We start from the raw sequence: 71850 nt of genomic DNA on the forward strand, positions 1-71850 counted from the left end.
GGCGGAAGAAGAGGAGGAAGAGGAGGAGGAGGAAGGGAAAGAAGAGGGAGTCTAGAGATAAAATGTCCCCTTTAGGGGCATTCCCCCTGCGATCTGTGTGTCATCAGCTGGGAACTATAAGGACAGATTCCCTGTCATTTCAGATCCAATCATACCAAGTGGGTCAACAGCCCAGGGGCTCATTGGGTGGGGAGCTGTCCAGCCTGCGCTGTGTGGCTGGCATTTGGCTCACTGGTCCCTTAGGCACCCTCTGCTCTGGCACAGGCTGGCTTTCCCTCTGGTCTGCTCCACTTTCATTTTCTCAGTTGCTCTGAGTCTTCTCCAAATCCCCTGTGATGCTCCTGTCTCACCTCAGGCCCACCACAGCTGGTATCACAATTGGCACAGAGCACTGGGGAAGGAAAGGGAAACCTGGCTGAGAGACCAAGCTGCTCCTCTCTGCCCTGGAGTTTGTGAGGAGTGACTGCAGGCAAACCTCAGCTGTGACTCCAGGAAGCCGCGCAGACAGGGGATTAGCCTCAACAAAACCCAGAGCCTTGGCAGCTAAATTCAAATCAAATATAGTTTTTGATGTTAATTCAAGGAGTCTAGGCAAAAGAGCTGGGGGATTTTCTTCTGGAAATTGTATCAGGAGATGAAGGAATTGTAACAGCTGAGAGTCACAAGAAGAGAGAGATTTGAGGATCAGGAAGAATCTACTCGGAGCAGCCTCCCTTCCCCGCAGTGTAGGTAGCACCAATCTTTGCTGCCATGGTGACAGGCTGGGACCAAATGCCAGTGTGGAGAGGAGCCAGGCCCCCTCCCCACAGAGTGCCACAGTCACCGGCCCTCCAGAAACAAGAGCCAGCCACAGTGGATAGACAATGAAACAGGAGCCCATGCCCCGCACATCACAACATCCAGAGGTGCTCTCCTGAACATCTGGAACCTTCAGGAACTCAGGCACGGCTCTCTAAGCTCACAGCCTCCTACTCCAACTTCTGTTAGCTCTAGTTTTTAAAATGGTGGCTTCAAATAACAAACATTAATTTACAGACATTGGGTTAGGGGCCAAGCACTCAGGAAGGGTGGACCAATGGTCTGGTCTAGAGCCCCGTCTGCTGGTATAGCTTGTGGCTGAGATCTGCATTAGTCAGCTGTCTATCACTGTGACAAAATACCCGAGGCAATCAACCCAAAAGGGGAAAAAGTTTGTTTTGGCATGTGGCTTTGTAGGTTTCAGTGTTAGCATATAGGCAGTCCCGATAGCCTGCCTCTAGGTTGCTTAGCAACCTCTGATGTTATCACCTGCCACCACCAGCTGTGCACCAGATACGAAGGACTGATTTGTCACTGCACTCTCTCTTTCTGCCTAGGTTTCTCTTCTCCTCCCTGTGTCTGAAGTGCCCCTCCCCCCATCTCTCTCTCCCCCTGCTCTCTCCCGGGTCTCTTCCAATTGCTCTCCCACTGTCTCTCTGTCTCTGTCTCTTTCTCCCCTCCTGGCCCACCCAGGCCCTAACTCCTCTCCCCTTCCCTTCCCCAACATAAATTCTCCTCATATCAGATCTGTTGCTCGGCATCTCTCTGTGGTTTTATACATTACAACATTCAGTCCACAGTCTGTCGGCTCCATTGCTTGTGTGCCCATGATAAGGCCGCATGTCACAGCAGCAGGAGTTGGTGGCAGAGAGGTCGTTCACCTCATGGCTGCAGCAAAGCAAAGAGAAAGGGCAGGGTGCCGTTGTCCCCCTTTAGAACAGGCACAGTAACTTTCTTTCTTCCAGGGGGTGTCTAGGTCCCACCACAGCCCATCATTACCTCAGGTTGGGGCCCATCCTTTAGCACTCTTGCCTTTTTGGGGGGCACTCATGATGCAAACCCACACAGCACCAGCATCTCTCCTTGCGTGGGCTCAGGGTTTCTCTGGGTGGACCACCTTGGGTTTCCTCACAAAATGTGGCCCAGAGGAGTCCAAGCGCTGAGCCAGCAACTCGGGAATGTGACCTGCCTCAAGCAGGAACCATGTGGCTCTCTAGGTCATGATGGAGTCACAACAGAAGGGAGGATGGCTCCCGTCCCTACACAGGATGGTGTCAGTGTTCTGAGGGAACCCAAGGGGACCAAGGAACAGAAAATATCTTTGAGGACACACCACACTCACTGTAGGATAGAAGAGAAAGAATTCCTGCACTTTTCGAGCTCAGCTACCGGATAGGGCCTGCTCTAGAGAGAACCAGCCACAGAACAGGCTGTGTTCTAAGAACTGAGAATTCCCCTCCCCCAAGCCAAGAAAATATGCAAAACCCAGCAGCAAGCCTAGGAGGAGGCAGGAGTGTGTGGTTTCAAGGTGACAACAACTGCCTAGAGCAATGCTTTCCAGAACATTCCACCACACAGGCATATCCAATGTATCTCCCATACCTCACAAAAGTTGCTACCAACTAAGCCTTTGGAGTACAGCGAGGAATGGCTTGGCAACCCCGTCTCGTTTTCATAAGCTGGAGCATAACCTTAGGCAGCTATGGTTGACTAACAGCTTCCATCAGGCTGGGCCTAGGGCTGAGCAGCATGCAAAACAGCGACTGGAAGGGGAATTGGTAAAGGGCTTGCTGGGAAGTGTGAAGACCTGAGTTTGATTCCCAAGACCCACAAGAAAACTAGATGTGGGGCTGGAGAGACAGCTCAGTGGTGAAGAGCATTGACTGTTCTTTCGGAGGACCCAGGCGTGGCTTCAATGCCCCACATGGTGGCTCACAATCACCTGCAACTCCAGTTCCAGGGGACCCAATGCCCTCTTCTGGCCTCTATGGGCACTGCATGCATATATTGCACATACATACAAGCAGGCAAACATTCATACACATAGAATAAAATAAATCTTTAAAAAAGATGAACTATCGAAATCAGTGTTTTACATGAAATATAAACAGCTATAAAGACACCCGAGAAGGGAGGGCCTCATTCTCACCAGCAGCTGAGAATGAAAACTGCCCAGAAAAGGAAAAAAGCCAAGACAGCCAAACACCTAATTTGAGCAGAGCTTAGGAGCTCAGTGACGAGGAACAAGGAGGGAGAAGATGGTCAGGACCCAAACCCCGAGCCACAGGAAGACACAGAGATGTCAATCTCCTAATCAAAATCCAAAATTTTGATAAAATGGAAAAAAATTGAATTTGATAAAAGTATTCAAAATATGAACAGATTCATCAACGTAAGAGAGTGGAGGGCCAGAAATAAGCCCATGAACATCAGTGTTTTAATAGCTGGTAAAGATGGCAGGAAATGTGAGGGAAATGATGGATTGTTTAACAAATGGTGTCGAGAGAGATTCGGGGAAAAATAAAGCTATATCTCCCTTATGCTTTAAAAAAAATCCCAAAGCATTAAAATTCAAATGTCAGAAATGAATCTAAAAATGTAATAGAAGAAAACGTGGGTGATTTTTTTTTTAATCTTGGTGTGAAAAAAGTCTTTCTAAGCATGACATAAAACCCAGAAGCCAGAATGGAAAAGACTGACAGATTTGACTCTATGGAAAAGTACAAGGCTTCAGGTCAGCAGAACACCCATCTCAGAAGATGGACGACACACCGAGTATACAGCTTGCCTCAAGGGTCAACGTTCCCTAGTAGGAAAACAACAATAACAACTTAGGAGCCATAGAGGAAAAAAAATCACAACACAATGGAAAAATAGACAAGGTAGAAGGGTGGGGGCACTTACCAGAGAAGACCAGAGGCAGCGTCTGCCGCTCAAAATCAGACACAGGAAACAAACCAAAATCATTATGAATGGGAACCAATGCAAGAAGTCAAGACTAAATATTCACCTCCCCACTGGTGAAAAAAAAAACAACCAAATGGAGTTTTCCCTGCCTCAGAGGTGGAGGCAGTGGTGGCATGGAAACCGAGAAGGCGCTCCTGTGAGCTGTTTGGTGACAACTACCGTCATGTCACTTTCAAAGCTTTTCCTGGCTGTTTTGCATCTAGAATGTTATCACCTTCCATTCACAGTTCTCAAGGCTGTAAGCAAAGATCAGGGTGCCGTGACACCCTCCTTTATGACACATTTGACCACACGCAGCCATAGGTAGGTTGGGCAGCAGCCACCGGATATCCCAATGAGGTGTGTGCACCTACGGAAGGCGAGGGCATGATGGTAGTTGGGCTCTTTGGGGCGCTGTGCAACTGGCTGTTCAGAGAAGCAGCCTGTGCACTTCTGCATCACTGTCATCGCTCCAGCGACCTTCGCAAACATCACTCTCCCCCATGCTACCCTGCTCTGGGGAGCCACTCCAGCCAAGGAGCTTTGGCTGAGAAACATCCCTCACTCTCTTACATATTTGAACACTTGGTCCCTGGTTGGTTCTTTTGGGGGAAATTATGGAACCTTTGGGAGAAGGAGCATTGTTGAGGAAGAGTGTCCCTGCTGCCAGGCCTTGAGAGTTTAGAACAGTGGTTCTCAACATTCGGGTCTTCATCCCTTTGAGGGTAAAACAAAACTTTCACAGTGGTCACTTAAGACCACTGAAAGCACAGATATTTACATTACAATTCTTTTCTTTGTTTTGTTTTGTGTTTTGTTTTTCCGAGACAGGGTTTCTCTGTGTCATAGATAACCCTGGCCATCCTGGAACTCTCTTTGTAGACCAGGATGGCCTTGAACTCACAGTGATCCACCTGCCTCTGCCTCCTGAGACTTGTGATTAAAGGCATGCGCCACCGTGTCCTGCTTACATTACAATTCTTAACAGTATCAAAATTTTAGCTATGAAGTAGCAACAAAAATAACTTTATAGTGGGAGTCCCTACAACACGGGGGGGGGGGGGTTGTATTAAAGGGTCCCAGCATTGGGAAGGTTGAGAACCACTGACTTTGAGCCTCCTCCCATTTCCGGTTCAACCTCTCTGCTCTCTGTGTGGTTGAATATGTGACCTCTCAGCTTCCTGCTCCAATGGTCTGCTGCTAGAACTCTCCTGCCATTTTGTACTTCCTATGGAACTGTAAGCCAAAATAAGCTTTTTCATCCGTTGCCTAGGCCATGGTGTTTCATCACAGTGCCAAAAAGTAACCAGCTGCCCACTCCTGTTCCATATTGTATAATTCTAGTCACCTTTTCTCAATCTTAGGGCTCCCCAGCTCTGAGTAACCCAGGTTTAAGTTGTTTCCTGTCCTTGCCATTCTCTGCATGTTTTTTTCCTGCAGCTGGCTGTTTTGTTAGTGTTAGCTAAGAAGGAGTTTGTCCCCTTCTTCCCCCAAACTCTAGTGTTGTCTTGATAGTACTCCTCATAACTTAGTTGGGTTTTGTTTTTGTTTTTGTTTTTGTTTTTTGAGACAGTGTCCTATGTAGCCCAGGCTGGCTTTGAGCTTGCTATGTAGCTGAAGATAACCTTGAACTTCTGATCCTCCTCTCTCTACTCCTGGGTACTGGGATTACAGGCATGCACCACCAACTCACTTTATTTCTTTGTTTGGTCGCTCACTTTTTCCCTAGTATAACCTCCATGAGGGCTAGAGCTATGTCAGAGGTGTCACCCCCAGGGACGACCAACACTCACAAAAGAGCCTCTTTTTCTATCCTCTCCTTTACTAGGGCATGCCTCATCTGTTCCCATCAGCCTCTGCTCCTGGAGGCTGGGACACTGGGGAATTAGACAGGTGTATGCCTGGCACACATTGGCTAGCCAGCCTAGTCAAATTGTAGCATTCCAGGTTTCATGAAAGATGCTGTCTCAAAAAAAAAAAAAGTGAAAAGTCACTACAGCAGGTACCTGACATCAATCATTGATCTCTGGACCCCACATTGATATCCAGAGAGAGAAAGTGGGGGGAGGGCAGGGGGCAGGCATGGGAAGACGGTCTGGAGCATATGGCAAGAAAACTAACAGCCCTCTCCACACCAGCCCCATGCTACATTAGGGCACAAGTGGGATCTGGTTTGCGGTAGCAAATTCCAGCTGGAAAACACCTCCCAGTCCTTGAGCCAGGTGATAAAATCCCATGAGAACCGAGAAGGTGGCCTCACCACATGTGAGCTGGGTGGCCATAGCCTCCCCGAACATACATGCCGCTATGAACAAACGCCATACCTGATGATAGTTGACTGTGGTAGTTTCCATACTGCTCACAAGACCATGAAGGAGTGTCAACATCTGGCTGGTGCCCTGCTATAGTGTGCTAGCCGAGGCCCTCAGTGAGCCTCCTACGGGATCTCACCAAAGCACGTGCTAGGGCCTTGAATGTGCAGCCCTTGTCCTGTGACTGACCTACACTGACCTGACATGTCAGGTCCCGCCCCATTCCCTGCTGGGGCCAGTTCTGCGCTGCAGCCGTCACAGAGGCTGCCATTGCTCCAGCACAACACAGCCACCTTTCTTCAACGTCTGCGTCCTCCCTCTGGCCGCAAGCCTGCCCCTGGGCTCTGCCCCAGCATCCCTGCCTACACCACAGCAGAAATGCAGGAAGTTCTTGGCTCCTCGACTCGGCGGAACCCGTGGAAGTGCTGCTGGAAGACCCCACATCTTGGCCACTCCACTGCAGATGAATCGGTTGTATCTTTTCCTCTCCAGTTCGAGGGGTGGGGTGGAGTGGGGCGGGGCGAGGAAGCCTAGGCTAGGCACATGGGGTTTGCCTCCCTGGCAGCCATGCCTGAGCCACTCCCCACCCCGACCCAGAAGGTGTGAGCAGATTTCTCACCGTCTGCCACTGCTCTTTGTTGGAGGGAAGCACCAACCCCCGGCATTTGTTTGAAGGAAATTAGATCCTCACCTCCCCACTAATGAAGCCAGGCTGTGCAAACAGGGAGGCGAGGCGGCAGGCTGCCTGTCTCTCTGGCGGGTGGTGGCCCAGAAGTTGGCGCCCCAGGTGTCTCCCTGTGTGCATGCGTGTGCATGCCTGACAGAAGCAACCCACGCTAAGCTGGCTCACAGCTTCCCCAGGTGACACATCTTAGTGGGTGTGGATTCCAGATCAGATCTGTGAGCAGCAACCTTCCTGGCAAAGTTCAGGGCAGAGAGCACCCCAGTTCAAGAGAGGCCTAGGTCTCTCCCAACTACAGGCACCCAGGCACCATCCTCAGGGCACCTGCCCCATCCTCCACACCTAGTACAGAGCCACTGTGGGCACATGGGTCTTTAAAACAGCGATTTCATTAAGATATAACTCCGTAACCATAACGCTTGCCATTTTTAAATGGATGTGTCAGCAGTTTCTAGAACATTTGCTTCTTTTAATCACTCCCAAAGAAACTTTATATCTTTAAGTTGTTCCCCATGCCGCTCCTCCAACTCCCGGAAGTCCTTACCCACTGTGGATTGGCTGCCCTACCAACAGAGTCACATGACGCCTGATCGCTCCTGATCAGCTTCCCGCTCAGCACAGTGTTTTTAAGATCAGTCCCTATGAAGACACATTCTTCGGTCCTTTGCATGACTGAATAATATTCCACTGGGTGTGTGGGCCAATTTGGCTTGTCCCGTTTCTGCGCTATTATAAATAACGCCTCCATGAATATTCACTGACTGATCTGTGGGGACAAGTCATATCTGGAGCTGTAATGGGGTGCTCCTAAGGTTTTCATTTTGAAGAAGCATGGGGCCACTTTCCAAAGTGGCCCACCTGTCTGGGCAGCAATGTGCCTGGCTTTGGCTTCTCCAAATTTGGCCTGACCTTGTTACTTCCTGAATCCTATCCTGGGGTTTAGGTTTGCCTTTCTCTGATAGCCAATGAGGTTAAATGGTTTTCCTTTCTCTTGCACTTACTAGCCATGTCATCTTTGAAGAAATGCAGATACTTGTTTTGGATTGAGGAGCTCATCTTTTTTATTTTCTTTATATTACAGGAGTTTGTTGTATATTGTGGATAGCAGGGTGTAAAATGTGCTCCTGGCCTCTGAAAGCACCTCCGCACTTCTCTGTGCAAAATGAGTTTCTACATTTGATAAAACTAGTTTATTTATTCTTTTTATTTTTTACTTTTTAATTGATTCTTTGTGAATTTCACATCATGCATCCCTATTCCACTCATCTCTCCATATCCACAATCTGCCTTTGCAACCCCCCCAAGAAAACAATAGATGATAGATAGATAGATAGATAGATAGATAGATAGATTAAAAATAAGCTCACTGTGGAAGCTGCAGTGTGTCGCATGCTGTACTCTTTTGCTCAAACAGCTTTACTTGCAAATGTTCATTGCTATGGGTCATTGGTCTGGTTCGGGCCTCTGGCTTCTGCTACGCTATCAATACTGGATCCTCACCAGGACTCCTCGTAGAGTTCCTGTTGTTGCCCTGTATCATGGAGATCCTGCAGCCTTGGTTCTGCAAGGCCAGCCCTTCCATGTGCTCCTGCAGTTCATAGATGTAGATGTTGGGGTGGGACAGCTCAAAGACCTGGATCTGGACCTGGGTGAGAGCTGAGTTACTCAGCCTGAGCGAAGGGTGATAGGCAGGGGCATGGGTGACCCTCAGGGACAGCTCTCCTGCTTTGGTCAGGTGAGGGGCAGGGACAGCTCTCCTGCTTGTGGCAGCTGGTAAGGGACGGTACTGGCTCTCCTGGGCTCAAGCCACCTGGTTGTTCTTCTGCACTCACACTACCAGGCCAGCTCTTCCAAACTGCCCAGGCTTGGGCTGGAGTGGGGAAGGCATGACAACATGACATAGCTCTCCTGCCTGCCACAGGCAGTGAGGAGTAGAGGTTGGGATACATTTCTCCCAAGCTCACCCTCTCAGGGAACGGATAGTTCTCCCTTGATGTCCAGGTGAAAGGGTGGGATCAACTCTGCTAGGCTGGCCAGGCAATGGGTTAGGTGACTCTCCCAAATGCCGTGGCTGGTGAAGGGTGTCGCCAACTCTGTACAACTCTCAGACATCAAGATGACCCCAGGAGGCAGCCCAAACCAGGGATGTCCAAATGACTTTTAGTGATAACATGGGCCACAGACATCAACACAGACCCCAGCTGTTTCAGGGCCATGAACCTAGACATGATCTCAGTGGAAGCATGGGCTGGGGCCTTACCATGGCCTCAGGTGGCATAGCACAATACTCAGTCTATTTCTCTATCATCATCACATTTCCAGTCCCTCCTCTCTTCATAGTGCACAAACTACTCTGCATCTCTTTCTCCCCCAAACGATCCACCACATACTTGCTCCTCATAGTAGCACCCACCCACCCACCTACATGTGGCAGAGGGTGTGCCTCTGAGTGTCTTCCACACATACGCCCACCACAGCCAGTTTATTCATTCTTAATTGAGAGGTGGGTGCAAATCTTTAATCCCAGCACTCAGGAGATAGAGGAAATAGATTTCTGTGAGTTCGAGGCCAGCCTATTCCACAAAGTGAGTTCCAAGACAGCTAGGGCTACATAGGGAGGACTGGATCTCAAAGAAATTCATTCTTTCTATACTAATGTGATTTGATGTCCTTTCTAAGAACCCATGGGAACATGGACTCACCAGAACTTGCCAAGGATGTGACAGACTTTATCTCTCAGAACCTTTGACCTTCAACCCATTTGGACTCACTCTTTGCCCATGATGCAAGACAGGGGTCCAAGTTGATTCTTTCATGTGAAGATACACAAATCTTTGGCACCATTTGTTCAAAAAAATCATTTCTACATTGACTGGTGTTACAATAATTCCTTTCATGGGGGAAGATATAAACAGCATCTGCACTTTCCTCCTAAAGCCAAACCAAAATATGACGCCATGAATTTCCTCCGGAGAAGGAGTCATACCAGGCTTAACTTACAGAGCATGGGCAAAGGGTGATAGGTGGGGGCATGGGTGAGCCTACAGCTACATTGCGAAGGCTTCACTCCCAGCACAGAGATGGCTTCTCAGACCCACACAGTGGAGCCTCCTCCCCTAGTCTTCTCCAGCATATAGACTCGGGCACCTCCCTAGACTCCAAGGCCTCATGCAATTAGGGCAGAATCATGTAAAACTGGTTGAGAGACGAATCTGGATGCTCAGGCAAGTGTTTCATGACAATCCTTCTGTAAGGGGATGTCAGCAGCCACCAAGCCCAGGTAGGATTCTTCTGCAAATAGCACAGCTGGTCTCATAATGATCATGGCAGTGTGGCTCTGAGAATAGGGCTCTACGAGTGCATCTTTATCAAAAATCAATTGACCTTAAATTATTGCTAGACTCTCTGTTTATTTTACTTTTGTTTATGAGAGCACAGGAACACAGGACCTCCCATGTATTTGGCAAGTTCTCAGTCACAGAACTACATCCTCATCCTCTTCTGTATTCTGAGACAGTTTTTCACAAAATTGCCTAGACTAGTCTTGAAGTTGCAATGCTCCTGCTTCAGCCTCCTAAACGCTGGGCCTGGTGTCACCGGTCTGTAATTCCATCCACTGAATTTCTGGAATATTCTGTGTCCTTTATCACCAGCTCAGAGTGGCCTTCTAAGTTCTGTTGTTTGGAAGCATCCTGTGTGCATCCTAAACACTAGACAGTTCTTTGCTTTCATTTTCCCCATCTTCTCTGGCTGGTTCCAGATGCCTTTGTGTTTAGAAATGGCTTCGAGAATGGCTTGGGCTCCAACCAGGGGCATGGTGGACATCAAAGAGGCGCTTCAGGGACAGGGTGCAGGTGACAAGAGAAAAGAGGTTCAAGGAAATTGCTTTGCTATTTTAAAAATGAATTGAGGACCTCCTCAAAGCTAGATGCTACAAGGACAGGAAAACTGTATCGACCAGACATCCATGTGAGTAAAGACTGTATCTAGAATATTGAGTCTTGTGACTCAAAAAGATTAGACATCCTAATAAAAATAGGCAAAGGAAAGCTGGGCTTGACAGTTCAGGCCAAATGCTGAGGTGTGAACTCAAGGCCTGCCTGTACTACAGAGCCAGTTTGAGGTGAGTGTGGACAACTTAGTCAGACCCTGCCATGAAATCAAACATGGATGGGGTATAAAACAGTGATCAAGTGTTCACCTGGTGTTCGCCTGGCATGCATAGGTCCTGGATTCACATCCAGTAGTGGAGGGTGGGGAGGGGAGCCTGTGAATAATGCTTGGTCATTTGTGTCACCAGTCACAAGAAGAGCATACGTCCAGATGGATCACCTAGAAGATTCTCCGCAGTGTAAAAGCTCACAGAGTGCTGCCGAAACCTCTTGGGCTGTGATGGAGGTGTCATAGTGTGGGCAGGCACGGAAAACAACTGGATGGTCTCTGCTAAGGGTGTGGACTGGAAGCATCTGCATGGCCTCTGCTAAAGGTGCACACTGGTACCAGATGGATGGCTTCTGCTAAAGGTGCACACTGGTAACATCTGGATGGCTTCTGCTAAAGGTGTGCACTGGTAACATCTGGATGGCTTCTGCCAAAGGTGTGCACTGGTAACATCTGGATGGCTTCTGCTAAAGGTGTGCACTGGAAACATCTGGATGGCCTCTGCTAAAGGTGAGCACTGGTAACAGATGGATGGCCTCTGCTAAAGGCATGAGCACATTCACCACACCAAAGTGTCCTGCTCCTCCATGAGGACCCCAAACCCGTGTAGCCATGTGCAGTTACTCAGAGAGCCCACTACTGACAGGCTCAAGTGGATACAGTACACTAGGAATCAGTGGTTTGACCACACAGGAAAGGAGTGCATCTGAGTAGATAGACTTGTCAGGGCAGCGTCCGTGCTTGGGGGAGGATGCCAGACTCTAAGGGGAGTTTGGGCTCTGTCGCAATGAAACCCTGAGCTAACTAGACAGAAGTTTCCAAAGTGTCCATGGAAGGCTTGAGGTGATGAGTGACAGCAGTGTATCTATCAGCTGGTGGCCGGCCACCTGGCTGTGCCCATTTGTCAAAAAGCAGGAAGCCATACAAGCAGAGGGAAGGAGAACTCAGCTGTAACAGATTGGCCTCGCCAGCCTGACCCTGAAACGCAGCGGTAAGGCTGGGGCTGTTGCCTAGCTGGGTCACTGCAGGCAAACGCAGCATAAACAGGCGTGATCACTAGGAAGTAAGAGAAATACATCGTGGCCTGGGGTTTAAACTTGACTTTTTTAACAGGCTGCATTATGCTTAATAGAGGATGCCAAGCACAGAAGCCACATGCCGCCTGACTCCCAAGACAACCTGTAACGAGCCAATGAGAAGGACAGCTTCTGGCGTGCTGGACTGGAGGTGGCACACAAACTGCAAAGGGGCAAAAAGCCAGTTTTGCAGTGGAGAGGGAGAGGTCCTTGATTGCCGTGGCAGCTACCTAGATGCAGTTATTTGTCCAAACCTGCTGAACTGTGTGCTTAGAGGGGTAAGTTTTACTGTATGTAAATTCTCTCTCCAATTATGTAAATTATACATCCCCTGACTTTTGCAAAAGTCAGCTGTGTGAAAGGGAACTGTTAGCTAAACAATCACACAGGTGATGTGCTGAGTTGGAGGAGGGAACAGGACAGGGGATGGGGTTACTGACTGAGCTTTTCTAAGAGAAGAAAGTCATTGAAGGTGCGTAGGTAACTGTTCTCCCTGCCCCATCCTCGAGCTGGTATCTGTCCTAGATGCAATGAGAGCATCCTCCCACAGGGTGGGGCAGGCTTCTGGGAGCAGGCGGCCAGTTGTACTGCCAGGTGTTGTGAGATCAGCAGGTTGGGGGCGCCACTTGCAGCAGGATGGGGTAGCAAGGATCCTTCCTGTGTCCGAGGGATGGGGCGGCAGTGAGGACCACTAGTAGAATAACTTTGGGGATCTGGAGTTGTAATTTCCCAGGGTATTTGTCCTGGCCCTGAGGTGACCAGGGAGCAACCAGTGTCCCAGAGGGTGAAAGCACACAGAGGAAGGGCTTGGTTTGCCCTTAAGGACATGCTGGCATGAGTGTTTCCTGTCTCTGGGGCCTGGGAGGGGTCAGCAAGTCCCCATCACACAAAAACACCCAAAATAGTCAGCTAAACACAGGCTTCCTTTGGTCTGGGATGAACTCATGTGAGATGGGGAATTAAGCAGAGACAGAGACTTAAAGGAAGTTGTCACAGGGGCCGGGGAAGGACTCTAGTAGAATCCTTGCCTTGCATGGATGAGGCCCAGGGTTCCATCCATCCTTAGCATGGGAAAAGGTAAACATTCTGTCCCTTTGGAATGCATCCGGTGTTGAGCTGGAGTGGGTGTCTATCCAGCCTGCTGCGAGGCTATTGCCAAAGGAAGTCACTCACCCCTGACATTCACCACACAGGCAGGGTCCAGCTTCCTCATCTCCGCAAGGCCCTGCTGTGGTCTTTGCCATGTCTCCCTCCGCAGTACCTCTCTGCAGAGGGCTCCTGTGTCTGTGGCTCTCCCCACCTCCGTTGCCTCCCCATCCCCCACAGTGAGCAAAGCCAATGCTGCGTCACCTTTAGACCTCCAAGCTATGACAGACAGCTTCACGTGCCAGATCTCACTAGGGGCTAGGAGAGGGTAGGAGAGAAGATAAGAACACACAGCGACAGGCCGGACGTACAGGACATGGCTGCTGTCCTCCACTGGGCACCAGATCACTGGGCACTTGGTGGCTAAATATAAGATGATTATGGGGGCAGACGGGGTAAAACCAGACAGAAGTCAGGCTTCTAGCTGCCTGGGACAGTGACAGATATGTATGGGATGGCGCAAGCAAAATGCATGTGGAAGCATTGGCTTCTGCACTGGGCTCTGCCAGTGCCTTTACAGATTTTGGTCCTGCCGAGCTGATGCTAGGGACAAGACTAAGGCTTTTAAGTGACATGCCCTAGAATGGAGCAGCCTCTCCCTGGTGCCTGGGGAAGGGGGAGTCAGTCCTCAAGGCCTCTGCTTAAACTTCAACGTGAAGTCCTTTTCCAAGGACCTTCCTCTTCTACCCAATGCTCTCCCACCTCCCTCTCTCTCCAAACCTGCTTGTTACATACCGGCTCGTGCCTCAGCTGGGATCCTGTGTGTGAGGAGTGGGGCTTATTCCCCGAGACCCTATGTGTGCCTCAGTGGAAGCTGGTGACAGTCTACAACCACAGCTCTCCCTTTTATGCAACCCCCACAATCCTGGTGATTCCCCGAAGTGGATAGCCTGGTTCATTCTATTCATAGGATTTGCTGACTCGCACAGCAGAGGCTGGGGTGCAGGTGGTGAGGCCAGCGTGGGCACTGCGCCAGCATCAATTCTGTCTGTGCCCATGATGGTGAGATCAGGTCGAGTAGAGGAGACTAAGAACAGTTCTTTAAAACGGCTAGAGAATGTCCAGGGCTTGTGATAGCCCAGCCAGGCCTCTCTGCCTAGCTCCTCCCACTTGAAAGCAGCAGAGGGGTGTGTGTGTGTGTGTGTGTGTGTGTGTGTGTGTGTGTGTGTGTGTGTTCATCTAGCTGCTGCTTGATAGGGGTTGTGGAGACTTCTGGGCTTTGAATCGTAAGCTCTCAGCAAGGATTAAGGAGGGTGGCCTTGGGCAATGCCAGTCATGGACCTGGCACAGCAGCTCCTGGCCCTCGAGTGGCTCCACTCCCTGAGTCTGGCCATTAGCTCTCTCCGGGCACCGGGAAGCTGCCACTCTCCCTGCCTGGCTTTTAGTCCAGCACAATTAGGACCCATTATTTCTGCCGTGTTGATTCTTGAAAAATCATTTTAAATTGTCGTCCTTTCTCTATGCTTTGGAAAAGGAACGCACCAAAGAAGATGAAAACAGAAAAGCGTGCCCACACCCCCCGCCTGGCTCCCTATGCCCCCCTCGGTTCCCCCATCTCTCCTGACCCGTTCCCTTGGCAACCAGCAACTGGCTGCTGCAGTATTCAAAGGGAATCTCACAACCACACATCAATGAACGCAGGGGATGCTTCCAGCTGCCCGAGATGAGAGGATGGACAGACAGCCACCCAGCTACCCCAAGAAGACATGCAGACAGACAGCCATGAGCAGAGACAGCAAAAGACAGAGAAGGAGAAACAAGCAGCAGGAAGAGACACAGATATACAGGGAGAGAGGGAGAGAGACCCTGGGATGCCAGGATGTCTAGGCAGAGCGAAGTGGAGACATATAGCCAAGACTGGAAGAGAGACCCAGAGAGATAGCAGAGACAGACAGACAGATGGACGGACGGACAGGGCATGGAAAGAAAGGAGAAAGAGAGAGCTTGGGACAGGGCATAGCTGGAGTGGAGGCTGATGTTCCCAGCTGAGGTCCTAGCCACCTGCTCCCTCCTCCCTCCCCTCCTCCCTCCCCTTCTCCCTCCCTTCCTCCCTCCCCTCCTCCCTCCTGCTCCCAGGCAGACTTCTCCTGTCAGGTTGCACCTTCCTCTCTTCTTTCTGCCTCTCTGACCATGGTTAGCTTCCTTCCAAAATGGACAGGGTCCAAGTCCGGCACATCATCCTAACCCCATCCTGTCCCTTCCTAAAAGTGAGAGCAATTCTGCTCCAGCTTCTGGGATGCTGTTCTGAAGTTTCCAGCGGGGCTCATAAAGTACACAGTGGGACCCATCCACACAGAGCAGCCCTGAGGAGGCCAGGGGTCTCTTTAGGATGAGCCCAAGTTCAAGGCACCTATATGACCCCCACATGGGAAGAAAAGGTCCACAGCCAAGATCTCAGCCCTAGCCACACAGTCTGGCTCTTTTCCTGACCCCTGCCTTCCCCTGTCTCACCCCACCTGTCCCTAGAGCCCTAGGTTCCTCACATCTGCCTAAAGAATGCCCGAGAAGGAATCTAAGGGGGAAAATGCTGAGGTCAGAGGTCGGAGTCAGGGCAAAGGTCACACATCACCCTCAGAGACAGTATGACAGGCCAACCTGGAACCCCTCCCCCCAGCAGCTCTGCTGTGGACCACCATTGGCAGCACAGAGCCTCTCCCTAGGCCTGTAAGCCAGCAGAGAGCTGCAGCTCAGAGTGTCCAGTCCAGCAGGGAGTGTTGGCTCTCAGGACAGGATGGTGGGAAGTTCCAGAATCAATCCCAGCCTCCCAGCAGAGGGGTCATACATGCATCAGGGAACAAGGAGACAATGCCACCTGGGACATGGCTGGGATGCAGGAACCTCCTGGGTGCTGGGGGGAGCCTAAGGAATGCCCTCCTCCTGGGTATTGGAAGAGCCTGGGGGAAGATCCCCATGCTGGACCATGGAGGAGCCTGGGGTCCATTCTCCTGGGTACGGGGGAAGCCCGAGGGGTACCTCCTACATGTGAGTAGGCATGGGCTCAGCAGGACGAGCCGTGCCAGGCTTTCAGGAGGAGCTGAAACATGAACTTTTAATGCCCGCTCTTAGTTTAATTATTGATGGCTGGTTCCATTTTTAAACAGCTGTAGGCAGAACGAGATTCCAGAAGCTAAGCTGCAGCCTGCAGTGCTCACCTATGGGTCAGCGAAGAGTGAGGTGCAGGATCTCAGCCTAACTAAAGGGGGCGCCCTTGTCTGCGTTGCAGGGGTAGGGGAAGGGGCTCCTTAGCTGCCAAGGTGTAAAATTTTACCCCCTCCCTGCCCAGAAGGCGGGGGGGGGGGGGAGGGAGGGGGGAGAGGGGTGTACTGCAAACCTGTCCGTTTTCCCAGGCTGCTGAGTGGAAAACCTCAGTGAGGGAGTGAGGAGGGATGGGGCCGAGCTCAGGTGGATAAGAGAGGGCCTCCATGAGGACCCTGTGTGTGGTGTGTCACAGAAAGAATCACTGTGCTGGCCTTGTGACCTCTGCTCACAGCCACTTGCAGAGGGTCACAGGCCTACAGCCTCCGAGGCACTCCCAATCCTTGACCAGCTATGCTGGACAGCAGGCTGAAGCCTCTCCAGGAAAACACCCAGGGGCTGCCCCAAAGCCACCAGGGAGAGTCTGCCGAGGCTCTCTTTTCAGCTAGTATCTGCTGCTGGTGAGACCTCAGGCTGGCTTTATGAAGTCTTTTTTTTCCCGTCCCTCTGGGCTCAGGCCTGGGGACACCAGCAGGTCCTGTAGAGCCTAAGCCTTGTCTGTCACAGCCCCCAGCCCATGGCCTCCGCTGTCAGGTCCAGATTCAGGAAGGCTGCAGCCCTTCGGGGAGCTCTGTAGCACAACTGGAGGTCATGGTAGTGATGCCCCGGGGTGGCCAGGCTTGCAGAACTGAGGGAGGTACCCAACCATCTTGCTCAGATTCTTTGCAGCTTCAGCCTGCCCCCACCAACCCTGCCTTCAAATCAATTCCCTGTGGCCTCAGGTAGTTGATGCTCTGTCACTTGTAGCCAGATATATCATCCTGAGCCTCCTGGCTCAGAAGTTCTGGACTCTTAACAAGATCCCCAGGTGATTCATGCCAAGCCTCGCTTCCGAACAACTGATGTTCAGGGCCGCCAATTAAGGGGTTGTGTCGCTGGACCCACATCTTTGCGAGGAATCTCAGCCTGAGTTCCCACAGGCCTTTCCCCACACCAGTGTGGGCACCCCACGTGTTCCCCCATCCCTGTGGCCCACAGTGGGACAGGAAGGGACCTGAGCCCCCACCCACCCATCCCAGACCAACCAGAGACCAGGAGGCTCCAGAAGCCCCCAGTCCTTTCCAGAAAAGAGAATGATGTGGAACAGAGGACAGGACTGTGTCACAGAGGCAGCAGAGACAGCAAGGCGCGGGTACTATTCTGCCAGGGACCAAAAGGCCTGAGGCCGACTCCCACCCATTCAGTATTTGCAGCAAACATCCTGCTGGGCCACTCATTAGGTATGCAAGGCATCCGGCTTAGTCCTGAGAAGACAGCGATCTGATCCTAAGATATTCACAGAGACATCCTGCTTTGTCTCACCTGGAAGACCCCTCCCCTTGCAAATGTTCCCGGGGCTCAACCCAGAAGATTTTGTACTTTTCCACTACTCCCTTGCGTACCCCGCCCGCCCTAAAGCAGGTTTTAAAAAGCCTGCCCTTACCTTTAATAAACGAGCTCTTGACAAGCAATTGTTCGCTTGAGCTACTGTCTCTCTCCCGCCCATGTCTTTATGTACAGGTTGCGACCCCCCTCGATCCCCCAATAACTGACCAGCTGGACTGGTTGGTGGACTAATTATCGTTACATGGATTAATTTCATCTGGCGACCACGAAGGGACTCGAGGTGCGGGTTTCTCCCCGAACGGATTAAGGGACCGGTCCACAGGAGTTTTCATGACCAGCCGAGCTCGCCCAGCCGGCTTCGTCATTAGGTGAGTCATCCGTTCGCATATCTCAAGAATGGGCCATTCGCTGTCCAAGGAAGCAAAGTTCATAAAAGGCTTAAAGGACGTACTCAGAGAGAGAGGTATTAGGGTAAAAAAGAAACATTTGATTGAGTTTTTTGTTTTTATTGACCAGACCTGTCCCTGGTTCATGATTGATGGACCTACTATTCATTCTGAAAAGTGGCAGAAGGTGGGGCGTGAGCTTAATGCACTTATTAAAAAAGATGGTAATACAGCGGTGTCGAACAGTATTTTTTCTTATTGGGGCCTTATACGGGACATAATTGAGTCCGGCGAAAACGAAAGCGGAGAGAGGCAGCTCCTCTCCGTGGCTGAACTCTGCCTGCGCGAATCTCTCCCTCCTTCTCGTGTTCCTTCCTGTTCCTCTTTGCAGGGTTCCTCTCTTCCTACATCCTCGGAGCCCTTAAAAAATCTTTCCCCTGCGCCTGCGTCCAAGCCTTCCCCTTCCTCCCGCCGTCTCTATCCGTCGCTTCCTCACACCCATGAGGACCCCATTTCCGCTATGGAACGCGGGTGTTCACCACTTTGTGCCCCTGTTTTTCCCCCAAAAAGGGCACCCTCTGTCCGATCCGGTCCGCCAGCCTCTCCTGTTCCTTCTCCGTCGGCCGCCCCTTCACGCGCCTCCCGCCATTCCGCCATTTTCCTTTCTCAGGCCCCAGATGAGCCCTTGGATCCGGATGCTGCTGCCACCCTTGAGGAGGAGGCTGCTCGACATCATTCCGATGATGGCCTCCTCCGCGCGGCGCCAACCTTTCCCTCCTCTACCTTGCTCACTCTTCCCCCTCCCCTTACTAAGCCCTACCCTGCCTCCCGGCTCCCGCCACCTTGTTCCCTCCCAAACTGCTTTTGCCAGACGGAGGCCCATCTCCAACACCAGATCTCCCATGCGACGAAGATTCTTCAGCTTCAACAACGGCTTTCGCTTTTAACAACGCGCATTTCCTCCACAGCTCCGTTTATTTTCCCTGTCACCCGTTCCCAGAGCCAGCCCGCCCTGAGCGGGGCGAAAACTGAGGCCATTGATTCAGGCGCTGCTTTGGGAGACCCACCTGCCCCTACACCCTCCCAGTCATCCGCGGCCCTTGTAGATTCTGATAGTGAGCATGATTCCTCAGGTTCGGAGGGAGAACAGAAAGGTGGTGGAACGGCTCCTGACCCTACCCCCACTGCTTATCATAAACTCAAATTTAAAAAGCTAGAAAAACTTAACACGGCTGTCCGTAGTTACGGACCTAATGCGCCGTTCACACTCTCCCTCCTTGATGATTTGGCAGATGGAGGTCATCTAACGCCCAACGAGTGGATCACCACTGCACAGACTGTCCTCACTCGAGGACAGTTCCTTTCTTGGAGGGCGGACTCGGCTGATCGTTGCCGTGACCTTATCCGAAAAAACGTACAGCAGGGACATCGCGAGACCCGTGAATGGTCTCTTGACAAACTCCTTGGCCAGGGCAAATATGCCACTGACGAAAAACAGCGTGCACTCCCCTTTTCCTTACTTTCACATTCTAGTTCTGCCGCTCTCGCTGCTTGGAGAACTATTGCTTCCACGGACTCCGCCCTGTCCCCTATTACCAAGATCCTTCAGGGACCTCAGGAGCCCTTCAGCGACTTCGCTGCGCGCCTCCTGGAGGCTTCAGAAAGATCCCTTGGTCCTGGCCAGACAGACAGTAAATTTCTTACACAATTGGCCTTTGAAAATGCCAACTCAGCCTGTAAGGCAGTTCTTAGACACAAATATAAGGGCAGGGATCTTGATGAGATGATTCAGCTTTGCCGAGAGGTTGATCCCCTAACTGATAAGTTTACCAAGGCCATTATGGCCGTCGGAGCCCTCCCTAGCGGGGCCTCCTGTTACCGGTGCGGCCAACCGGGACATTTTGCCCGCGCCTGCCCAAATGAGCGTAACCGCCCACCCTCACAGGCTGGACAGCCGCCGGTCGTTCCGCCACCCACTGGATCCCGGGGACCTGTGGCCCGGCCCCCCCCTACTACGCTCTGCCCTCGTTGCCGTAGAGGTCGTCATTGGGCGAACACCTGCCGTTCCACTGTTGATGCCATGGGTAACCCTCTCCCCCCGCGTTCGGGAAACTCCTCTGGGGGCCAGTCCCGGGCCCCTCACCCTATCCAATTCCAGCCTGCGTCGGGACCGGTGTCACAGGCTCCCCCCAATTTACAGACCCGCTTCCATCCACAGACCTCCTACCCCACCTCCCAAACCCAACCTCCTCCCATTCCAGCGGCGGCCCCTTGCCCTCCCCCACAGGATTGGACTTCCGTGCCACCACCTCTACAATACTGACGCCCGAGGATGGAACCTTGTCCTTGCCTGTCGCCCTCTTTGGAAACCCTCCCCCTCTTCCCCTCCTGGTCCTCGGCCGTGCCTCTTCTGCCCTTATCGGGCTACTCATCTATCCCCTCGTTTTAAAACACCCGCTCCCTTCTCCTACGCTCCTCCTTGCCGCCGCTACCCAGGGCCCTCTCTCCATCTCTCCTGGTCAGATTCTGGCCTGGGCCCTTCCGTTAACCCTGGCTGACTCTGTTGTCTCTCCTCCCGCCACCCCGACTCCCTCCCTGCCCCCCTCCGCTTTTTGGGTCCAACGCTTAACTTCTGATAGACCCCATCTTACACTAAGGCTTGATGGCCGCCCCTTTGAAGGCATCATTGATTCCGGGGCAGATTCGACGGTCCTGTCCCAATCTTCTTGGCCCTCGTCTTGGCCCTGTCAGCCCTCCCTTACTCACCTTCAGGGCATCGGAATATCTACCAATACCCTTCAAAGTTCTAAGGTCCTTCGCTGGACTGACCCTGATGGCCAGACAGGGACGGTGCAACCGTTCATTGTCCCAGGGTTACCCGTTAATCTGTGGGGCCGGGACATACTCTCTCAGATGGGGGTCTTTATCTATAGCCCCTCCTCTCCTGTCACGCATCAGCTTTTGGATCAAGGCTATTTGCCAGGCCAGGGCCTCGGCAAGCTGGGACAGGGGCGTCTCGAGCCCATTGTCCCTATGCCTAGGATTAGTCGCCAAGGGCTGGGATATGAACAAAATTTTTTATAAGGGCCACTTCTCCCCCTGCACTCCAGGCCGATAAAATTACTTGGAGAACTGATTCTCCTGTCTGGATCGATCAGTGGCCCCTTCCTTCCCGTAAACTGGCCGCAGCCTCAAGGCTGGTGCAGGAGCAACTTGATGCAGGCCATGTTGAGCCCTCTACTTCCCCCTGGAACACCCCCATTTTTGTCATCCAAAAAAAGAATGGTGCCTGGCGACTCCTCCAGGACCTCAGGGAAATTAACAAGACCATGATGCCCATGGGAGCTCTGCAGCCTGGTCTCCCCTCTCCTGTAGCTATCCCTAAAGGATTTCATAAACTTGTTCTCGACCTTAAAGATTGCTTCTTTTGCATTCCCCTACACCCTGACGATTCCAAACGTTTTGCCTTTAGCCTCCCTGTTGTTAATCATGTTGGGCCCTCACCCAGATTTCAATGGCGGGTACTTCCTCAGGGCATGGCCAACAGTCCCACTCTTTGTCAAAAATATGTAGCCCAGGCCATCGACCCGCTACGCCTTAGGTACCCACATTTATATATTATTCATTATATGGATGACATCTTACTTGCTGGCCCTAACACGGCTGAGCTCTCTCTCGTCACCCAGGAACTTGTTAAGAGTTTGGGTCATCTGGGACTTAAAATTGCCCCAGACAAAATACAACTACACCCCCCTTTTCTTTTTCTGGGCTATGAACTTGGGACCTCTTCAGTCAGGACCCAAAAGGTCCAGCTCCGCCGAGACACCCTTAAAACACTTCATGACTTCCAGCAGCTTTTGGGGGACATAAACTGGCTGCGCCCCTACCTTAAGCTCACTACTGGAGAGCTTAAACCCCTTTTTGATATTTTAAAAGGCAACTCTGACCCTTCTTCACCACGCAGTCTCACTGCTGAAGCTTCAGTGGCCCTACAAAAGGTCGAAGACGCCATCTTCCACCAGTCCATCTCCTATTATGACCCTACCCAGCCTTTCGCGCTCATAATTTTTCCTTCCCTCTTTGCCCCCACAGGACTGCTCTGGCAACGGACCCCTCTCTTTTGGCTTCATCTCCCCTCCTCCTCCACTAAGGTCCTTCCTACCTATCCTACTCTGGTTGCGTCTCTCATTCGACAGGGGCGGGAAGCGGCCACCAGGCTTTTCGGAAGGGACCCTCACTCTATTATCACGCCTTACTCGGCCACACAAATAAGGTGGCTTTTTCAAAATTCAGATGATTGGGCGGTCTCCTGTATTTCTTTTTGCGGCCTATTAGATAATCATTATCCCCCAGATAAACTAATTCAATTCCTGCAGCGACAACCTGTCATCTTCCCGAGAGTCACCCGCTCCAGACCCCTCCCCCAAGCTTCCCTGGTTTTTACTGATGGCTCCTCTACCGGGGTTGCTGCCCTTTCTGTGGACGGAGCTATCCTGCAAAAACAAACCCCCCATACCTCTGCTCAGCTTGTTGAGCTGGAAGCTGTTGCACACGCCTTTACATTGCTTCCCCATACTCCCTTTAATCTATATACTGATAGTGCCTATGTAGCATCCTCTGTTCCACTCCTCGAGACGGTTCCTCGTATTAAGCCTGCTACTAATGCCTCTCCTCTCTTCTCCCGTATCCAACAGCTTATTCTTTTGCGCTCTCAGCCTTTTTTCGTTGGTCATATTCGCGCTCACTCTACCCTGCCAGGGCCTCTGACTACACTTAATGCCCAGGTGGACTCAGCCACGCGCCCCCTGCTTTCAGGGCTGGCCGTTCCATCCGCCAGTGACCCCGTTGCTATGGCCAGGGAGGCTCACGCCCTCCACCACCTTAATTCCCAAAGCCTCCGCCACATGTTCTCCATCACTCGGGAACAAGCCCGGGCTATTGTTAAAGAATGCCAGGCATGTGTCACCTTTCTTCCCGAGCCACATACGGGAGTCAACCCTCGTGGCCTCATGCCTGGACAGGTCTGGCAAATGGATGTTACTCATTTCTCCTCTTTTAAGAAACTTAAGTATATTCATGTGTCTATAGATACTTTTAGTGGATTTATTTGCGCCTCTCCGCACGCTGGAGAGGCTACTAGAGATGTTATTGATCATGTTTTATATTGCCTTACTGTTGCCCCCAAACCCTATACCTTAAAGACTGATAACGGCCCTGGGTATACAAGCTCTGCCTTCAAGTCCTTCTGTGCCCAACTACAGATTAAACATGTTACGGGGATACCTTACAATCCCCAAGGACAAGGAATTGTCGAGAGGGCCCATCAGACACTTAAAGCAATGCTTAATAAATTACAGTTTTCCAAAGGAATCCTATATCCCTCTACAGCAGGGCCTCGCCTGCTTCTCAATCATGCATTGTTCATCCTAAATTTTCTACAAAAGGATGATCTTGGCCATTCGGCGGCCGATCGCCTTTGGCACTCCTCCACCTCCTCCACCTATGCCAAGGCTCTGTGGAAGGATCCACTGACCCACCGATGGCATGGACCCGACCCAGTCCTTATTTGGGGCAAAGGTCATGCCTGCATTTATGATCAGAAAGAACAAAATGCGCGCTGGTTACCTGAGCGCCTAGTCAAACCTTTTAACCCCCCTCTCCCAGGGAACTCCCCTGAGGAAAAGATGTAATTGTGCTCTTTTTTAGGATAAAAAAGATACCGCCGATGCATCACGTTGCTACTCACCACGTCGCTCCTTTGCCTCTGCCTCCCTGAAGTGATTCTCGCCGCATTTCTGCGCCAACCTCAGCCTTATACAATCTATAATTTTATCTGGGTCATTATTAACCAAGCGGGAGATATTGTTAGTTCCTCCTCCTCTCAGGGCATTAATCCCCAGTGGCTCGATTTACAGGTTGACCTCTGTGCCCTGGCCCTGGGAGGCCCCTCTTCTTGGGGCGTGGAAGACATTTTTTTTTCTCTCGCTCGGTTGGTGGTCCCAGTCCCGGCTGCTGTAATGACCTGGAGCGCATCATGCTCCACAAAACCTTACACCAAGATGGGATTGCTTGGGCCGGAGAGCTCTATGTTTTCCCGGGACCCTCTCATCGCTGTGGTGGGGCCCAAGATTTTTACTGTGCCTCTTGGGGGTGTGAGACCACTGGCGACACGTACTGGAAGCCATCCTCTTCTTGGGACCCTTAAAGACCTTTGCAATGTAGCTCGTTCAGTCACCAATGGCTGGTGCAACCCCCTGACCATTCGCTTCACTGAGCCCGGTAAACGTGCCATTTGGACGGGTCGTGGATTTAAATGGGGCCTCCGTGTTTATAAATCAGAGTACGATTTTGGACTTACGTTTTGGTTACACCTCCTGAAAAAGGTACCCAGTAAGGGCGCTGCAGTGGTTGGGCCTAATCATATTTTCCATCATCCTGTTCCCGTTCCTGCTCCTGACCCGCCCCCCCCCCCCCCCGCCTAAACCCGCCACCCCCATGCCTCCCTCCCCTCCCACCCCCTCCCTTCCGACCTACCCTCCCCCTGGGCCCCCCCCCATTTCGGCTGATGTCATTCCCCAGTTGACAAATGCCTCCATATGGGCCTTAAAAAAAAAAAAAAAAAATGAATGACTCCTCCTTGTCATTTCCTGAATGTTGGATGTGTTTCTCCCCCTCCCCGCCCTTTTACGAGGGTATTGCTCTTCTTTCCACCTTGCTCTTTACTAATGTTACCTCACCCTCACCGGCTTAGCTCCCGACAATCGCATTACCCTCCAGCCTGTTTCCGGCATAGGTACTTGCCTCCTGGGTCCCCATATGCTCCCTCCCCCAACCTCTTCCCCTCAGCGACGTTCGCGCCCAGACTGTCATTCCCGACCTCTCCCTCCCCTACATTCTCGCGCCAAATAACACCCATTTTGCTTGTTCCTCTGGTTTAACCTCGATCGTCTATGCCCCTACCTTCCTTTCCTCCAAAGACTGGTGTGTCCTTGTTATTCTTCTTCCCCGTTTTACTATTCATGACCCCGACTCATTTTTAAATTTTCTGAAAGGGGGAATTTCCCCAACCCTAACCTTGCCTCCCCCTGGCTTACTACCCTTCTCCTCACCCTGCTCGGGCCCCTCGTTGGTGTTCTCCTTCTATTATCCTTTGGCCCATGGACTTTAAACCGTCTTACAGGGTTTGTTAAAAGTCAGGTTGAAGCTGCCACCAAGAATATCCAGGTTCACTACCGCAGCCTGGAGACTGAGGACTCAAATGAGACTTCTATTTCCATCCAGGAGATTTCACCTACGCCTCAGTCGGTTAACTACGGGCGGCCTTTGCAGTTCCTATGGGCGGCCTTTGCAGTTCCCGAGGATGCAGAATGCTGGATGGTGAGCCTGGTTGTGCCCTCGGTGCCTTTGGTAAACCTGTGCAAGCCCTCCCCTATATCTTTTGGCCTGAGCCCACCTTGACCTGACCCGCGATAGTGCCTGGTAAGTCAGAGACGGAGCGATCGAATAAGTCTCGGTTATCAGACGTCGGTCGGTCCTTGGTGGGAGGACAGACCATAGGCGTGGTAAGATTGAGCATCGATCCTCTAGCAGGCTCAGGCCATCGTGAGGCCCCCTCTCCTTGGGAATTTGGCCGGTCCAGAATAACTGTTGTCCTGAAACATTGGACATTAGTGATTCTTAAATATACCGCCATCCTGTAACAATGACTGGTGACCTCCTAAAGGTCATTCGCTGGGCTGTAAGGTCTCCCTCAGGCCAAAGTAAACAAAAGGGGTGAAGATGCCAGGGACCAAAAGGCCTGAGGCCGACTCCCACCCATTCAGTATTTGCAGCAAACATCCTGCTGGGCCACTCATTAGGTATGCAAGGCATCCGGCTTAGTCCTGAGAAGACAGCGATCTGATCCTAAGATATTCACAGAGACATCCTGCTTTGTCTCACCTGGAAGACCCCTCCCCTTGCAAATGTTCCCGGGGCTCAACCCAGAAGATTTTGTACTTTTCCACTACTCCCTTGCGTACCCCGCCCGCCCTAAAGCAGGTTTTAAAAAGCCTGCCCTTACCTTTAATAAACGAGCTCTTGACAAGCAATTGTTCGCTTGAGCTACTGTCTCTCTCCCGCCCATGTCTTTATGTACAGGTTGCGACCCCCCTCGATCCCCCAATAACTGACCAGCTGGACTGGTTGGTGGACTAATTATCGTTACATGGATTAATTTCACTATTCCAGGAACTGCCAGCCGCTCTGCAGAATGCCGGGGCCTTGGCTTTAGGAGCCACTTTTGGGGTGGAGTCACTTCCGGAAGGTCCAGTATCAGGATACCGGAGGAACGCAAACACAAAGGTCATGTCAGCTTCCTCCCCATTGTCTTGTGGTCTTTCTTCCTCCTCATTACAAGTGGAGATGTGATGGTTGGTGCTGGAGCAGCATTCTGGGTCTGAGAAGGTTACACCACGTGTTGAGGAACACAGAGTGGAGGACTGTGGAGAACCAAAGCCTACAAAGGAGAGGGTGGGTGTTAGGTGAGGGTGTTAAATAGTAAACTAGCATGTAAGCAAATGATCTTTCCATATTATAGTAACAAAATAAATGGTGGCAGTGCACCAAGTACTGAAATGGAGTGAGGGCAGAGTACACGTTCATTTGCAGATAAGGTCTGGGAGGAACTCCGTGCAGAAGTGACATCTAAAAGCAGCCCTAAATGAATAAAGACGCTGAGGGGGACTCAGGAGGGCTGTCTTGTTAAGCTGTGGAGAGACACATTGGCCATAAACAGGATTGGTGAGCTGGAGCCCTGTAGGGACTTGCTGATATCAGAAGACCCGACCAGCAAATGAACACCCAGGAGGTACTTACAACATGGACATCTGAGAAAGAGCTTCCGTGTGAGGAGAAAGAGCAAAGCAGCAAGGCAAGACGCCACTCAGTGCAGAGTGGACGGGAGTGTGCCCGCAGATGGTCTGCTGAGTCCATTTAGTGATGTGCGGATGTGCGGCTGTACGTGTGCTTAGGGCTGACCACGTGGGGTCAGATAAGCTATCAGGAAGCTCCTGCCTGGGGCAGCCTGACTCTCCTGCTCTCCTCAGCCATGCAGTACCTGTAGCTCTTCATCTATAGGTGGAGCTTTGTGAGATTTCTCCATCCTTACACTGTCAGGGGAAAGAGAATTGGTTGACCATTTTGGAAAAGAGACCCGTATGTCTAAAGGCAAGTACACACCACCTGTGAACAAGTGAGCCCTCTTCCAGGTCTGCACCTGACTGAAAGCCTGGGCACAGCCGCAAGAAGAGGTATACACTCCAGCTCACCAAGGCACTGTGTACACCCCAAATACAGACGTACCCAACTCCTGGTGACACCGAGAGAGACGGAATTGCACCCTGGAAGCCAGGGCTTTCTGAGTGTAACTAGCACTCAGGCCTCTGCCCCCTGGGACCCCTCCCAGCCTCTAGCTTTGTTGGCAGAGTGACCTGACCAGGAGTGGAGAGTGGGACCCGTCAGTAGAGGGATGAAAGCAGTATTGTGGGACCCTTTGCAGGGAGGTCAAAGGGGACCTGAGGGAGAAGACAATGACAAAGGTGTCATCCACCAGCCTGGTGCCCGACGTAGAGTGCCCCACATGAAGAGCACTGAAGGCAGAAAAGAGAGGCCAGGTGGCTGAGAAACATGACCCCAGCTGGAATCACTCCCATCGCAAGAAAAAGCTCTCAGTGAGGTGGGGAAACGGTCACCATTGCCTCTCTGCTCCCCGCTACAGGGAAGACCAGCCCTCCAACACTGAGGCATCCATCCTGAAGGTGGTGTCCACGACACCTCGTCAAGTAGGCTGGCTGGCTGTACCTCAACGTGGCAGAAGCCAGGGTCATCTGGGAAGAGGGAACCTCCCCAGTTGCTGCTGGCCATAGTGCTTATCGCAGTAATGCAAGGCAGTCCAACGCCAGCTGCTTCATGGTAGATTTTTAAAGATGGCTATTTCAAGCCTTGTTACATGAAACCTAATGAAAACTGTCCCAAACAACATGCAGTTGAGTAAAATAAAATATGAACAGAACAGAACCGTGAGATTAGTCAGAGAATAGGATCCCAACACAGCTTAAGAGCACAGAGTGGGGGGGGGGTGGGGGGGGGCAGTGTGGGGGGGGGGTTGACATGTCCATGGGCTAAAAGAACTCTCAACACACCTCTATTTTTATGAATAAGTTTAATAAAATTCAAGATCTAGTCTTGATTTTTTTATTTAAAAATTTCTAGTAATCAAAATATTAAAAGCAATTTCTTTTTGTTATAGTAGAATGTTAGTCAGCTTTCCACTGCTATGACTGTATACCCGAGACAATCACCTTATGATGGGGAAAGGTCTATTTGAGCTCACGGTTTCAGAGGCTTCATCCCATGGTTGCTTGATCCTATTGCTTTAGGCCTCTGGCATCACAATGTGCCATGGTGGAGGAAGCCTGCTCACCTTATAGAGACTAGAGACTAAGACAGAGGAGGGGACTAGGGTCTCAGCATCTCCTCCAAAGGCACACCTAATGACCCACCCTCTCCCACTAGGCCTCACCCCTTAGAGGTTCCATCACCTCTTAATAGTGTCGTGGCTGAAGCCACATCTTCAACACAGGGGCCCCTGCAGTGTGGCTTCCTTCACACACTAGCTGCCCTGCCTTCCAGATTGGATTCCGTTCTCTCCGTTTCCATTCTGAGATCTACAATGAGCTCCTTGTTTCCTCTCCTTCCCCTGCAACATTAATGCTCTCCCTTCTGTGCTCTGGGTGCTGGCCACACCTCCCTGTTGGTGTCTCTCGTTGAGTGCTGGCCCTGTCACAGCCTTTGCTCCATTCAGGTTTGGTGGTCCACACACCGAGTTTTACCCATTGGTGGGTTCGGGCTCTGTTTGCTTGTGGCTGTGAGGGATCGGCCAAAGCATCGCATGAGGTTCCTCCAAACACTTGCTTTCCGGGCCCTGCGACCTTCATAACTCTATACCTACCCACCACCAAGGCCACTTCTGTCCCCAGCAAAGTGCCACACCGCCCCCTTCACATGTGAGAGGCGTCTGCGGAGGGCCCCACGCAGGCCCCTGACAATGATCCCAGTCCTGCCCTGTGTCCAGGAGTCTGGGGACTCTCACACTGTTTACCAGTCCAGTCCCCTCTGCAGACTGGGACTCGGAAGCTGGGCTTTGCTTACACTGTGTGGTTTGACAGTTTTGCAGAGCTGTTCAAGATTCATGAAAGAGGGAAGAGGGAACAAGAGAGACAAAGAGAAAAAGGCCTGCTCGTACCATTCCTAGGGATTCAGAGGAGGGGAGGAGGGAGTACACTTAATCTGCCATCTGTGTCTTTTTTTTTTAATTTGAATATAAAAATAGATTTTGACAGTTGATAATAAATGATAAGAGAAGAATAAGCTTAAGACCAAAAAAAAAAAAAAAGTAAGACTGGCAAAAAGATTTGGTCAGTCAGCTGTAAGCTTCTTGGTGGCCAGGGTGAAGAAGAGTGCAGCCAGATTGTGCTCTGTGAGTCGGTGAGCACTGGAGAAGTCACGGGCTCCCCTTGGTGCTCCCTCAGCAACTCACCCTGCTGAAGGAAGGCAGAGAGCATCGGCTTTCACAGTGCAGCTGCTGTTACTGCAACAAATACCTCACAGCTGTGGACGCAAAGAGAGGAAAGGTTTATTCGGCTCCCAGCGGTTGGAGCTTTCAGATCGTTTTTGGGTGGCTCGGTTGCTTTTGGGTGGGCAGAAAGGCAGCATGGTGACCGTGGTCACTTAATGGTGGTTGGGAAACAAACAGAAAGGGAAGGGTGGGCCTCAATATCCCCTCCCAAAAGCACCCACCAAGTCACCTCATTTCCTCCCACCACGCTTTATTTTCGTCTTGGCTCTGCTACCTTCCACAGAACTGTATCTTCAAAGGCTAAGGAGCTGTATCTTCAACACAGAGACCTTTGGAGATACTTCAGATTCAAGCAACACCATATCTCCTATGGGTGAACCAAATCCAGCTGTCAGGGTCACACTCCCTAGACACTGACTGTAGCAGTGCTCACAGCAAGCAGGGAAACACGGCCTGAGGCCCACCATACAGGCAAGTCCAGGGAGGCCAGTCCCAACATGCCGTGCAAGGCCTTTCCTTCTCAAGCAGGTCTTTGCCAGGCCAGTGCTTGCAGGGTCACCTGGCCTTGTTGTCTGGCCCCTGGCGAGAAAGGGCTGGTCCACACAGCTCACAGACAGGGTGTCTACCGTCTGCCTGTGATCACCAGGCCCTTGACCGGATGAAAGGGGGAGGTCAAGCATTCACCCGTGAGTCCTGCTGAGGGACAAGGCCAGTTCGCTAGCAGCAGCCCTTGGTGCAGGTGCTCCAAATGCCGCCCAGTCAGCCCTTCTGTGGATATTGCTTTCCAACATGGCAGGGCTCTGTGCGGTTGATTTTATCTCCAGGCACTAGAGCTGTGGGCAAAAAGAGTGACAGGTTTCATCGCGGACCCCAGGGAGGTGCTGCATAAAAGGGGTAGGTGGCTGCCTCTCCCTCAGTGCAAACTCTTCCTCCACATGCATTTCCACTTATCTCCCCATGGACCTGCCAGCTCTGAGAGGATCATTGTCATGGGGCAAGCACAGAGATGGAGAGGGGCCAGTGATGTGTCCCGGGTTTCTGGCTACAGAGCTGAGGGGCCAAGCTCTGTGGCCCTTGCCAGCCACTCAGGCTCTGTGCCTGTAGCTCCCTGGACCTCCTGAAAGCAGGAATCGCTGTGCAGCTGGGAGCCTTAGTGGGCACAGTGCATCTGCTCTCTGGGGTGTGGCGCTGCAAGGATACTATGGCCCCCGAGGTATCTATGGAGGCAGGATTTGTGGCTTCCAAGATGGGGGATGGATGCCCTGAGTTTGGCTAGCCTCCAGCTGGCTCCCCCTCCTCCCCCCTCCCGCCCCCACCCCCACCAGGAGCCCCGGGCTTCGCCTTCCTCCTGCCATTAAGAATGCTTGCCTTCGACAGCTGTTATGTTCACCTATGACACTTGACACCTGCTCCTCTTACAAATGATGATAATAAGGAACAACGAAGGACTGTCACCTGACAACCCCCTCAGGAGACAAGAGAAAGGAACAGATGTGGGGGAGGGATTCCACAGGAAGCTGGGATGAGGAGTGGGGAGCAGAGAGGCCAAGATGGAGAAGATTCTGCATTACGGAGACATCTCAGAGTCCCGAGAGTCTAGAAAGCCAGGCTCAGGATCAGCCTATAGCGGAGTCAACCCAGGGGCCTGGGACAGTGAGGCCCATCTTTGAGGAAGGCCACCTGCTACTGATGACGCAGTGAGGTGTCAGGAGAGATCTTCAACCCCAAAGAGGGAAGCAGGGCTAGTGTGGAACTTCCCAGATCCCAGTACCTTTCTAGAAAGAATTGCCTTGCCAGCATCTGCCAGAGGGAGCCAGGAGGGCCTGACCATGAGGGCCTGTGGGTCCAGCCCCATTCTGTCCCCAGATCAATGTGATAACTGTCAGTCAACCTCGCTCTCCCTCCGCTGGTCTAGGAGACCTGACTCCAGTGACCACAACACCAAGGAGAGGCAGCCCTGGGTAAGAGGCCTGTGGGCCAGAGTATGCCACAAACGATCCCTGGGCCACAGATACCCCACTGTCAATAACCACCCAAAGGAAAGGCCCCATTCTAGGTGGAGCTAGGCATCCAGGATGGGTCCTGCAGGTTGGGCAGGGGCTGAATTGTTACCATGGAGATACTGGAGCAGACCATTCCATCTTTCTCAGGGTAGCTGGGGGTAAGGGAAGCCATATTCCAGGAGGATATAGGACCAGATGTGGTCAGTCAGTGGTCCAGGCAGAATTATTGGTCCATCATGAGCCAACCAGAGTCATCTCTGGGGGCTTTGGTCATCACTGTTGGGAAGGGGGTGACTCTTTGGGATGGGACAGCCAACCTTGCCACTGCTTTTGGAAGCAGTATCCTGAGTCACACAAAGTCCGGCAGAGAGAAGAGAGAGTGCCAATGCCATCACTAGTGCACCCGGATGCAGCCAGGCCAGAGGCTAAGTTGGATTTTTTAGTTTTATGAGCCAATAAATCCTTATGTCTTGCTAAGCCTAAGAGAGAACAGAGAAATCATGTCTCGAAAGGCAATGGGAAATCTCTTGGCTCTCAGAGCTCCTCCTGGGATACCCTATCTCTATTTAAGAGAAATATGGAAGAGTGGTGGTGCTTGAAGGTGAAAATCTAAAGGACCTGGCTATGGGAAAATTACAGAAAAATAAAACAAACAAACAAAATAATACTCCTAATTTCATCTGGGGAGAACAGGGGAATGGGTCACCTAGGGGTGGGCACCTCGGGCCTGATGCCGCCCATCTGTGAGTGCAGGATGCTGGTGTGTGATTCAGCCCGTGTGTCCAGGATGGCAAGGCATCCTAGAAGGAGACACAGGTCCAGAAGGAACTCCCAGGCCTCTCTTCTGCCATAGTGGGAGGTTCACTGCCCTCTCAGGCTCCTTGCATCCCTCTTAGCTACCCCCAGTCCCCACATTCCCCTTAAGCCTGTGAAGCAACCCCACCCCCACCCCATCCATGAGTCCCCAAGCACAAATCCCTGCCATGTTCCCAATACCCCCCTCAGGTTCCATGCAGCTCATCCATGTCCCCTCACTGTCCCCACAGTCTCTCATAGCTCTCAACAGCCCAGTGCTGACCTGTCAGCCAGGACTTAGGATATGGTGAACTGAGAGCTCTTGGGATGCAGAGACACCCAGGTCAGAGTCACCCATGTTGGGGACCTGGGAACCGTCTGAACACTCGGTGCTGTGCAGGTAAATAACCATGAACCAATTGAGATGCCGTGGGATTGCTGAGATGATGCCCAGAAAGAGGTCTGAGTAGAGAGGAAAGTCCAGGCAGTGAGGAGTCAGGCTCTAAAACCAGGTTAGGAGCCATGCGCCACCCTGGAACAGGTAACTCCACCTTCAAAGTGACCAGACAGATAGACTGTTCAAACAGGAACAAATGCAAAGTCCACAGGGACCCCAAAATTCAGTCGTGAAACTATGGGATGCAGAAGGACCCAGCCCCAAAGCCACCCACTTAAATCAAAGACTATCCAGGCTCCAGCCAGCTACAGGTTGGTAGTAAGAACCCAGCATTAGGAAGACATCACAAGGCGACGTGTAGAGACAGGAGGGAGGTGGCGATCCCAGCCAGGCTGCTTCCAGGACTTAGGTTAGTGTGACGGCTGTAGAGAGGCCTACATCAGATCGCCACCCCTCGGGTCCCCCACCAGAGCCTCAAAGTGGGCTCAAAGGGCGCCTGCGAGGTTCTTTTCTTAGCCCGCCCCATGTGGTCCATCAGGAGAGTGGACCCTGTAAAAGGAGGCTCAGAGGAGAGCTGGCCAGGAGCCAGGAAACTTCTCCCCCTCCTCGTCAGCTGTGTAATTGGGCTAATTCTGCAGTATTTGGGCTCCGAGGCCTTTGTTTCCCTTTGCCGGTAACTCCTGCTTGGAACACGTGCTACTCCTTTTGTGAGCACTAAAGCCCGGCCTCTCTGATAATGTACATGAATGTGTTTCTGATGGATGTGTTCCAGGGCCTTTGTTGCCTCAATTAAGGGATAATGAACAAGAATTGTTTGTATTTGTAAAACAGCCCAGCCATTTCCTGCTTTCCCATTGGCGGGACCATGCGTCTTAATTAAACACAAAGACTTCTCACTCCATCCAAGGGCTGCAATGGAGGACCGAGGCGCTAGGGAGGAAAGAGAGTCTGGGGTGGTTTGGGGTCCCTCTGGTGTCTATGTGGCCACCAGGAGGAGCCAAGGGTCAGTGTGGCCGTAGGCAGAATGGGCACCACCCTGGCCGCACTCTGATGGCTCTGATGGTGGCTCTGATCCACCGGAGTCAGTTTCACCCTAAACCTGAGGCCAGGTGATTCCTGCGACGGTGACAGCTGCTTCCCTAGTCAGAAGGCAGCAGGAACCAGGTTAGAGGCGTGCTCCGCTGAGAAAAGCCCTGTGATAGGTCAGCCCAACCGTGCTCTGCTGAGAAAAACCCTGTGATAGGTCAGCCCAGCCATCAACCGTCAACCTGCACCAAGGTTTGCTCGAGAGCTGTATTCACTACCCAGTTAAAAGATAGGAGAGGCCGGGCGTGGTGGCGCACGCCTTTAATCCCAGCACTCGGGAGGCAGAGGCAGGCGGATCGCTGTGAGTTCGAGGCCAGCCTGGACTACAAAGCGAGTCTAGGACAGCCAAGACTACACAGAGAAACCCTGTCTCGAAAAAACCAAAAAAAAAAAAAAAAGATAGTAGAGATGGTCTTGTGAGCCTCCACAGACAACCTCCAATAGCCCTGGCCAGGCCCCTGGTAGCCCATTATGTAACTGGATGTCTCACAACAAATGGCATCACAAGGACCCCTGGGGGAATGTTCCCAGCTTAGCTTTCTGATAACCCCATAGTAGGTTTTTTGTTTCTTTTGTTTTTGTTTTTTGTTGTTTTGGTTTGGTTTTTTCCTTTGCTTGGGTTGCCTCCTGCTTTGGGGCTTATTAGAATCCACCAAGGCTCCCTTTCAAAAGGCTTTCCCAGGTGTGGCACCCTCACCCAGCCACAGGGAACTCTCACCCACACACAGAGGACCATTACTTTCTTGTTTCGCCTACCCACTGGGTACCTTTACCCACCTGCCTTACCTACCTTCCTTAGCTGACAGCAGGGAACCCTCACTTCCTGCTTCATCTATGTGCTGGGGTGTCTGGGGGTTGTTTATTAGGGATCAGTTCCCATGATGCGAAGGGAATGGGCAAGAATAAGCAGAAATATGACAGCAAGGGGAAACTGAGGCACCTTGGTCAGCTCAGAGCCAGGGACACTGCCCACCCGAGTTCTGAGTCTATAAAGACTCTCTGACTTTCTCCTAGAAGACATTAGTCGCCCCCACTGGGGGAGTCAATGACTGCAGGTGTTCGCCTGGTCCTCAGTTGCTGCCAGGCACAGTTTGAACAGGAAGACACCTGATACTCTCACTCTGTGACATTCCCTGCTGGGGAACACCTCACAGAGGGGAGCCCAGCTGAGCACAGGCTGTCTGACCCCCACACTTCTGTTCTGTTAGCCGGGGTGCCTTTGCAGCTGGAACCACAGGCTGGATGGAAATAGGTCAGTTGATGCAGGAGGCAGAGTAGGGGTCTCCTGCCCCCCCCCCCCGACCCTTAGAGGATTAACCTCATCCACATTCTAACCTAAGGTAGGGCAGGGCTGCCTGCTGCCACCACCCCCTCCAGCCCTTCCATGAGAAGTTATGGTTTTTCAGTGACAGATGCAGAAGGCGCCTGGGTTGTCATGACAACAAATAAGGCCAGCACTCAAGCTGTGCCTAGACCCCTCCCGACAAGTCCTCTGAATGTGAAGGTGGGCACTGCTCCTCTGGGTCAGGCCCCCAGCCACTGGTTAATGTGGTGATTGGGACTTGTTAGGAGGTCCCACGATGGCTCCTTTGACTCAGCTCCGTGACAAGCAGGCGAGTTTCCTAACAAGCTGATGTCCACCACCTTCCGGACACCGAACCCTGGATCTCTGGAGGATCCAAGGACCAACTTGTTAAATGACCCCGGGTTGGTTGCTCAACCTCTCTTAGCCCCTCTTTTTTGTCATGTTTTCTTGATACAATACCTCACTGTGCAACTCTGCTTGTCCTCAAACTTGCAGTAATCCTCCAGCCTCAGCTTCCAAAGGCTGAGGTTATAAGCATGAGACTGGCTCCCCTCAGTCCCTCTTAAGGCAGTTAGCAATCAAATCTTGGACCTTGGCTGCCGTCCTGCCCACTATTGCTCCCCTAGTCTCCTGCCCCTGCCCTGATGAACACCTCCATACCTCCATAGAGGGCTTTGTGATCTGGCCCCATGTTACCATGCCCTCATACTTAGGGACAACGCTCATGCACCATTATAGGGCCCTTTAATGCTTGGGGAGGACACTTGGGGTCCTCTCATGCAAGGAATCTCTACAGGCCATGAATCGTGACTTGCTGCCAGCTCTCCCAAGCCCTCTGCTTACTTGCCCTTCTTATATTGCCTCAGTCTGTCCCCTACCTGCCCCCCGCCCCGAGTCCAGCCTCTCCAGCTTCCCTGGAGCTCCCAGAGCAATGGATGAGGGGCTTGTAGCTTTAGTCTCCCACCTACTGTGATTGCCTCAGAGGTTGGCACAGGCCCTGCTGCTGGGACAGGCTGAGTTAAAATGTCCCCTGAGCTCCTCAGCTGGCCGCACACCCCCAGCCCTGACCAGGCAGTTACCACGTGGAGCCACCACCGGGGAAAGGAGGAAGAAGCAAAGCTTCGACTTTCCACATGGGGTCTCATCATACTTCAGACCCCCACATATACACTCATGGCGACCACTGTCCCCACATACTTCAGACTCCACGCATCACTCGTGGAGACCACTGTCCCCACCTAAGACAGGAGCACTGGAGTTTACACAAGTGTCAGACAACCTCACAACAAAGGCCCCACAACAAAGAGAGTTTGGGGGCAGTGTATGTAAAGAGGGGTGGTACTTCCTAGACCCTACTGTGGGCCTCTATGTGTGACTAGGTCTAACTCAGTACCTAGAGAACAAAGCCAGTACAATTTTGTTGCCTTGACCAAGGAGAGGGACCACCAAGCTGAGATTGGCACTAGTGCCCCAGCGCCCCAGCGCCCCAGCACCCCAGCACCCCAGTGCCCCAGCACCCCAGCTCCCCAGCGCCCCAGCACCCCAGCACCCCAGTGCCCCAGCACCCCAGCTCCCCAGCGCCCCAGCACCCCAGCTCCCCAGCACCCCAGCGCCCCAGTGCCCCAGCACCAGGCTAAGCCTGCACTCTGCCTTACCAAGCCGTCTGATTTGCCTTCTTGCCTATCCTTTCCTCTACCTTCCCTTCCCTCCCCTGAGACCCTGTATCACAGATGCTGCATTTCCCAGGATGCCTTACCCTCCACCTACCTGCCAGGTCTGTCCAATGCTGGCTCTGATGAAGGCTGAAGGGAGAGCAACCAGGGTGCCCTTAGCCCTGTGAGCTTCCAGCAGCATTTTGAGTAGTGGCCTGTGTCCATTATAATTCCAGCTCCCACTAAACTGAATTCCCTTCCATGGTTTCTGATCTGTCCAAAAAAGCCTTAATCTTGGTATGGGGTGCTGCCAGGTGCCCTGGTCTCTGCACTTCGGTGACACTATGGTGTGTTGGGAGCTAATTCCTGCCATGGTTCCTTATTCATCCAGGACCAGCTGGCGATCAGTCCCCGGTGTTAAGTCCCTGCTGCTGGTTAGACCTAGAGTGAATTCTGTGCGGGAGAACTCGAGGCCATCCCCCTGCAGCAGAAAGCAAGAGGAGGGGAAGGAGTACCAATGTGACCCACTCCACCATGTCAATATGTGTGGCCACCAGCCCACGCTGGGACCTGCCATCCTCTCACTTGCCACAGTCTGGTGCCTTTTCTGTGTGGTGTCTTGTCAGGGCTAATCATGGCACAGGGCTGGCTGGTGGTCAGGAAAGACAGGGTGCTCACGGTCCATGCACCCACCTCCTGCCGGGGATCACAGACCCTCCCTGGGGCCCGCAGACCTCTGTAGCTCATTCTGGCTCCTCCGGCTGCCCAGAACTTCCCAACAGACACTGGGGAACATTCAGCCAGGCTCCATCTGGCCCCTGGGAGAGGCAGCAGTTGGCAGTCAGAAACGAGCTCCTAAGAAGTCTCTGCAACGACAGCCATATGCACACGGACCCTGGAGATCATATTCATACTGTCCTCTGCAGATGCAGCTATGTCACCCTAGGGGATGTGCCACTGGCACTGTGCAGCAGAGGAGGGGAGACTATCAATGAGCCAGGGGACCCAAGTGGCACAGACTCAAAGGGATCTTGAAGGATCCAGCGAAGCAGACCCAAGAGAGCAGAGCATCCTTAGTGACAGCAGCTAATGGTCCAATGTGGAATAACGTCCCTGAGGCAGACGTACCCATGGGAAATAAGGGCAACTGGAAATAAAGCTCCTCTTTATGTTTAGGAGTCAGAGCTTCCTAGGGACATTTCCTGAGTCTTTCCCTCAGAGTGGGGCCTAGGCCAAGCTGATTTCTAGTGGAGACTCCTGGCAGCTGCCCTGCCTCCTCTGCTGCCCTGCTGGTGTTTCCAGTGGGTGGGGCCTGGGCCAGGTGTTTCCAGGTTCTTCACCTCTTATTCAAGGTATTGAAAGAAAGCTTCACACAGCTTGCAAAAGTAGCAGAGACTCTTTATCAAAAGCAAAGCAAGAAAATATGTCAGAAGGACTGACAGAGGGTGCTCCAGCGCCCTGATTATTATGTGGGGCTCCCATTTATGGAGTCCAAGAGAAGAAGGAGTTTGGCTAATAGGATAATTGGATGGTTCTCTATTTTGATTGACAGATTTAAGTTACATAATTATTTCCTCCACCGAGGGTATCCTTTCCCATAATGCATCTGGATCATAATCTCTTTTTAAATTTTACTTATTTTTATTTTATATTCATTGGTGTTTTGCCTGCGTGTATGTCAGTGTGAAAGGTGTCAGATCTTGGAGTTGCAGGCAGTTGCGAGCTGCCATGTGGGTGCTGGAAATTGAACCCCGGTCCTCTGGAAGAGCAGTCAGTGCTTTTAACCGCTGAGCCATCTCTCCAGCCCCCTGGATCGTAACCTTATACATTCCTAGTTGTGTATAGTCACCGGATGGTAAATAAGAGATCTGCAGGCTGGAGAGATGGCTCAGTGCTCATGAGCTCACACTGCTCTTCCAAAGACTCACGTTCAGTTCCCAGCCCTCATGTTAGGCAGCTCACAGCTGCCTGTAACTCTTGCTCCAGGGGATCTGGTCCTCTCTTCTGGCCTCCATGGGCACTGCACTGGTGTGTTCATGCACACACACACACACACACACACACACACACACACACACACACACTTTTTTTTTAAAAAAACAACAAAATACAATGTTTTTTAACAAGGTATTTGCCCTAAATTTTTACTTTTGCCTTCTTGCTCATGCACCAAAGTCTAGAACAGTTCAACTTATTGCCCATAGTTACCAGTTTGTAGTTGAGGTCAGGGATCGTTTGCTTGTCCCTGGGGAGTGACCTTGGGCCTCAGTCCCTCTGTAGGGAGACTAAAAGCCACACTGACAGACTTAGCATGTGGGCCAATCCTCCTGCAGCCTTCTGGGGTGAGCACCAGCGGTCCATCCTGTCCTATACAGCAACATGCTCATAGCCAGTATAGACAGAGATAGGCATTTACCGAGACACTCAGGTAAGACACCAGCCTTTGTCCCTGGCTGGGGCCCTCTATAGGCTCCGAGACAAGCTCTGTAGAACAGTTCCAATCCCTGTCCAGTCTGGAACAAGCCTCCTCTTCCTTGACTTTTCACTTCAAGATGGATGGTGATGACTTCCAGCCAGGCTGTGTGCTTCAGGTGACCCCTCTCCACTTGTTCCCCAAGGCACTGAATGTTCTCCTTCTCCCTGATGTCTATCCCACCACACCACAGCTACACGCGGGCCCTGGCATACAGCACCTACGCAGAAAGAACCTACTGTGTTCCAGGCACAGGGCCAGACCTGGCGCATACAGCAGTGGCCAGCAGATGTCCCACCCTCGAATGCCTGTGGCAATATGGCAGAGCTCTGAGATACGAGGGATAGCACGTCAGCTCCCCTAGGCTTTAAAATGATGTTACTCAATGCCCCTCCCCTTCTCTCTGTGACAATCATCCTGAAAGTGGGGAAGGCCAGAACTGGTTAGGTCAGTTGACCAATGAGGAGAAAAAAAGCAAGCCTTCAGATCTCTTCTGTCCACAGTGCACTGGCTTTCTCCCCTGTCTAATTCTGCTCTTGCTCGCAAAATGGCTGCCACCACCATATCCAGAAATAAAAGAGATTTTTTTTTTCCTTTTGACCACTTTATTTTAACTTTTTACTTTAAGATAGAGTCTCACTAAGTTCCCCCAGGCTAGCCTTGGATTCACTCTATATCTAGGCCAGGCCGACCTTGAATTTTCATTCCTCTCTCCTCGGCCTAGTAACTCAGACAGTCTGCACCTCCAGGCTGGCCTGACTCTTTTTAAAGACATCCAGCTATGGAAGAGTAAAACCTCCCTCCAAGCCAGGCATAGTGGTGCAGGTCTTCAATCACAGCACTCAGGAATGGCTGCAGGTGGATCTCTGTGAGTTTGAATCCAGACTGGTCTACATAGTAAGTTCCAGGTCAGCCAAGGCCAGCAGCACAGTGTGCCTTAGAGTTTCTATTGCTGTTATGAAACACCATGACCAAAAAACAAGTTTGGGAGGAAAGGGTTTATTTGCCTTATACTTCCACAGCATTGTGCATCATTGCAAGAAGTCAGGGCAGGAACCTAGAGGCAGGATCTGATGCAGAGGCCATGGAGGGGTGCTGCTTACTGGCTTGCTCTCCATGACTTGCTCAACCTGCTTTCTTATAGATAGAATCCAGGACCACCAGGCCAAGGATGTCACCATCCATCATGCACGGGGCCCTCCCTTATCAATCACTAATTAAGAAATGTTTTGGAGACAGGGTTTCTCTGTGTAACCTTGGCTGTCCTGGACTCACTTTGTAGATCACGCTGGCTTTGAACTTACAGCAATCTACCTGCCTCTGCCTCCCGAGTGCTGGGATTAAAGGTGTGCGCCATCACACCTGGCCCACAGCTGGGTCTTATAGAGGCATTTTCTTGATTGAATTTCCTCCTTTCAGATGGCTCTAGCTTGTGTCAAGTTGACAGAAGACTAGCCTGAGACCCTGTCTCAAAAACAACAACAACAACAACAAACAAACAAAAACCCCTCCCTCCACCTGATATAGGCACCTGTGAAAACCTCGCTAAATGTCACAGCTAATAGTGACAATAGTTGTCACCAATGCTTTCTTGCAAGGACATCCCCTCTCGCCATTTCTTTCCAACACTGTCCTGGAAGCATCATCCAGGTGATAAAAACAGGAAGCAGATGAATGTGGTGGCTCACAAGAAGGCTGAGGCAGGAGTATTGCCATGAGCTTGTGGCTAGCCTTGCCTACACGGTGAGCTCCAGGTCAACAGAGCTCTTTCTACCCAACAGGACATGAATAATAAAAGTATCCATCAGTGATGGGCACACCTGTGACATCAGCACTGGAAAGTTTGATGAGGAGAATCCTGAGTGTGAGGCTGGCCTGGCGCGCGCGCGCGCGCGCGCGTGTGTGTGTGTGTGTGTGTGTGTGTGTGTGTGTGTGTAAAAGAGAGAGAAGGACAGAGACAGAGATGGTTAGAATGCTTAGACAAATACAAAAATACACACAGAAAGACAGAAAGATGGCATGAGAGAATGACAGACTGGATTTATTACAAAATGTACAACATGACCAAAATATCAAATATATAATGCATAATTATAGGAGATTGGAAAGCGTAATAAAAAAAGAAAGAAAGAAAGAAACATACAGACCGAAAGGCCTTACACTGTAGAGAGTCCCAGAGAGTGGAAAGCAGAACAAGAATCTGACAGGACATGAAGAGAGGCCTGTGGGTGCAGAGCAAGAGTGTGCGTAAGCGACAGGGATGGGCAAGGGGAAGTTGGTAGTGCCATTTGTGGACTGGCCTTCCTGGCATGGTGGCGCATGCCTTTGATCCCAGGAACTCAGGAGACAGAGGTAGGTAGATCTCTGTGAGGACATCTTGTCGAGTTCTGGGCCAGCTGTATGACATAGTAAGACCCTGTCACAGAAAACAAAAGCACAACTTGGTGTTGAAATAGCTTAGTGGGTAAAGGTGCTTGCCTATAACCTGATGAGTTCGTTCCCTGGGACCCATATGGTGGAAAGACAGAACTAACTCTTAGAACAGCACACCCACACGACGTGTCTACACCCAAATTGAAGAATGAATGAATGGGGGGGGGAGGGAGAAGGAGGGGGGGGACTTAAAAGTAGAATTTACAGGTTGGAGAGATGGCTCAGAGCCCTGGCTGCTCTTGCAGAAGACCCAGCTGGGTTCCGCACCCACGCGGCAGCTCACAACTGTCTGTAACACCAGTTCCAGGAGACCCGGCATCCTCTTCTGCTTCCACCTGCACCAGACACAAGTGCGCTACACAGACACAAATGCACGCAAATATTTATACACACGAAATAAAAATAAACAAGTCTTTAAAGAAAACTCCCACCAAGGCATAGGTAGCACATGACTGTCACCCCCACTGCGGCTGTGGGCTGTGGCAGGAGAGTCACGGAAAGTCCAAGGACAGCCTGAGCCACACGGTGAAACCTTGAGTCAAAACAAACAAACAAAAGCACCACTTATAATCATATCAAGTTATGAAGTACATGCTGAAATCCGCATGCTGGAAACCTCACAGCCACAAAAGAAATCAAAGACCTAAGTGAACAGAAAGTTGCGTTACAGCCTCCGGACTGGAAGGCTGGGAATAATTAAAACATCCATTTTCCCCTAAGCGATTGATCTGCCTCCGAGGCTGCTCTAACCAGGGCCCTGATGTGCTCTTTGTAGGAACTGGTACCCCGATTTTAAAATTGGCATGTAGGGGTGACAGCACTGGGACAGCTGGAGGGAGCCTACAGAAGGAGGGACAAAGAGGACACCGGCAGAGTCTCCCCAACTTTCCGTAAAGCTGTGTGGTGAAGGGTGGCCTGGTATAGAGACTCATTGATCTGGGGGCCAGAACGGAGCCCAAAATAGATCCAAGCGTTTATGGGCCATCGATCCTTTACCAAGGTGCAAAGGAAATTCAATGGAGAAAGGCGTCTTCCAGAAAATGGGGCTGGAACAATGAGCAGGCACAAGCTTGAGGAGGGAGAGGGAGGAGAAAGGGGAGGGGAGAAGGGAGGGCACGGGAAGAGAATAAAGTCAAGCTGTGGGTTTGTTTACTTGGTTGGGTTGTTTTGTTGTTTTTGAGTGTGTGTGTGTGTGTGTGTGTGTTGCCCAGGCTGACTTCATACCAGCTTGTAGAAATCCTCCTGCGTCCATCTCACAAATGCTGTGATGACAGACATGACCCACCATCCCTGGCAACAAGCTGTATCTTGAGCCATGGGAGAAAACTAACACAAGTCTAACGCACTCAACAGAGCAAACCCCGAAGAGTAAAACCACCCAAAGAAAATGTAAGTAAATATCTCAGACCCCAGGTCTAGAATTGTCTAAAGAACTCTCAAGGCTCAGATGTAAGAAAACAAAACCCAATTCTAAAATGAGGACAAGTGGGGGAAAGCATACGTAAAAACAAGCCAGGTGTGGTGGTGTACCATAATCCCAGCATTCAGGAGCTTGAAGCAGGAAGATCAGGAGTTCAAGGCCAACCTCAGCCACATAAGAACCTGCTTCAAAAAAAAAAAAAACAAATAGCAAAAAAAAAAAAAAAAAATTTAACTGAGATAAGCACAAGATTGAAAGAGACACTTCATCAAAACAGGAATAAAAATAAAAATAAAAGAAGACACCACAAATGAGACACACCTGAGACAGGACATTCAGGTTACAATGGCTGAATGTCAAAAAACCAGCTGCCAAGCCCCAGTGGAACAATTAAGCTTCTACACGTCTCCAGGAGGCACGGGAGGACTCCTCTTAGGAACATAACTTGGCAGCACTCATCAAGTTAGGCACACACGGGGGGGGGGGAGGGAAGGGCAGGCAGTTCTGCTCTAGCTACCTAGTACCCAGCAGGTAGGAGAATGTGAGGACAGTGGGGCCCAGAGAGGTCTAGGGTGATGGTACTGCCCAGTGTCTGTAGTGTCCTGGTGACAGGCAGCTGAATGCCCCTGTCAAAACTCACTGAACTGTGCTCCAGGAGGTGACCACGACCTTAGTAGAAGACAGACAGGAAAATGAAGATGAGGATACGTCCTCCTAGTGCCCTATCCCACATATGAACACTGGTCGGGGATGTTTGCCAAAGCATCCTTGATAGGAGTAGTTGGGATGCCTGGCTTGGTGTAGACCATCAGAACTTGCTAGTGTGGGAGGTGAGGAGAGGATTGATTCTTGTGTTTCTTGTACACGTGTATACACACACACACACACACACACACACACACACACGCATGCACACACAGGCACTCACATACATGCACACATGCATGCACACACGCACGTAGGTCTTATTTAGAAGACAGGTAGCAGAGACCCACTGAAGCCAGCTTGGTGGGTCTGGTGTGACAGAACACACAGATGAGTCACCTGAGATCCTCGCGTGCAAGCACATTGTGGGAAGGCAGCGGTGACATCAGGGTCAGACCTGGGAGCACAAGGAGTCAGGGAACCTTCTCTCAGGAGGTGATGTGGATCACAAAGATCAGACTCGGGCACATCCAACTCCACATAGAGCAGATAGAGCGTGGAGAGCAGAAAGAAGTTTCCACAGCCTGCAGCCATCCTGTGAGCAGAATGGGAGTGGAGCCCCCAGGGCTGCTGAGTCTGACTCTTGCTGCAGGAGCTGGGCCTGGCACAGGAGGATCTACATGCAGGACAACATGTTTCCGGCCACCAGGAGATGATCCCCCACCCCCATCCCCCATCCCCAACCCCCAAACCTCCCAATCCCCGGGTGTGTAGAGAATAGAGAGGAGGGAATCTAGGGAGCAAAGCTGGAAACATAGATGAGTGAGGGGCGGCTGAAAGGGCTGAAGCCTTTGGATGGGAAGAGAAGCCTAGGGGTACCAGGGAATCAACCTCCCTGGAGGATCCACGTCATACTTGAATCAGGGGACAGAAGGAAGAAGCTCACTACCGTGAGGCTCTAAACAGCCAGGATACAAACGCCCTCCCTTTCCAGGAGCCTGCTGTAAACCTGCAGCTTCTGGGGGCATCCTAGGGGTAAGTCACTCAGCCCCTAGAGAGGGTGCTTCATCTTACAGGTGCATGAATGGAGAGGTGACAGCATTTCCCCTGAGTCATCCAGTGAGTGGCAGGTCTACAGCCTGACAGAACCGAGTGCTTGATGGACGCAAAGGGCTTGAGGTTTGCTGGTTAGTTTTTGTTGCTTTCCCCCTTCATTTTTATTTTTATTTCCACTTTGCAAAGGTTCTATAGATACAGATCCCCAGTACCCTCCAACAGCCAGCCTCCCCCCATACCCCCACCCCACCCCCAAGCTGTCCAAGCTACTTTGGTCCAAGGTCCCCTCAGGAGTCCACAGACACATCTCCGCTGTATTTCCAAGTGGCAGAATTAATAGGGCAATTCCCCCGTGCAGAACAGAGCTGGCTTCTCTGCTAAATTAGCATAGATAAATATTTTTGAGAGAGGAGAGAAAATAATGCATTTTGCAATAAGGCTAGAGGGGCAGCCCCTCGTGGGCCCCATCCCCTGAACTTGGACGGAATGAATTTGCACCTGGCATAATTGAAGGCGCCATGGTCCCCCGTGCCTGGGAGCGGGACCTAGCCAAGCGGATAAATTCCCTCCACTTGCGCAGAGCTAACGGTTGTCAAGAGGCTGAGCCCAGGGGAGGGTGGGGGAGGGGAGGACAGGGCTGGAGAAGCAGGTGCATGAATGAAGACAAAGACCGCAGGGCACACATATCAGCACATATGCAGCAAACACACGTGTGTGTGTGTGTGTGTGTGTGTGTGTGTGTGTGTGCATGCGCGTGTGCGCGCGCACGCCCTCAAACGGCTCACTCTACATAATGGCTGAACCTTGTGTGATCTGTTATCTGGCCCAGTCAGCTGCCTGGGGGATGTGATGCTCATCCTCTGACCCCAGTTCCCTCCGTGGAAACTGTGAAGCTCTGGAAATTGGCCAGTGAATGGTCCTCAGGCCCACACTCACAATATGGTCATCCCTAGCTCTGCTCCTATCAAGCCAGCCAGTGTCTCAGCCTTGTTCAGGCCCATCCTGTGACATTAAGCTCCCCGCCAGCCTCCATACCTGCAGTGTCTCCCTGAAATGCCCTTCAGTCAGTAAGGCACTTGCCACACAAGCTCAAGGACCTGAGCTCTCATCCCCAGCACACACATTAAAAAGTGGGTGTGCTGATCTGTGCCTGTGACCCCAGCAATGGAGACAGAAAGATCCCTTGGACGTGGGGGCCAGCCACGTTAGCCAAATCATTGAGATTTGGATTCAGTGAGAGACTCTGTGTTAAAAACACAAGGTGGACAGTGTAGAAGAAGACAGCCGGTATGTGTGCACACTTGCACATGCATGCACTGGCTGCCCTTCTGGAAGACTCAGGTTCAATTCCCAGCACCCACATGGTGCCTCACAACCATCTGTAGCCCCAGTTCCAAGACATCCAACACCTTCTTATGGACTCTAAGAGCACCAGTCACACTTATGGTGCACAGACACATGCAAGCAAAACATATGTACACATAAAATAACACGAAAAATAAATACAAGATCTTTAAGTTGGCTGTAAACAACCTTGCTCTCTATGTCTAAGTCCCTGGCCACCACTGAGCCCCAGGACCTCTGGGTTTCTGGTGACCACCTGGCACCAGGGTGTGGCTTGGACCCTGCTGATGGGCTGGGTCACTTCAGACTAGTTAAGCATATTTCAGTTCCCACCTTTGGAGGGAAAACTTAGACTTGGGGATGATGCCCTCCACCCCCACACCTAGGTAATAGGCAGTTCTTGTGGAGAGACACCTTGGAGGCCACACAACCACCCACTCTCCCTCTCTAGGCACAGCCTCATAATTCCAGCCCTGCTGGGAGGCAGATAAAGAGCAACCGACCCAAACCAAGGAGAATGGGGCTGGGCCACAGACTGGCATGCTGGGGTCCTGAGAAGATCAGTCACCTTGAAGGCTGGCACCCACAATCCCAGAAACAGCAGTGTGGCCGTGTGGTGGTGCGGCTAGACCTGGCAACAGTAGCTCCAGGTGTGTGAGGGACCCTCCCAGGAACAGCACCTACAGGACTGCACCAGCCCCTCCATGCTGGCCGCAGAGCCCAGGCTTGTCCAGGCCACAGGCTCTGCATGGGAGGTGCCTTTCCTCGACGGCTAAGCTCTCTGTTATCATTACTCTCGGTATGCAGAAGTTGATCAGAATCCCTTATGATCCCTCCCAGTGTGTCCTGTCCTGGGACACACCACTGGATGGACACAGCCATGAGGTCAGGGAAGAAAGAGACATAGAGCCAGTGTAGGAGGCCGCAGATGCTCTGATATTCAGCGAGACTTCTCTTCCCTCAGGGTAGGGATCTGTGAGGATAGCAGGGGCCTCTGCCCTGTGAGTCACAGTCTACCCTGCTGGCCAATCACAAGGATGACTCTAGCATCAAGAGCTATAAGGCTCCAGGATATCTCAGCTGTGCCGGGACCACACTTGGCAAGACTTTACTACAGAGCAGAAAGCCCAGGGAGAGGGTTCTGGGGACACAGGGGCTCCAGAAAGCTGGGGTTCAGAAAGAGCCTCCAGTGATTTGGGCTTCTGAGAGGCAGATCTGGGGGCTGCTGGTCCAAATAACAAGTCATCCACAGCCACCTCCTGGAGCTACAGGAGAGACCAAGGAGCAGGTATCGATGGCTCTCAGGGCTGGGCCCTTTAATCAGCCAGCAGCAGCTGAGTGTGGGCAAACCCCAGGCCCTCTGCTGCTGTGTCTATACCTAACCAGTTGGAAAAACTGCATCTCAGCTGAGTGACATGCTCAGAGGCCAGGGCACCCGTGCTATACACAGCCTCAGTAACTACCTCTGCCACCCTAGAGTTGGTATCCTTCCCCCTCATCCTGCCTCGCCCAGCGATCCCTCTGGGTGCCAGAAGATCAGCTCGTGGAAGGATGCTGCCACTGCGCATGCACCATGCCCCACCCATGGCACTGTTGCCCCGTTGGTACTCAGGGGACTTGGTCGAAACCCACATGCATGGCTGTGCAGAAAGGCTCCGTCGGCTTTGAGCTCTTGGCTTCTGTAAGCCTCCACTTTGCCTCTGTGCAATGGGCACCACGGGTGTCTGGGGAACTCAGATATGTGCACAGCGCCGTGGCACACAGCCTGAGTGATGGAAGGTTAAAAAGGGTGTGTACCTGCCTTATGAGAGCAGTGCAGGTCAGAAGAGGTGAGAAGGTGGACAGATGCTCTTAGGATTCTTGGAAGGACCATGGCCTGGGGTGGACAGACTTGATTTCAGGAGCCACAAGAAAAAACAAACAAACACCTAACTGAGCGAGTCAGCGCAGGAACAGCCTGTGGGCTGACAAGGACAGTAGTATCCATCCCCCAGCTCCATGTGGTGACACGTGACTCCAGGGAAGCAAAGGGAGGCCTTGCAGCCCAGGGAGCAGACACGCTCCATCAGGGCCAGCTGTGGCCTGAAGGACCTCCCATCTGGATTTCCTAGGCAGCCTGGGGCTGAGTCCTCCAGGAGGTAAGGGAGACTGACTCGAAGCTAGGCTGCAAAGTGAGGACATCCCCGGATGGTCACCCCGGGAGGGGTGAGAGAGAGAGAGGGGCAAATGCCCCATCAGAACTCCCCCTGCTGCTGAGCCTGGAGGTTGTTAGATCCGCCCACCCCAGACAGGCAGCGCGGAGCAAAGTTAATTTTGGGTCTCCACAGTAAACAGGCTTCCTAAAACCATGGTTAAAGGGCTTCCGGTCACACGGAGCTCACTGGTATCAGGACCCCAGGACCCTCCAGCTCACGTCACGTTATGACGCACACATCCACTTTACAGGCAGGATGTGGGGAGAAGCACCCAGGGGCTGCCAAGGAAACTGGCCTTTTGATGCCAGACACTGTGAGTGGTACCAACAAGGCCCCCTCCTCTCTCCTTTTCCCTCTCCCTCTTGCTTCTCCTCATTTGCCACACAGTGATGGAGGTATGTGACAGATAGAGTGCTTTGAGTCCTGGTGAACCCTAGTGCAGAGCTCCCGAGCCGAGTATAAACCTGGTTCCTCACAGGGTCCAGCTTCGAGATCAAACAACAGAGGCACCCTAGAAGAGGCAACAGTCAAGTCTGCCTGAAAGAATCTTTCCCAGCCTCACCATTCCCGCCCCCACTCCCCCATCAACCGGGATTAAGACTGATGCCAGGGCTGGGACAGGACCCTTCTCTGGAGGAGTTCAAAGAACGGAGAAACCCCCCAAGCACATTGCCAAAGGCAATTCCAATCTGGGGTACACAGGAACTACAGCGAAGGCTAGGCAGGGCGTCCTGGAGGCAGCAGAGCCCCCACTACCTCCTGAGGGAGGCCTGGCTCTGGCCTCACCACCCAGAGCATGAGAAGCCAGGGACAGTGACTGCCTCTCTCCCAAAGGACACTCTCCTGGTTACAGAGAACAGTGGGATATATCGTGGGATATATCCGTGATCTGTGAGCTTTTTCTGCACAAGGAACTGTCTCAGGTCACAGCAACTTTATTTTTTCTTTTTCTTTTTCTTTTCTTTTTCTTTTCTTTTCTTTTTTTTTTTTTTTTTTTTTTTTTTTTCCTTCGAGACAGGGTTTCTCTGTGTCACCCTGGCTGACCTGGATTCACTTTGTAGACCAGGCTGGCCTCGAACTCACAGGGATCCACTTGCCTCTGCCTCCCGAGTGCTGGGATTACAGGCGTGCGCCACTACTGCCTGGCCACAGCAACTTCTTATTCATTTGTTTGTTCTTTCTAGACAGGGTTTTTCTGTGTAACAGCCCTGGATGTCCTGGACCTAGCTATATAGACCAGGCTGGACTCGAACTCACAGAAGTCTGCCTGCCTCTGCCTCTGCCTCCCATGTGCTGGGAGCCACCATAGCCAGCTTCAGCAACTTCAAACAGTCCAATTCACTGTCTTTCCAAATGGTTCCTGCCACTCCCAATTCTTCTGTTGGCTCTTCTTCTGGGCCATCCTGCTCTGTCACAGAGTTCACACCCAGTCCACTCCCTCTGAACTGAGGCTAAAACCCCAGGTCAGGCTGGAGGCTACACTCTGGTGGGTGGGGACAGCTGCTCAGGACTTCTCAAGATGCCAGGCAGGCTGGAGCTGCAGCTGCCATGCATTTTCAGTCTCTGTCCCTGCAGCTGCATTGGCCTGTCGGCCCCTGTGGGAAGAGAAATAACACACAATTCAATCTCCCCAAGTCAACCCATCCTGCAAAGGGAAAGAAAGAAAACAAAGAGTCCAGGCCAAGGCTGACCTTCTGTTTACATTTTTCCTTGGCAACTGAGAAATAATTGCTGGTCTGCCGGTGGGGAGGGGGACGACTCCCCAGGGGGGGGGCTCCCCCTCCCCCTCCCCCACCCTGCCTCATCCTATTCAAGCGTGACCAGGGATGACACTGGAATCTTGAGCCACACTAAGTGGTTACTATGGTGTCAGGCTCAAAATTTCAGAGGCTGCCAGCCGGGAGGCATGGAGCCGGGGCAAGAGTCTCAGCTGAGGCTGGTGATTGGGGGCCTAGCCGGTTAATAGCAGAAAAACTGTGCTGGCAAGAGTGGGGCGCTGAGACATCCAGTCAGAGCAGGTGCAGGATCAGACTCCAGTCTGGGGTCTGTCCCATCCTCTGAGCCGTACACCGTCCCAGCTGCATTTTCTCCCTCCACCCTGTGGCCACCAAGACTGAATCCCTGGCCAGCCCTGCAGAAGGAATGCGCAAGCCCAGCCCTTTCTCCTTTCTCTGCTGAAATCTAGTACCTTGGTGCTCACCCAAGGGACCTGAAGAGGCGCTTTGGGTACCACCCTCCACTCCTTCTCCAGCCCCGCAGAGAACCAGGGCCGACTGTGTCAGTGTCAGACGCCTTCTCCCCCCTCCACAGGCACGTCCCGGTTCCATCCCCACCTCCAGCAGGGACACTAGTCCCCGGCTCTGGCCTTGACCCTCACACTCTTCTCATGCCCCTGCCTGGGGGAAGTATTCAGAAGAGCAAATCAGATCGTGTCCCTGCTCATATCACTGAGCGTCCCTGAGTGGCCACTGTGCCTGCCCGGCTCTGCTCTCATTTGTACACAGCACTCCAGCCACACTGGCCTCCCAACTGTTCCCTGAGCTGGCCGCCTTGCCCCTGCCCCAGGACCTTTGAATGGACCGTTTTTGGTCCTGGGACCACTTCCCAAGTCACTACTGAGGCCTTGGGGGTTGTTGCCTGTTTGCTCACTGCTGTGGACTAAATGCTGCAAACAGCACAAGCATGGAGACTGATGAATGAATGAATCCATCCATCTATTAATTAATTAACGAGCTAACCATTTCCTGTTTTCTGGTCCCCATCTTCTCTGTCTCTGCTATGAGGACCTAGCCCATCAGAAGAGATTGGAACCAGAGGCCTGGTAAGAGAACCTCAGTTCATGAACCTGTTACGTTCAACCCACCCCATGCAGGCCTCGTGACTCATGAACTTATGTTCACTAGCAACACAACAGTGGGAAGGCTGAGCACAGGGCCCAGGGTTCCCAGCCAAAGGTCACCTTTTTATTTTTATTTTTTTAAGATGTGGTAGAAATTCCCCCAATGAAACTACCCACCTGGGGTCTTTTTCTCCTCATTCCTTTCTGTCTTTCTTTCTCTATTAGGCTGCCCTCTTAGCTCTCTTTGGGGATCGCCCTGTTCTTTATAATAGCCAGCCTCCCCTCCCCCATCTCCTCCTGATTCATTGTGGACTACCAGCAGTCCTGGCTGTGGACTGAGGCTGGACATTGAGGCAGGAAACTACCCAACCCGGTTTACAGCATTCTGAGGTCTACCCTCCCCCCAAGACTATCCAGCAGAACCCCACTGCTGGCACTTACAGCTGTCCAAAGGACCAGATCCACCCTCTCAGCCCTCAGGGAGGCCACAGGGTTTCCAGGGTCTGAGGGCATCCCCGCCGGCAGGGGGTGGAGCTTGGAGGAGACCTAGTTCTATCTAAAAACATCTTGATTGCTCTTGATGATCAGATTTACTGGCAAAATTTGGTCTCTGTGTTTCCCTGTGTTTCAACAAATGGCGCATCCGGAAGGCCCCTTCATGCTCGTGGCTAGTGTGTGTTTCCTTGCTCAAATGTGCTAGTTCAGTTTATCAGTTGTTTTCAAAGCATTATCTTTCATTTTTATAGCGAGAGCCCACCATTGTTTTATTCTATTTCATTAATTCCTGCTCCTTTTCTACATTAATTTCTTCCATCGGCTTTCTTTGGATTTATTTTGATGTTCATTTCCGCGCTTATTGAGGTGAAAGCTGAATTCTTTTCAATCTCTCCTCCTTCTAATGACTGCATTCCCAGCTATTCATTTTCCTCTAAGTACCGCGGCTTGGGCGGTATCCTGGGGGCTTTTATGGAGAGCCTTTATTGTAGCTCATTTCTAAATTGTTGATAATTCAGTTTTGATTTATTGTTTCACTCACATTATTTAGATTTGTTTTTCAATTGCCGAGTGGCTAGATTTAGGGATAGCGTCCTCTTGTTCATTTCCAGTTTTGTTTTCATTGTCTGAAAAAAATGTGACTGGCGTGATCTTTTTAATTTTTTAAAAAAATTTGGTTTTAAGAATCAAAGGTAGCATAAAAATATTTTTTTTTCCCTTGTAAAAATAGCCAATCAGTTCTGAAGTGCAAAGAATCAAACATAAGAGTTCTTCTGTAATTATGGTCATTCTCTCTGGCTTCACCATTCTGTTCATCTGGGGGTAACCTTTGTGAATAGTTCAGAAGGGTTGTTTCAGTTCTGTTGTTTTTTTTTTTTAATTTACATACACATTTGTACATTCACCCTTAGAGCTTTTTTTTTAATTGCTTCTACTCCATGCTCTTGTTGGAGAACTTCTTGCTCTTTGTTATCTGTAGTCTGTCTTCCCCCACCCCCACCCCACCCCACCCCACCCCAAGTAAACACACTTCTTTATGTTCAAACAGATGCATGCAGCCTTGTCAGCAGCTCATAACGAACCTCCCATTTATAGCAGCCAGTTTTTTCGTTGCAAAACCAGAAGACCCGAGGCCATCAGCTTTATCAAGAAAATGGGTTTAGCTTGTTCACAGTGCTTGCTAGCAGCTGGAAGTTCAAACAACGGCCTCTGCAGCTGCAAACAGTGAAGGGAGTGAGCGCGTGAGGTCCATCTGTGAGGGGTCTCCATCTCTCTACAAAGCCACTGGGATTTGATCATGGGCCCTGCTCTGTTGATTTCATCTTATCATGGCCCCCCAAGCCCCACCTCTAAACACCATGGCCAGTTCAGTTCCCAGCTGGCCAGACCATCCCCTGTAACCCCTCAAAGGCTCCTGGAGACAAAGCAGACTGCTCATCGCTTTTTGGTCATTTTAATCTTGATTTGTCTTTTTTTTAACATTTTTTTTTCATGTGTATATCATCACATTGTGCAGTACCAGCAGGGCCAGAAGATGGTAATAGATCCCCCCAGGGCTGGAGTGACAAGTGGTTGTGAGACCTGAGACCCAGGCTGAGTCTCTAAGCTGGGTCCTCTGCAAGAGCAGCAACCACTCTTCACTGCCGAGCCACCTCCCCATCCTGACATGCCCTCTAACTAGAGTAGCTTAGAGAAGGTTTCTCAAGCTTAGAGTTGTATAAATTTGAGAACAGGGAGAGATTGAAAACGTGCCCTCTCTTCCTTGTCTAATGAGGCAAAGACATTTAAAAAGGAAGAAACTGGTGTTATCTCATGCTAAGCATTTTCCAAAAGCTTAAATAAAGTATTAATAAATTACATCCACAGCAAAATCAAAAGATTAGCAGGTTGCAATGAAAGAGCATATATATCCCAGAGCTTAAAGAACAACTCAGCCTATGACTTTATTCTACCTACTATGCTAACAAACTAAAAAGAAAACTCACGCAATCATTTACATGGATACCCCCAAAGAGGTGGTTGATGGAATTTGACATTCATTTATGACTCATAAATCTATTCTGGGTTAAAAGGGGGATTGCTTTTTGTTGTTGTTGTTGTTGTTGTTGTTTTGTTTTGTTTTGTTTTGTTTTCGAGACAGGATTTCTCTGTGTAGCCTTGGCTGTCCTAGACTTGCTTTGTAGACCAGGCTGGCCTCAAACTCACAGAGATCTTCCTGCCTTTGCCTCCTGAGTGCTGGGATTAAAGGAGTGCACCACTACTGCCCAGCTGAAAGGAGGATTCCTTAATTCAATAGATTTGCCTGTAGCAAACTCAACAATAAAACTTGAGATGTGTCCCCAAAATCAGCAGGAAGGAAGGGAACAGGTGCCAGGAAAAGCCATCAGGAATCCTTTACCACCCAATCCGTGGTTTCAGGGTCCTGCTGCCAAGTGTGATATGAAATCATCAATGAAAATCATCCAGAAATAGGGCCGGGCGTGGTGGCGCACGCCTTTAATCCCAGCACTCGGGAGGGAGAGGCAGATGGATCACTGTGAGTTTGAGGCCAGCCTGGTCTACAAAGGGTGTCCAGGACAGCCAAAGCCAACACAGAGAAACCCTGTCTCAAAAAACAAACAGAAAGAAAGAAAGAAAGAAAGAAAGAAAGAAAGAAAGACGGAAAGAAAGAAAGAAAATTATCCAGAAATAAACAATTCATCAGGTTTATATGCACAGCATCCTAAGAAACAGGATGACATCGCCTGGACATGAATCACCCACTGTGTCTATGTTTTTTACACCACCCTCCCCTTAGCTGTCTCAGTCATCAGGCAGTTCCTGTGTTGTTACTGTTTTCAAGTGGCCCCCTCCTATGGCAATGCTAGAGGTGTTGTAGCCCAGTGAAAGGAAGTGAGACGGACTGACAGACTGACGGACCAGGATGCCCTCTTGGGCGATGTTGGGACCCAGGTCCTCCTTTGTTTTCTTTGCTTCCTGGCTTCCATGAGTGAGCAGCCTCTCTGCCGTAGGCTCCCTGCACGAAGCACAGCCAGTCAAACCACAGGCAGAGCCATGGACAGAGACCAGGGACTGCGCGAAGCCTGTGGGCCAAACCAGATTTCCCCTCCTTTTCATCTGCTTGCTTCGGGCATGTTGTCACAGGAGGCAGTGCAGACTCACACTTGTGTGTGCCTGGAACTGTCTTGATTCTGAAAGTCCCCTGTTCGTCTGCTCCTGCCTGGCTTATCAACCAAAATGTCCCACTTCTGCACACAGAGAACAGGAGTGTGTGTGGCTCAGAACCGTGCTCAGTGTTAGGCATGAACTCGGGACTTAGAATGCAGCCCTCCCTCATGGCCTGGGGTGCTGTGGCTACAAAGAGGGGCTCATCCCTCAGAGGGGAGGCAGGCCTAGTAACCTGACATCATACCCTGGACGGCAAGGCTGTCTTCAGGCTGCAGTTAAGACTTTCTAGACTTTCTAGAAAATGGTGACAAACTGTTGGTGTTTGCAAAGATACAGCTGCCTCCTAGAAAGTCTAGAACATGTCAAAATTCAGCACATGACAGAACAGGAAATATGGGGGGCCAGGGTGTGGGGATCATATATAGTCACAGCAGCTACGTAAGCTAGGAAATGATCAGGAACAACAGAAAATCTATCCTCAACAAAGGGTCCAGCCCAACACAGACAAAGACAGGAAGAACATAGATGGTTCTTGGACCAAAGATCCGCTCTCCCCCTGAGGAGTCCATAATTCAGAGCAAACAAGATGCAGTGCCGTCTGCTGGCTCACTGCCCAAAGCCCAGCGCCAGATCCCACGGCACGGAAGGGGAGGCTGACAGATCCGAGGAGCTGCGGAATTTGTGAGCTAGAAAAGGTGATCTCATCCTGGTGCAGGTGTGAGGTGTGCAGTGTACAGGTGTGCGTGTCTTGTGTGCATATATATGTATCCCTATGTGTGAACGGCGTGTGTGAGTACATGTGTATGTGAGCATATATCTAAGCATGTATGTCCATATGTGAGTGTATTCATGTATTTAGGATGCATCTGTGCCTGTGTGTTACATGTGTATAAATCTATGTGAGTGCATACACATGTGTGGTGCCTGTGTGTATGTGTTTTACATATATGTGCATACATATATATGTCCCTGTGTGTCCATATATTGTTTCTATGCATGTGTGTTTGAGTATATGCATGTATGTGCACAGGTGATGCATACACCTGTATGTGTGTCTGTGAATGTTTCTATACATTGTGTCTATGTATATGTTCACACGTGTAGGTGTGTACATGTATACATGTATGCAGTTTACACAATATTGTGTGTTCATATGTGTGTGTTGTGTGTGTCACGTGTGTTTGCATAGGGGAAAGAAGGAGGGTGGCCACGTGAAGAGAGGTGCAGTTGGCCTATGAGTAGTAGGAAGAATGCTGTTTAGCAAGCTCCTTTCTCTCAGGACTTCTGGCAATCAGTGACCTCTAAGAGGTAGAAACAAAGCAACTGAGCCAGCAGAGTCAAAACAACCTGGGTGCTGGCTGAGCAGGTCACCAGAGGAGGGGCTGTCCAGTGGGGGTGTAAGCCTCAGTTTTTCAGAGGCCTTTGTTAGCACCTCATGGGTCACCTATGCTCTGTAACATACCGTCCAAGACCCGGGGCCTTCCATGAACCATTTGCTGGATTGACGGATGCAGCTCCAAGTTCAAGCATGTACCTGGCATCTTCAAAGCCTGGGTGTAATCCCCAGCATCCAGGTCCATTAGTAAATACTAATGACTTGCCCTAGCCCCTGTGGCTCTGCGGGCCCTTGGTTTGGCTGGGGGCTCTCACCAGTATCCCTCATGCAGTCACATTTGGAAGATGGCAGAGCCACAAGTGGCACCGACAGCTGAAGCTTTGCTGTTCACGGTGCCTACACGTAGTCTCTGTGGAAGAACCATTTTACCTGTAAGAAAGGCCCTGAGTGAGGCTAGGTCGGGCCTTGGAGCCTAGAACACTGGAGACACTAAGTTTCCTGTGTCCTAGCAAAGGTGTCACCCTGCACATCCTGTGGACCAATATATGGAGGCAGGTGAGGCTGCCCCCCCTCAGGTGCCCAGCTTACCTTCTGAGTGTGAATCAGCAAGAACAGAGGCCTTCTCGGCCCTCTGCCCCCTGTAGCTCCAGGCTCCAGGCTCCCCAGCACTGCTCTCTCCTTCACACTGTACATTCCTATGGATGTACTCACTGCCTTGAGTAATGCTGTACTGAACAGCAGCACAAATCAGAAAGCATGTAAACATGGTAAAGCAAAAAACCCAGTTCCAGGTCAGAGGGAATCCTGACCTGTCTGCTCTGGGCTGGTGTCATGGTCCTCAGTGACGGGCAGAGGTGGACCCCAGCCTCTCTGGCTTCACACCTTGTAAGGTGACATCATCCAGAACCCGCACTGTGATGCGTCCTGCTGTGATGGCGTCTGCCATCAGTGGCCCCCAGTCTAAGCCAAGGGGTCTGAACTTGAGACTTTCCAAAACGGAGCTGACTCAAACTTTTTTCTTTACAAAGTTAGCTTGACTGTAATGTTTTATTATAGTAATGGGAGGGGGGGAATGGGCTAATGCATAATGAAAATAAAGTAAGAACTTTTTTTAAAAAGCAAGGTCTCTCTATGTAGTCTTTCCTAAGCCAGAGCTCGACTAAATAGACAAGGCTGGCCTTGAACTCACAAGAGATTCACCAGCCTCAGCCTCCTGAGTGCCAGGACTAAAGGTGTGTACCACTACACCTGACTTTTTAAAAGTAAGGAAAATATGATAAATAGACAGTGAAAGACAAGGGGATGGACTGGCTTGACGATGAGGAGGAAGAAAAGAACTGACTCCATTGGGTTGCCCTCTGTCCCCCCCCCACGGACTGTGTCACCAGTACCCATGCAATGCCATGCATACACACAATAGTAAATAGACTTATTAAAAGAAGCTGACCCTAATGTAACACAGATTAAGTATAAATGAGACAACTTAAGCAAAAGACAAGGCCATCTTCAGAAGGTTCAAAATAGAAAGAAATCTAGTAGTTTGGATTCTAGAGAGATGAAACATAAGAAATTATGGGGGCAAGGTTGGGGCGGGGTGGAGTTGAGGACACAGACAAATCAGGAACAAAAGAAAGCCCAGCAACTTCAATATCAGAAGGGACAAGATGAGATGCAGAGCAAAACTGTTATAAGGGACAAAAATTAGTCATTTTAGTCGCAAAAAATAACAACGGATGGAGAATGCAACTTGCTAATAGCGAGCTTAAATTCTCAAGCAGAGCTGCGGGATGCAGGGCAGCTGAAGAACCAGGGAGGAAAATTGGGGACCACAGAGGGCGTGCTGAAGATTGCTGCTCATCTCACAAGAACTGAAGCTCCCACAGCAAACGGAGGCACCCTGTGCAGCATTTATATTCATGAGAATGTCCATCGACAGGCTCGGGAGCGTCTTTCCCGAGCTCACATGAGACTTCACAAGACCGCCCGTGTGTGAAAGCGCAGGGGATGTCTGCCCGAATTAAACAGAGTCAGCAGGGCAGAAACCCACATCTACCTCACAGGGACAGAGTCAGATCCAGGAGCGGGGAGCTTTTCAAGCCTCCTCACAGCTCTGGAAAAGATAGAAACGCTACACTGGTAAAGACAGACCAGAAGCGGGGAAGTAGGCACTTGTAGAAATGAGGGAAGAAACTCAGACTAAACTAATATTACCAACAACATCAATGTAAATTAGGAACATGAATATATCAGTAATCGTTAAAGAAGTTAGGAACATGGCCAAAGACCTGTTTTCCAGCTACTTTGGACTGAATGAGTTTAAGCAAAGTCTTAAAGGAAAGGTCCATATAGCCCACTGCATTGCTTCAGAAACCAAGGATAGAAATGAAGCCTGGGCAGGAAGGTGTTCATCAAGCTAGAATAATGCTGAAAACGCCCCACGTCACACCACTTATGGATAAAGAGACAGAGGAGCATGTATAGGCACTCCATTTTCTTTCTTTTTTTAAAAGTTAACATTCTTCTTGCCTTTTAAAAAGATTTATTACATATACCGTGTTCAGTGTTCTGCCTACATGTATAACCTGCACACCAGAAGAGGTCACCAGATCTAATCATAGATGGTTATGAGCCACATGTGGTTGCTAGGAATTGAACTCTGGACCCCGGGAATAGCAGACAGTACTCTTAACCACTGAGCCATCTCTCCAGTCCAGAAGTCTCCATTTTCAACGGGACTGGTATTAGAGTTACCCAGGAGACACAGCTCTATAAGAGTGTGTCCGGAGAGGTTTAATTGAGGAGGAAAGAGCCAGCCTAAGGAAGGGCAACAGCATCCTACAGGCTGGGAAAAGAGGAAAATGGAGGAAGCCAGCTAAAGACCAGCACTCATGTCTTTCTGCTTCCTGACTGTGGGTGCAACATGACCAGCTGCCTTGCACTCCGGCCGCCACGATTCCCCCACCATGATGGAACACAGCCTCAAACAACGAGCCGAGGTAAGCCCTCTCTTGCTTACGTTGCTTCTGTCGGGTATTTTTGAAATTTAATTTTTAAAATTTGATGTGTGGGGGTGTTTTGTCTGCATGAATGGCTTTGCATCATGTGTGTGCCTAGTGTTTGCAGAGGCCGGAAGAGGTGTCAGACTCCCTGTGACTAGAATTACAGAGGCGGTGATCCACCATGTGGGTGCTAGGACTCAAACCCAGGCTTACTGTTGACTCTTAACTGTTGAGCCATCTCTTCCTAGTATATGTATTTATTCATGTATGTATATGCTTGTACATGTGCCATGGAGGTCAGGTGACAGTTTGAAGGAGTGGGTTTTCTCCTTCTAACAATAGGGCCCCTAGCGATTAAGCCGTATCAGCAGGCTTCGTGCCTTTACCCACTGAGCCATCTCACTGGCTGATTGTCAAGTTTCTTGTTACAACAAAGAGAAAGATAACTAACATAGGAATCAGCCCTCACAGTGTGGTGAAACCTCACACATCCCATGATTCAATTACATAAAAAGTAAGAGTAGGCTGACGTGTGGTGTGAGGAACCAGAGGAGAAGCCACCTTCTGAGGGGACTGAAGGGCTGGAGGTTTCTGGGCCTGGATGCCCACCACAGGGCACGCACTTGTCTCATGCCAGCTGTCATGTATACAAATAGCATCCTCCCTTAACTCCCTGTACATGTAATGTTCTCAATACAGTTGGTGAGAAATTAAAAAAATAAATAAAAAAGAATGGGTTAATAAGAAATTCACTGCCCCCTCCCCAAAAAAAATCTACCAATGGGAAAATTCAGGGAACATCCTATTCAACTCAGAATGTCATTTACTAGCGTTCAACACAATAAAAGGGACCGTCTCCACTATCTGTCCAAAGCACAGCCCTGCCCCTTCTATGTCAGACACACTGTCTGCATCAACTAAGAGTACCTGTCCATGCACATCTACTCAACACGATCCCAGAAACAGGATGAGGAAACAGGCTCAGGGTTGGGCTGGGAATCTATGGTAGGATGCTTGCCCAACACACCCAAGCCCTGGGTTCCATCACCAGCATAACAAAAATATATAGATATAGGTATACTTTAGCAAAGGAAACAGGCTCATTAAAGCCCGAGTAAATGACTATGATGGTTTGAATAGATATGGCCCCCATAGACTCGTGTGAATGCTTGGCCCATAGGCAGTAGCACTATTAGGAGGTTTGGCCTTGTTGGAGGAAGTGTGTCACTGTGGAGGTGGGCCTTGTTGGAGGAAGTGTGTCACTGTGGAGGTGGGCCTTGTTGGAGGAAGTGTGTCACTGTGGAGGTGGGCTTTGAGGTTTCCAATGCTCACACTACACCCAGTGTGACGCATAGTCTCCTTCTGCTGCCTGCAGATCAAGATGCACAACTCTCAGCTCCTTCTCCAGCGCCATGCTTACCTGCATGCCACCATATTCCCCACCATGATGATAATGGATTAAACCTCTGAAACTAAAAGCCAGGTGCGGTGGCACACAACTGTAATCCCAGCACTCTAGGAGGCAGAGGCAGGCAGATCTCTGTGAGTTCGAGGCCAACCTGGTCTACAAAGCAAATCCAGGACAGCCAAGGCTATACAGAGAAGCCCTGCCTCAAAAAACAAAAACAAAAAAACCCAAAACAACAACAACAACAACAAAACCCTAAGACAATGACCATTTGCTAAGGTGACCTAAGCCTAACCTATGAAAAATCAAGGGGTCAGTGAGCTGGTCCAGTGAGTGTATTAGTTAGGGTTCCCTAAAAGAATAAATCAACAAAACGAATGTATATGAAAAGGGAATTTATTATATTCCCTTACATCTTAAAGTCAGAGTAGTCCAACAATGACTGCCTCACACTGGAAAGGCCAAGCAACCAGTAGTTTCCCAGTTCATAAAGCAACTCAGCTTTCCCAGTCTGGTGCCAAAGGCCTGGAGGGCCCCTGAAAAGGCACTGATTTTTGGTCCATGTGCTAGTGAGTTTTTTTTATCAACTTGACACAAGCTAAGGGTCATTTGGGGGGAGGACATCTCAACTGAGGAAACGTCTCCATCAAATTGGCCAATAAGCAAATCTGTGAGGCATTTTTTGGATTAATGATTGATGTGGAAGGGCCCAAGGGCTAGAGGTGGTGCCATCCTTGAGCAGGAGGTCCTGAATGGTAAAAGAAAAAAGACTGAACAGGGCATGGTGGTTCACGTCTTTAATCCTAGCACTCAGGAGGCAGAAGCAGGCAGATCTCTTTGAGTTTGGTCATGAGACCAGACCAGGCCAGTCTGGTCTACATGGAGAGTTCCAAGCCAGCCAGAGCTATCCAGTGAGACTCTGTCTTAAAGAAAAGAATAAAGAAAGCAGACTGAGCAAGCCCTGGGAAGCAAGCCAGTGAGCAGCACCCCTCTGTGGTCTCTGCTTTAGCTCCTGCCTCCAGGGTCTTTCCTTGCTTGAGTTCCTGCCCTGACTTCTCTTTGTGATGGGCTGTGATCTATAAGATGAAATAAACCCTTTGCTTGCATTTGATTTTTGGTGTTTATCACAGCAATAGAAAATAAACCAAGACATTGCACATTGAAAGCCTGAAGAAGCCTTCAGTACTATTATCAGCAGATGAATTAGCGGCCATAGCAACAGTGTAGATGAACTCGCGAGGAAGAATGCAGGCCAAGCCAGGGAAAAAGCAGACACTTTTCCTTCTTCTATGTCTTTTAATTTTTTTTAAATTGATGTGTTTATTTTACGTATATGTTTGTCTACATGTATGTATGTGCACCACATTTGTGCAATGCCCAAAGAGGCCTGAAGGGGGCATGAGATCTCTGGAACAGTAGTAACAGCTGGTTGTGAGCTGTTATATGTGGGTGCTGGAAACCTAACCCAGGTCCTGTGCAGACCAGCCAGTGCTCTTAACCACTGAGTCCTCTCTCCAGCCCCATCCGTAGCCTTTTATTTGGGTCTGGACCATATGGCCCCATCACATTCCAGATGGGTTTTCCTGCGTCAATGAGGGCAGGCAAGACAGTGCCCACAGAGATGCCCACAGACCAGTCTGACCTCTCTAGACAGTCCCCCACTGAGGTTCTCTTTGCAGTGTGTCCAGTTGGTGATCAAAGCTGAGCATCACAGCAAGTAAATGTGGGTGTCACCAAGCCTAATTACCTGACTTTGACCTAGGACATGGTAGTAAGGAGAGACTGACTCCCACAAGTTGTATTCTGATCTCCACACATGTTCCATGACATGCATGCTGTGTGCACACACACACATACATACATACATACATAAAAGTAAATAAATGTTTTGTTTTTTAAAAAAGGGAAACCTCAGGCCAGCAAAGTAAGGACCTTTATTTGTGACCTCAGGGTAGGGAAGATGTCTTAAATAAGACCAAAAAAGCAAAAATCTTAAATGGGAAAGAGATGGATTGGACATTTTAAAATGAATATCTATCCCATAAAGGCATGGTGGCCTGTGCCCCTGGTCCTGGTTACTCAGCCACAGCAGGGCCAAGTGGGAGGACCTCTTGAGCTCAGGAGTTTGAGTGCAGCCTGGTCAACAGAGTGGGAAACACTGTCTCAAAAAAAAAATGTTTTCTTACTAATTAAATGCACACCTAGTCAAGGGCAGCCAGAGGTCAAGTGGGAGAAGCTAACTACAGCAAACTGACCCCAAAATGATCTCTTGAGAAGAGGAGGCAGCTGTGGCAAAGGAAACCCAGAGAGTATTTGAGAGACACAGGAAGGCATCAGCAATCCGAAAACCACATGTAAATGCTCACCACAGCAATGGCAGATGGACAGACGGACGGACGGATGGATGGACGGATAAGCAGACGACAGACTCCCTGAACAGGCAATGACGCAGGAGCCGAAATCCTCCTCTTCAGTGGGATTGGAAACTGCTGCTGTGGTTCCCCAGACGTGAGCTGAAGCCCACAGGAGAGCAAGGGCTGAGACATTCATGCAACATCGTCGACACCTGGAGACTCTGAAGCAATGCTGGCTCCGCGTTGCTGGGAGCCACGTGACTGAGCATGAAAAGCTCTCTGGGCCAACCTTAAAACATTGGATGATTGAGATGAACTCTATTGCACTTGACACAAAACCAGGCTGAATATTTTATAAAGATAAATAGCTACGCAGAGACGCTCATCAAGCCAATGAATAGGTGCCCAGACCTTGGGGAAACCTAAGGAGAGAGAAACTTACAGTAAAAGAAGAAAAGGCACCGTAGGAATGACGCCGCAGCCACAGCGTGGAGAGAGATCACCGGCTCAATGCTCGCCTCTGGGGCCCCGTAAATAAATAATTAACTCGGTGTAAGTCCCCTGTGTCCAATAGATAAACAGCATCATTAATGAGTTAATTCAGTGTAAGAGCGATGCACACCCCAGGAGGATCCCACCGAAGACCTGCACACACAGGTCCCTTACGTTTGGGGGGACCGGAAATGTTTGTTTGGGGTGCAAAATAACCCAGGGTCTTAAAGTGATTATAAAAATGACAGCGAACAGCACAGAAAACACGCAGTTTGGTGGACTCACAGGAGCTTTGAGTATGGGGAAGCTGCCCATCACTCACAGTAGGCACCGCAGTGAACTCTGTTAATGATTCCATAAAAGCGGGGCTGTAGCTCAGAAGCCGAGCACTGGCCTGGCACGCATGAGACCCTAGGCTCCATTTCCAGCAACATCAACCAGCCAACCAATTGATCAAAATAAGAAACTTGACACAAACTGAGAAAATCCAGAGTGGGAAAGTCTCTTTTTCTTTTTGGTGACTTAAAATGAAAATTTCAAAGTCAGGCATTGTGGTACCATTAAGTCCAGCATTTGGCAGACAGAGGTGGGAGGAGTTTAAGGCCAGCCTGAGCTACATAAGACTTAAATTAATGATGATGATGATGATGATGATGATGATGATGATGATGATGATGATGATCTTTAAAGTTAATTTAAAAGAAAAAGAAGGGGCAGTCTGCATAGGAAAATATGCCATCAGCAGCTTCCTGGCACAACTGGCAGATAGGGAGAGAAATAGTCAGAGCATCTCTTATAAGAGTGACACAGGAGAGAAAGAACTAGAGCCGCAGTAAGAAAATACAAACAGTCCTATGCTGGGCGAGGGGGGCGGTCAGACGAGGCACACCCTGAATCCCAGCACTCAGGAAACAGAGGCAGGCTGATCTCTGAGTTCGAGGCCAACCTGGTCTACAGAGCAAATTCCAGAACAACCAGGGCCACACAGAGAAACCCTGTCTTGTGGGGTGGGGGGCGAAACAGATGAAACAGGAACACACAGAGAGCCGGAAACATGCAAGCAGCTCTATCTAACCACAAAACTACAGTCAGGACAGAAAGCCCCTCGTTCCAGGAGAGTCCTGGTTCTGACCTTTGGGTCAACACAATTGCCGGGTCTATCTGGCCTTGGAGAGGCCAAGGAAGTCCTCATCCTCTCCTGGAAGGAGAGCTGAATATATCAGCTTGAAAATTCTACCCATTCTAACAGTGTTTTACACTTGCGGCTAATTTTCAAACATATGATGAATATGTATATTTTTCCTATTTACAAAAATAAAGTCTGCTCACTTTAGAAAGTCCAGAAATTCAGAAAAAAAAAAAACACCCTATAAGCAAATGTTGTTTCACCAGACCTGGAGAGATGGCTTGGTGGTTTAAAGCACCTGCTGCTCTTACAGAGGACCCACTGTATGCCCAGCACCTCATTTCAGCGCACAACCTACTGTAATTTCAGTTCCAGGAGGTCTGACACCCTCTTCTGGTCTCCAAGGACACTGCACACACCCACACACAATGCAGACAAAACATCCACACATAAATAAATCTAAAAAACAAAAAGTTATGCCACCCTCTTGCCATGCACAGTACATAAGCACAAGGTTGCTCTCTGCACGACTGTCAGACCCTCTGTATGGATGTCACACACTCTCTACAGGTGACTGTGAGAGGCACAAGTTCCCACAGGAATGAGGCAAACGGCAAATACAGGCCACCTGGGAGGTCTCTGTGGCCTTGACCACCTCCTGTGTCTGGTCCAGCTCAAGGTTGAAGTGAAGGTGAGGTCTTCCACTGAGAATGGGATGAGTCAGCCTCTAGGGTGAGGAGCCTAGCCCAAATGAACCAGCTAAACTGTCACAGAGGAGACAGGAGGTTCTTGTCAGAACCAGACAGAGGGCCCAGGAGGCTCATCAGAAAACAATCTGAAGGGAAGCTGGAGGGAGGGCTCAGGGGTTAAGAGCATATGCTACTCTTCCAGAGAACCCGAGTTCAATTTCTAGCATCCACAACAAGCAGTTTGCAACTGGCTATAACTCTGTTCCAAGGGGCTCTGACACTGTTGGACCACATGAGCTCCAATACACACTTACACACATATACGTAACTTAAAAATAATGTTTAAAAATATCTTTAGAAAAAGAAAAGAATCAGAAGGGGCAAGTGGCTGGGCCACCAGAGGGGACAAGAAGCTGGGCCAGAGTTGACTGACAGCTGTTCCCTCATCCCCTTGCTGGGTTGGCCTCCCCACAGCTGCAGACTCAAGTTATCCTAACCAGGAACAGAGGGGCTTCCTCCACTCTCGCCAATGCCCTGGAATGATGTTGTGAGTCACGGGGGTCGGGTTGGTGTCCTCGTCCTCTCTAATCACATCCCAGCAGCAACAGATGAGGTGCCTGGACCACTCAGGCTGGAAGCCTTTGCAGAGAGACAGATCCCGACCCCAAGCTTGGCATTTACATGGCCTGATAACAGGCTAATGGTCCAGCCTGGCTTTCATAGCTCCACAGAGAAGCTCAAGGATGAGCGAGCGGAGTCGCCAGGGCAGGACAGGAGGACAGGCCCTGGATTACAGCGGCTCCTCCCATGTAGCTTTCCCAACTTCCTTTTCTGCCCCCTCACCCGTCTCCTCTGCCATCCCCAGGCCACATTCCTCCAGAGGGGGGTGCTCTCCTCAGCAGCCCTGTCTCTCGGGAAGATACTAAGATCAAGGAACATGTTCAGAAAATGGAAATATTTGGCCAAGCTTTCAGGGATTTAATTAAAATTAATATTATGTCTTATCGAAGCAGAAAGCTCAGCGCCGCACATGTAGTAGAATCTATTTAAGCAATTAGCCACGTCTAACAGGAAGTCCAGCAGTCCAGAAGACCCCCCACGCCCCACCTGCAGCCCGAATTGCTGCTGCTACCACAGGAGGCAGACTAGTGGCCCACTCCAACCAACAAAGACTGGAGAGAGAGAGAGAGAGAGAGAGAGAGAGAGAGAGAGAGAGAGAGAGAGAGAGAGAGAGAGAGAGAGAGCGCTTCAGACCCCAGGGGGTGGGGGGTGTTCAGGGGAGAGTCACATTGCAGTTCGAGCAGTTCGAGCAGTTCAAGCAGTTCTTCCAACAGCCCCAGCTGTGTGTGTCCTTAAGCAGGTTACCAAACTTCTCTGGACCATCGTAGAGAGAATTGATGACCCACAAACCTGGGCTACCACAGGCTAAATAGAAGCCGGTATTTTTCTTTTTCTTCTTTCCTCAGTGCCATGGGTTCAACCCGTGCATGCTAGGCAAACGCATACCACTGACCCTACATCTCCGTTCAGTCAGTCAGTCCGTCAGTCAGTCAGTCAGTCATTGATTCATCTTGATATGTTTTGCCTATGTGTGTGTGTGTGTGTGTGTGTGTGTGTACCACATGCCTGCCTGGTGCCCACAGAGGCCAGAGGTGAGTGTCCATCCCCTGGAACTGGAGTTACAGGTGGTTATGAGCCACCACATGGGAGCTAGGAACCAAACCCAGGTCCTCTGCAAGAGCAGCCAGTGCTCTTAACCTGCGTCATCTCTCCGGCCCTCCGCCTTATCTTTTGAGTCAATTTCTCTCATTAGCCTGGAGCGCAAACCCGTGTAAGCTGAGCTTTCTGGCCAGCAAGCTCCGAGGACCTCTCTGTCTGCACTTCCCCAGTGACAGGCTTACACGCGTGTGTCCCCTACTGGTTATTGTTAACGTGGCTTTCGGGGATCAAACCCAGGTCCTCATGCTTGCAAGAGAGTGGACTGAGAATGGGGTACGACTTTTGAAACCCTCAGTGGTGTACTTCCTCCCACTAACTAGGGACCAAGTATTCAACGTCCAAAACCAATGGCGAGATCTCTCCTTCAAACCATCCCACTTCCCTCTCTGGCCTCCGTAGTCTCACAGCCATATTATAATGCATAGTGCATTTTAGTCTGTTGTCGAAAAGTCCCCATAGTCTTTAACATTTTTTGAAACACTATTTAAAAGTCTGAAGCCTCTTCTGAGATTCAAGGCAACCTCTTAACTGTAGCTTCCTATAAAATCCAAAGCAAATACCAGGCTTCCAACATATAGCATCGGCATTCCGTGCAGTGAGGAAACGCTGGACCAATGCAAGAGCGAGGCTCAGCAGGGCGGATCTCCAAATCCTGCAGCCCTGAAGAGCTCGGATGGCCTCAGCCCCCAGCTCCGCTGCTGTGAGGCTCTGTGAGAACACTGACCTGGACCACTCCGTGGCTGGAAGGAAAAGTTTATTAGGGAATCACACTGCCAAGGGCCTTATCTACGGGGTGGGGCAGAGAGATGCAAAATGGCAGAAAAGCGAGAGGATTTTATATGGCAGTCAGCAGGGTTGGGGGTCTTTGAACTGGATGCCCTGGCCTGAAGCAGCTGACCTTTGGGGTGGATTAAGGGGATTGTGAAGTTCCTGAGGAATGCTGGAGTTAGGCCTTTTTTTTTTTTTTAACCCAGTAACAATCCTTTTGTTTTCCCCTATCAGTGTCCTTCTGTTTAGGACACTGTCATCAGCACTGTCATTAGACACCCCTCCATCCCCCTCACTCCCCACCCTCCTCACCCTCACCTCCACCCCTACCCCCATCCCCCTCACCCCCACTCCATCCCTGAATCTCCTCACCCCCAACCCCCCAACCCTACACCCCCAACACCCCACACCCCTCACTCCCCACCCTCCTCACCCCCAGCCCTCCAACCCCATACCACCCCCAAACCCCACACTCCACACCCCAGCTTTGGATATGACGGCAGCAGCCAACATATTTCTCTCTCTAGGGCTGGTTCCTCTCCCTGTATCCAGCTCTCCTGGATAGAACAGTCCACAGATCTGACATCTCCAACGCCTTGAGGTCTCCGACACAAGCTACGCCTCACTTCCATCGCCTCAGCAGAGACCTCTCAGGGCCCCTGTGCAAGAACTGAACCCGCCACAAATCAACTGGCCTCAGCATCTCTCTGAGACTGTAAAGGAAGATCCCGCCGCCCTTTTCCCACACATCCTTCATGAGTCTAAGCCAGCAGCCTGTGGGCAATATGGCTAAGTTCGGCTCCCAGCTTTGGCTGGATCCTTGACCCCTCGAGTCCCATTTACAGCAGCCTTTGTCTGTTGTTCCTTTCTAGGAACAGAAAACACCATATGTTCTTTCCTAAGTTAGCCGCTTAGCTGGGTGGATCGCCCCCTGAAGGCGCCCCTCCCCCCTTTGTTCCCATGGCAGATTAGGCCGGGCTTTAATCTCCTTATCTCTTTCAGTATCAGACTTGGCTGCAGCCATTAAGATCCCTGGTTCTCTTTTTCCCTTCAAACTGAACAGTGTGCACTTCTTTGTGCCCAAATTGTTATTTTTCACTGTAGACCTGCATAAGAATGGTTACTAATAGCCATGTGACAGAGTCAATCAGGCTGTCTTGAAATCTCCTCCACCAAAGAAATTAGTCCATTACTTTTCAATTTAGCCACAGGAACGTTATTTTAGGACATGACAGAAAGCAGCCTGGATTTTTTGTGTGTGTGTGTGAAAATATAACAAGAACTGTCTCCAGCTCACGTGATAATATCACTCCCCTCTGAAACCTCCTGAGCTGAGTGCTCCTGGCTCTCAGCACGACTGTCTCCCAGGCTCTCCTGAAGGTGGCCCAGCAAATTCTGCTTAATGCATCAACAACTTTTCGAGCCAAAAGTTCCAAAGTCTTTCACATTTCTCAAACACACACACACACACACTCTCTCTCTCTCTCTCTCTCTCTCTCTCTCTCTCTCTCTCTCTCTCTCTCTCTCTCACACACACACACACACACACACACACACACACACACACACACACACTCAGGTCTATCACAGCAATAGCCCATCCCCTGACTCCCTGGCACTAACTAACAGCTGTCTTAGTTACTTTTCTATTGCTGTGATAAAACACCATGACAAAAGCAACTTATACAATGAAGGGTTGGTTGGCTTACGGTGCCACAGGGCTAGGAGTCCGTCATAACGAGAATGCATGGCAAGAAGCAGCAGACGTGGTGGCTGCAGCCGGAAGCAGAAAACTCCCATCTTAAAGCACAAGCAGGAAGGAGAGAGAGAGAGAGAGAGAGAGAGAGAGAGAGAGAGAGAGAGAGACTGGAAATGATGCTTGGCTTTTGGAACCGCAAAGCCCCCTCCCCTCAGTTGTATACTCTCCCAGCAAGGCCACGCCTCCTAATCCTAGTCAAACATCAACTACACTGGGGACCAAGTGTTCAAATACTAGAGCCTATGGGGGACATTCTCATTCAGACTACCCACCCCACCCCCTCACCCACCCACCCCCACAAGCAAATCTGTTCTCCACAGACTTCTCAGTCTGCAGCAACAGAAAGTGGGCTGCAGCCTTGGCGAGTGTGCTTTCGCGTCAGAAATCCCATCGCTGAGTTGTTCTGAAGTGTTGGGACGAATACACCTGCAGTCAGCTGGCTAGGGTGAGAAGCAGGGTCCCCTGCGATTGACGTGCTAACCACACAACTGGCCACGGCCTGTGTGCCTAAGGACATCTGCGGAGTGGGACGTCAGGAGCCCACATACAGCAGCCTCTCAGGAAAGCCGTGTGAATCACAGAGCAGCTTGGGCATCTGAGTCACACAGAGCCATTTGAGGTGTCTCGATCCCTCTTCACTGGGACATAGCATCTCTACTGCAGAAAGAACTTGGATGCCAAGACCAGGCCTGGTCCTCACCTGTGTCTTGTGTCATCCTCTTTTGATGCTCAGCCCAGTGTTCATTCATAGACTTTTTTTGCCATGGCCCAGGAGCCTGTGTGGCAGAAGATTCCCTGCTCTAACTCCCAGCCCTAGGATATGAGGAGAATCAGGGAACCCAGGGTCACAATTGTCTCTTAGTCTCTCAGTGGTGCCTTTTGAAGACTGCTAAAAAAGACATTAGCCTCTTAAATGTCATATAGATAGATATTTACCCAGACACTGATTATAATAACTGGGGAGGGGGAAGGGAAGAAAGTGAGGGCCCATAAACAGTTCATGCGGAGTGTGCTTAGAAGGGGGTTTACTAAACCCAGATGTAAGGTATATCCTTGAAAAACACAAAGACAGTGCATTGTCATAGTGACAGTGAAGGTTAGCATGACTGTGACCCCAGTTGGTTAAACATACCTACTTAAGCCCAGCCGTGATTTGCTTACATTACATTTTCTTCTTCATCCTGTCCCACTGTGCATGCTCAGGAGAACCCTCCTGCCCTCACTGTCTGCATGCCTCAGCTATACAGTGGGGTGGGTGCTAATGAAGCTGCTGGCCATCGCAGCAGAGGAGTCAGAGGGAAGCCACAGGGCCAGCCCCATAAAGATTGGCTCTGCCATTCATCAGGATTCTGGGGCAAGAGGGAGAAGCAGAAGGATTGCCATGGGGATGACAGGGGGCCAGTGACTGGGTTGTCTCACCCATCCTGCATCTGTCACCTCAATGACAAGAAAGCGGGCCCTCTCAATGCCACCCAAGACAAGGGTCCAGTGTGAGGGTCACTGGGATGATTCCGGAAGACCCAGTAGAGAGAATCATGAATGTGGAAGGTAGAACTCAGCAAGGGCTTCATCAAAGAACACTCTGTAGGCAGTGGCCTCAGGGAGCCACTCCCCAAAGATCATAGGTAGGGCCGGGCTTTGAATCGGTGCCCAGCCTACACAGTATAGGACTCTATGCTCAGCCTCTCCCTGTATCTCCTGCCCACTGCTGCCTTCCAGTCCCACTTCCCATGTGGTCAGTAGCATAATGGTGAGCAAAGATGCCCACATCCTAATCCCTAGACCTGGACACTTTGCCAGCTTAAGCAGCAAAGTGGCAGCTTTAGGGATCTTGAGCCCAGCCAGCCATCCTGGCCTTTCCACGTGACCAAGGCCATCTTAAGGCGCTTCTCAGAGGCCAGGATCAGAGAGGAAAGATCCAAAGATGGAAGCCAAGTTTGGAGCCACGAGCTTGAAGAAGGTGACAGGGTTCCCAGGTGGACTGTGGACAGTGACTAAGGTGAGGGGCTGCACACCTCTAGGGCTTCCGTAAAGGAAGCCCCTCAGTCAACAACACTTCAGCCCTGGCTTCTAGAACCTCGGAGATTAACTTGTATTATTTGAAGCTCTGGGGTTTGAGGTGGTCTGTCACAACAGCTGTCTGAAGCTAGCATAGTTTGCCTGAAGTCAGCTCTGCCCACCCATGCTC

General features: G+C 50.7%; 1 long non-coding RNA gene across 1 annotated transcript; it reads right to left on the reverse strand.

Annotated features, from left to right (window-relative positions):
• Positions 1 to 29533: 29533 nt before the first annotated feature.
• Positions 29534 to 31607, reverse strand: LOC311588082. Its single transcript, XR_014776076.1, has 3 exons — positions 31477 to 31607; positions 29980 to 30072; positions 29534 to 29670 (listed from the first exon to the last, which is right to left on the reverse strand). It is a non-coding gene; the product is annotated as an uncharacterized lncRNA (long non-coding RNA).
• Between the last annotated feature and the right edge of the window lie 40243 nt (positions 31608 to 71850).

Source organism: Acomys minous, assembly GCF_964271855.1.
Source record: "Acomys minous genome assembly, chromosome: 17".
NCBI lineage: Eukaryota > Metazoa > Chordata > Mammalia > Rodentia > Muridae > Acomys > Acomys minous.